The sequence below is a fragment of the Helianthus annuus genome, chromosome 5 (genome assembly GCF_002127325.2).
Source record: "Helianthus annuus cultivar XRQ/B chromosome 5, HanXRQr2.0-SUNRISE, whole genome shotgun sequence".
Taxonomy (NCBI): domain Eukaryota; kingdom Viridiplantae; phylum Streptophyta; class Magnoliopsida; order Asterales; family Asteraceae; genus Helianthus; species Helianthus annuus.
In genome coordinates this window covers 14,310,218-14,382,306 of record NC_035437.2, presented here as the reverse complement: position 1 = coordinate 14,382,306, position 72,089 = coordinate 14,310,218, and the positions used below count along the sequence as shown (strand labels likewise).

The 72,089-nt window shown below is 38.4% G+C and overlaps 3 protein-coding genes and 1 long non-coding RNA gene across 4 annotated transcripts; 2 read left to right on the top strand and 2 right to left on the bottom strand.

The window, feature by feature from the left end:
- The first annotated feature begins 42,562 nt into the window (after nt 1-42,562).
- Nucleotides 42,563-43,481, top strand: LOC110938591. Its single transcript, XR_002591514.2, has 3 exons — nt 42,563-42,634; nt 43,197-43,255; nt 43,335-43,481. It is a non-coding gene; the product is annotated as an uncharacterized LOC110938591 (long non-coding RNA).
- A 1,591-nt stretch (nt 43,482-45,072) lies between these two features.
- LOC110940043 (expansin-A4) lies at nt 45,073-47,105 on the top strand. The gene is made up of 3 exons (XM_022181601.2): nt 45,073-45,280; nt 45,585-45,903; nt 46,573-47,105. Exons 1-3 carry the CDS (start codon nt 45,136-45,138, stop codon nt 46,880-46,882), a joined length of 774 nt encoding a protein of 257 aa, XP_022037293.1. The 5' UTR covers nt 45,073-45,135; the 3' UTR covers nt 46,883-47,105.
- A 1,804-nt stretch (nt 47,106-48,909) lies between these two features.
- On the bottom strand, nt 48,910-53,513 carry LOC110940036 (factor of DNA methylation 4). The gene is made up of 7 exons (XM_022181595.2): nt 53,297-53,513; nt 51,130-52,085; nt 50,902-51,062; nt 50,769-50,837; nt 50,392-50,676; nt 50,079-50,291; nt 48,910-49,347 (listed from the first exon to the last, which is right to left on the bottom strand). The coding sequence occupies exons 2-7, from the start codon at nt 52,076-52,078 to the stop codon at nt 49,114-49,116; spliced, it is 1,911 nt and encodes a 636-aa protein (XP_022037287.1). The 5' UTR covers nt 52,079-52,085; nt 53,297-53,513; the 3' UTR covers nt 48,910-49,113.
- Nucleotides 53,514-55,796: 2,283 nt separating this feature from the next.
- On the bottom strand, nt 55,797-63,135 carry LOC110940041 (protein INVOLVED IN DE NOVO 2). Its single transcript, XM_035990668.1, has 5 exons — nt 61,436-63,135; nt 57,385-57,839; nt 56,409-56,572; nt 56,249-56,311; nt 55,797-56,174 (listed from the first exon to the last, which is right to left on the bottom strand). The coding sequence occupies exons 2-5, from the start codon at nt 57,500-57,502 to the stop codon at nt 56,016-56,018; spliced, it is 504 nt and encodes a 167-aa protein (XP_035846561.1). The 5' UTR covers nt 57,503-57,839; nt 61,436-63,135; the 3' UTR covers nt 55,797-56,015.
- Nucleotides 63,136-72,089: the final 8,954 nt, after the last annotated feature.

Below are 72,089 nucleotides of genomic sequence, written 5' to 3'. Positions count from 1 at the left end.
TAGCTTCTGGCGGGTGATGATACGTACACATGGGACACAGAGGATGAGTTCCGTTGTAGTCGCGCTTCGAGTGAACTGGAATCGCTTGAAGAGGTTCTGGTTGTGATAGTTCAGTTGTTGAAGAGTTTGGGCTCATGGTCTTTCGTTTGCGGCTGGGCTGAGCTTCCTGTAGCGGTACGTTGTCGTCAGAGGATTCGTCCGAGAACTCACCTGAAGAATCGTCGGTAGAATCATCGGAGGAATCGTCAGAAGAATCGATGGCAATTGCTTGCTGAGCTTGTTTGACAGGATTCTTGGAGAAAGATCCGTGCAAGACTCGTTTGTCGTCGATTTCTGCGGCCAAGCGGTAGGTTTCTTCGATGGTGGCAGGTCTTGCAGCTTCGACAAAATCACCCACACATTCAAGCAAGCCGCGCATGTACTTCATAATGGCTTTTTCTGAAGTGTTGACTTGACTTGGGCAGATTATGCTAAACTGTTTGAACCTTGCGGTGTAGCTAGTATTGTCACCATTCGATTTGGTTGATTTTCCAAAATTCGTCTTCGAGTTTCTGGACTTCGTGGGGAGGGCAGTACTCTTTCTTCATGAGCTCTTTCAGCTCATCCCAAGAGAGAGCGTAAGCGACAAAGATCCCACATTTGTTACGTTCGGCCATCCACCAGTCGAGTGCTTGCGATCGAAAAACTCCGGTAGTGCAAGTAGTACGGAAATCATCGGGACACCCACTCTGACGAAGGGTAACTTCGATAGAATCGAACCACTGGAGTAGCTGGGAGACACCTCCTTCACCCGTGAATTCCATCAGATCACAGGCTTTGAAGTGTTTGTAGAGGAAAGCGGATTGCGGCGCTTCCGTCTTAAAGTCTTCCGAGGTTCGAGAGTTGCTGAGAGAGTGCACTTGAGCGACAATTTGAGGAATGACCTTGGCCACAAGCGAGGCAACCCTCTTCTCGGCGCTTCGTTTGGCTCTTCTCCTAGCTGTTTGTCTCGAGGTAGAGTCGTTGGAAGACATCTAGACAGAGAGAGATTTGGAGTGAGATTCGATCATAATGATTTTGAGTTTTGCGATGTGATTGAGCGCGTTCAAAACTTGTTGCGAGTAATATAATAGTCTTCACATAGGAGCCACACAGGAGACAGGAGATTCCTAAATTCCCACATAATTGATTTGTTGGATAGATATAATTAGTTGTAGTTTAAGCTTACACACATACATGTCGGGATAGAATGCGCGAGGACACGTTAAAGGGAGAAAGCGAAAGCGAGAAATTAGACATTAGTTTTGTTGCGAACATTCGGTTTATGTTTTAGATTGCGATGGCTGTGCGTGCTGTGCGTTTATAAAGCAGGGAGCGAAAATCGACATGTCGAGAAATCAATAAAGCGTAAAGTTTTAAATTGTAGCCACATAGCGTAAATAAGTTCGGTAAAGCGTAAAATCAGCGAGTCGTAGGCGAGAAAAGTAGATAGAGTGCCTCGGGTGTTTAGCGTCGACTGCCCAAGGTAACCCAACTATACCCAACAAGTTCGTGCACGCGCGTTGCCCTAGAAGGCTTATGCTTCCACTGGGATGCAGCTCATGGCATTCGTCTTCCTGGTCATCGCGTGGCTCGAGTTATCGTTATAGCCGAGTCCTTGGTGAGAGCTTTTGAAAACCATTTTATAGCGAGCGGAACGGTTTATTAAGATACGGGTTTCACCCCTGACTTAATAACTTCGCTCCTAACTGTGGTTGTGCACTTCGAATAAATTCAGGAGTTCCACTGGATTTTGAAATAGAGACTTTCGTTGAGTTATGGATGTCACTCCTAACTCAACAGAAGTTTCTCGTGCTAGACAAATGCGCTGAGTGAGCGATCTTGTCGAGGGTTCTTGGTTTTCACGCCTGATATCGACTGCACCACTCGGTTGTGTTACGCGAATATTTTCGAAAACGTGTGTATTGTGTTCGCCTTAGGAAAGGCTAAGTTACATTCCGGCCTTAGGAAAGGCTCGTCGCGTGAAATTGTAGTATGCGGTATTCACACGAAGTTGTAGTTTTAGCGGATTCGAACAAGAGTATCAGGTAGGCCCGTTCAATTCCCTACTGGGCTCACACGAGTTGACCCGTTGGTACTTAGACTATAGACTAGGTAGTTTCCTAAGACATCGACCCGGACTAGGTTGAGTCTTGCCTAATTTCCTATAGTTATGGCTCTGATACCAATCTGTCACACCCCAACCGATGGCAGAATCATCGGGGCGCGGCACTAGGCGAATCAGATTGCTCAAGAGAATCCATAACAACTGAATTGCGACAATATTTAAAGCGTTCATTATCCCATACTAATAAACAATTACAATCACATGAGCTGTCACGAATTTCATGTTCTCTCAAACAATACAAATCCAACAACCTAGATTTTAGGTGTGTTTCTAGACTTACTAGCTTGATTTGATGTAGACTGCGACTAAACCTGCAACAGACGTTAAAACAACGTCAATACAAAAGTATTGGCGAGTATACTAGTTTTGATAGAGTAGCGTAAGTAGTTAAAAGTGCTGCGAATTACCAAGTACATAAACGAGATACCTCCACATATATGCATATAAGACAGATACTACCAGCTAAGTCACTCGAGCTGCGATTGCGATTTCTATTCATCATAACTAGACCACGTCGGGTGCTATAGTACTATACTAGTTAAGGCGGGACCTCGCGAGTAAATGTCCTAACACATATGTAACTAGCATCACGTGTAAATACGCATAATAGTTATTCGCAAGTGATAAACAGTTTGATTGAATAATTTGTTTTGATAAATTCGATTTAATAGGAACGTATGTTACACCCAAAATGCGATAAAAAAGGTTCGAGTATACTCACAGTCGGTGTTCAGCAAGTACACACAACTTGGTTGGATTGAAGGGAGCGCGTCTGAGATTAGCCTGATTACAGATTGATAGCATAAGCGGTGGAGAGTGCGTTAATCGGGGCAGTGTACCAAGTGTCGGATGGTAATCCGATCGGATGGCAATCCGATCGGATGGCCACTCGATTGGATTGTCACCTCGTTTGGTATGGATGTGTTTGTGTATGATGCTTTGCCTTTTGAAGTTTTCATTGTAGCATTTTGAAGTTTTCGTTGTAGCAGTTTGAAAACAGAGAAGTACCTATACCTTTCAGGTTGGTCGATCGAACGACAGCTTGATCGGGTGACGATCCGATTAGTAAGATACTTAGTGTGAACAAGTTCACAGCAGTTTGTCACTCGATCGGATTGCAATCCGATCGGGTGGAATCCCTTTGGAACTAACTTTGCATTAAACATGTTGTAAATTGTTTAATTGTTGAAGTTTAAACATTACATGGTAGGATGGTTGTTCGATCGGACGGAAATACGATCGGACGTCAATCCGTTCGACGTTCAAAACTTTTGAAGAGTTGAAATATAGTTTAGGTGTGGAACCAAGTGCAAGCCGGTCAGACGGTTGTCCGATCGGGTGGCAATCCGATCGGATGGCAATCCGATCGGACGACAATCAGTCCCGGCGACCTGATCGTCTTGTCATTTGTTCGTTTTGAAAGTTTTGCGGTTTTCTCGAGACGGTGTGACAACGTGCCAAACAACAGAACCCTATCAACACCCAGGTGACTCGATCGGGCAGGAATCACCCTAGTTCGATCAGTCCACTGTTTGAGGCGGTTGCTCATGTTTAACCCGAAATCGGTAGTCTCTTTGATAGAACTCATATCTTGAACCAACGCTTCTCTAAGAACGAGTAGAAGATTAGAACAAGATCCGATTCTATCGGTTTTGAGTGCATTGAGTGTAAAAGAGTTGAAAGAAGGTTAGAAAACCATCCTTTATTCCTTTTATCCATGAATATGTGTAGATCTATGCGAAAATGTTGTTTATTCTTGTGGAAATCCTTCAGATTTGAGTGGTTCTTGGTGGAAAGAGGCCAACACTTGAAGTTCATAACAACTCCATGATGACATCATCCTAGAACACCTCAAATCCATTGATTTCACGGTTAAAAGTTAAGATCCAAAAGAGAAAATGATGAAGAAGTGCGTGTAGATCATAGAAGTACAAGATTTGAGGTAGAAACTTACAAGAATTGCGAGACATCGAGAGGAAATAGGTCCCAAGCGTGCTGGTCGAGTGAGAGCTGTCACATCACTGTTCAAGTGATGTGACAAGTGCTATTTATAGGTGGAGAGGAGAAGAGGTGAGGGAGTGCCATGGATCAGATGGTTGTCCAATCGGGTGGCAATCCGATCGGACGTCACTCGATCGGTGGTCTCCGGCGAATTGCATTTCGATGATTCGTTTCGATCGTTAAGCGTTGCGATAGTTTGGTCACACATTTTCATACCCACATTCATATATTTAGTATAATTAGTCACATAGGGTCGTATAATTATCCACATTTCAAAGTTGCGATACAATAACCGGGTTTCTTTTCGAATATGCGTTACTCTGTGACGCATCACGGCTATCGAGGAGGGTAGAATAGGTCCTCACTCAACGTCATCGTGAGCGTTAGTGTGTGTGATGTGATGTGTTATAGCAACAAAGTGTAACACCTTGAAAATTTATGTCCAATAAAGTATAAACACGTGTCATAAGCTCTGAACGTGAGAAAGAATACTTTGGAGGGACTAAAGTTGACAAACAGGGAAACTATGTGAATATAAGGGTCCAAAGTGTCAACAATGGATAAATATATTCTAAAATAGCCCTACATAATGTTTATACCTTCCAACGAATAAATCATGGATCATACGAAGCGAAACATAAAGGAAAGTGAGGAATTACAAACTACAGGGGCTAAAAGTGTCAACATGTGTAAAGTATACCTCTGAGTGACCTTTTGGCAGACCCGAAGCTTTGTAACGGTAAAATATACTCACTAGAATATGTGGTTAGAATTTCATAAAGTTTCGTTATCGTATGAGAAAGTTATGATCAAATTCGTGTTCGAGGGGTTAAAAGCGTCAACATTGAATTCTATGGCCTTATGAGTGGTTACAAGGTTGGTCAAGGACTTAACCAAGTTAGTAAAAGTCCCAAGGCCCTTAAAAATAAGGTTAAGAGGTCAAAAATGCAATTTAAGGACTTAAAACCACGTTACAAAGGACCAGGGACTGAAATTGCAAAGTTTGAAAACTTGTTGACTGATCAGACAGGTCAGGCGGCCCGCATTAGAATCCCTGGTAACCCCAGGCGGGCCGCATCAGACTCCCAGCATCAGATTTCATGGACAGCTGCCATTTCAGGCCTGGTAACCGACTTTGAGAGCTTGTTTTATATACCAGGGGCTGCCCCAATGGTATTTCATGCATAGGGGGCACCTGTAATGATCTTGTATCATGTGTAGACTTGTTTGGCACCATCCTATGAGATCAAAATTAGTATATAAGGGACTTGAAGTTGTGAACAATTCATGCATTCATTTACAACTTTGCACAAGTTCACTTCTGGAGCTCTCTGGACAGCAAGCACTCTTCCTTAGGCTCTCTAATCTTAATTAGGACTCTTGTAAGTGTCCTTAACCCTTCCTAATTCGTTTTAGCTTAATTAATTAGCTAAAAGTCAAACCGTCGTAATTAAGGTTTGACTTCGTGATTAATTAAAATGTGCTCTGTCAAATCACGAATTAAAAACACCTTTAAGTAGGTAATTATGTGGGTAACAAACCCTTAAAAGGGTATTTCCAGATTCCCACTCTAACTATGTTAATTATCGAGTCAAATCTTGTTATAAAAAGTCAACAGAAAGGTTATTTGCGAATTAATACATAATTAGCAATGTAGGATACATGCAACCTGTTTAATCATTAAAATAACTTGGTAATTAATATAAGAACATGTTCCAACATGTTCAACTCGACAATTTTCAGTTTAGGCTCGGTTTGGAACCGAAAGTCGCAAAGTTTGAATTCTGCTTTGACTTTCAGTTCTGACCCGTTTAAGCGAAGATTAGGATTGCCTTAGAGCTTCTTTTGAACCTATTTACATGTTAGTATAACTCTCTGAGATTATACTACTTGGTTCATTAGATATCCTATTCACATGCATGTTTCCGTTAATCGCTTATATGTTGACCAATATGCCCATTTGACCTTAATACGTGATTTTTGAAAATATAAAAGGGTAGGCACCTTAGCTACTGATTTATAAACTTGGACCCAAAATTTGAAGTCAGTTTGAGGTCTAGATTAAGAGTTATGCTCAATAGCGTAATTAAGAGCTTCTTTACTAATTAAATGGCGTAAATTATGTATAGCCTATCAAAACCCAAATTTTTATACCAAACTTTTTACCCACTGTTATAAAATAATATTTTGGGATTTTTGGAGATTTTTATTTATTTTTAGGCTGAGCATAACTTAGTGTTCTAAGATTAATTCGGTTTATGCCGGTTTTGCCCTTTTTAGCCATAAATTGAGTTTTACAAATCCTTTTGACCTCAAACCAATTTCTACTGATTTTTTATGATAAATAAATTATTTTGAGCCTTCTGGAATATTAAAAATATCGGCTTTTTACAAAAAACCCGGAAATGGCTCCAAATCGCCTTTTTAGGCATTTTTAACGCATAAGTGTGCTCTAGAACCTTATTAAGCTTAAAGGATTAAACCTACTGATGTATTTAGCAAATTTTTATATTTTTAACAGTAGGCAAATGTTTTGAACTCAGAATTCCAGAATTGACCTTTTAGGCACATGTGAAATTACCAAAATGCCCCTACGGTGCATAGTAAGGTTAAAGATAATAAATTTCACATAAATTTGATACCCTACTGATTAACTTAGTAAATTAAGTATATTTACTAATTTAATCAGACCTGTAACTCAGGTTATCATTTTAACCCTTTTTACACCTTATAAAATGACCAAAACGCCCTTATGAGGCATAGTTTTGGTTTAAAATCATTTGGGGCATAATGGAAGGTATCATTCTGATATCACAACATATTTTAAGCATATTGACTTCAGAAACTTGTATTTAACTCTTATGGTTACTCGTTACGCATTATACGCGTTCGGATCGGCTTATGTGACTAGTTTGGCCATTTTAGCCGAAACAGGTCAAACCATATCTTTTTGGTCTCAAAATCCAGAATGTGATTATGTTACCCATATAAAACAAGTGTGCAAGCTTGTTGGGACAAAACCACATTCTAAAACGGTCTTCGCCTTATTGTGCGTTTAAAACCGTAATCTTTATATAAAACTAACCGGTCTAAGCTTAAGACCCGTTAGGATTCTAATAGGTTATTAAAAACTTAATTTCCAGATCTAGGAGCCCAGTAAAAGCTACGTGCACTCATTATATTTGGTTTATACTTTGCTCAGGTAAATACGTTTAACTTATTTTCCCTATACGGGCTTGGGGTACGGTATATAAAATACCGCTTGGTCGGGGAATTGACCTTAACCGGTCTTGGTTATGTGCAGTCAAATTAACTCGTTTAAAAATGCTGTTTTGTTTGTTTAACGCCTTTGGGGGCTTAATGACCATGTCCCGGATATCCTTGGCATCATTCAAAGAATGGCCACGACCTTAGCACTCGGGTGTAGGCGTACACCCGTAGTGCTGTACAACATGTATAATCGTCGGTACGAGAGAAGTCTCGCGGCGGAATTATATTAAGTGGTGTGTCTATTAATCTTTAACCCGGCACGACCCGGGCTACTGAACGCAGAACGAACATGTAATTCTTTTACAAGATTATTAAGCAAAAATAATTATCCCAAGTTATACAAAGTTTTATGCCACGAGCATTTAAATCAATTTTAAGCATTTTCAAAATGAGTCAGTTAAATTGTATTTACCAGTGTAAGTTAACGTATTTTCCAAAAAGACTAAGTGCAGGTACTACGCGTAATAGGCTGGTCACTCCTTAAGCATCCATAGAAGTCTCGCAAGCTTAGGATGCATGAAGTAGGTTGAAATGAAGTTTCCTTTTTATTTGATTCTGCCTGTGGATTCTATTTCGACATTTTGTGATACTCGAATATTACAATAATTTAAGTTGAAATAAATCTATCTTTGCTTCCGTTGTGCATTATAATTTGTGTTGTTTGACTATGATGATATCAACTACGTCACTTTAATCCCCTACCGGGCCCACCGGTGACACGTGAAAATTAGGGGTGTGATAGGTTGGTATCAGAGCCAACACTGAGTGAATTAAACACTAGCCTTTTGTGTTTAGTCTCAGTGCACGAATTGCACATTCTTCGAGTTCCGAGTCTAGACAAAAAACATAGGACAAACTCTGTTTTGTTTTATTTTTGGGTCTTATTATTATTATTATTATATTATTGTTGTTATCTAAAACATGTATGCAGGTCAACATGCCACCAAGATTTCTTCGCGGTCGAGGCAAAGGACCAGTCACGGGTCACGATCACGAAGCCGGGCCTTCGCACCGGCGTACCCCATCCATTACCATGAGCACTAGTCCACAAGAGCCGTGGAGGCTCTATGTTGAACCCGGGAGACGGTCAGTCTCCCTCAGCTCTTCACCTTTTTACCAGCACTCCTTTGGGCCCCAATCGGAAAATGAGCCCAACGAGCAACCACCCTCTTTCATACCCTTGCAGAGATCCAACTCTCACCACTCCTTTGGTGACCCAACCCCAGTTTTCCAAAGCCGATTCAACCCGGCCAACATTTTTCCAGAACCTGGGGGTTTTAACCCACTCGGACCGGAAGACCACTTCTCTGGGGAAAATGACATGGACGAGGATACTGATCCCATGGAGCCTGCTACAGGAACGCCGAACCACCCCATCGAAATCTCGGAAGGGTCATCTTTCTACGGATCACCGTACCGCGGTCCAGACAGTTACCAAGAGAGGTTCAAGCAGTGGGACTGGTACTTCACGCCCTCTGAGCACTCGTCCCCATATCAGCAACAGTAGCAGCAAGATCCTTCTGAGGATCAACGATTTGTGGCAGTCACTCCGCCACCACCACCACCACCAGTGGAACAGCAGCCGCCTCCGGAGCCACCAAGGCGGAGGAGGTCAAACGCACGGATGTCCGTGAGAAGGGGTGTTCGCATCAGCACACCCCAACCATCAAGTGGCAGCCATTATCCGCCACTTCAGGAGGAAGAGGAAGAACCACAAATGGGGGTCCATCAAACCCCATACCAGAGGTTAACTCAGTACCTGTGGCACCTCCGCCGGGTTTTGACAACCCAATCCCTGCTTATGCCGGTTCCGCGGCATAAAACCCGTTTGAAATGCCGGGCCACAACAGCTTTAACTATGCCAACGTGGACCCATATCAGGAGGCTTGGGATTACAACACTCGACACCCTGAAGGGCCCTATGGTGGTCCTTGGACTACCGGGTACCCTCCATATGTGTACCAGCAGCCACCACCTCCTCAACCATTGTACCAACCGCCGCAGCAGCAGCTTATCCCGCCAGAGCGCCAGCAGGAGGTCCTTGAGAGACTGGACCGTTGTGAACGGGAAATCCAAACTGAGCGCAGACACAACAGAGGTTTCTTCAAAGGACTATCAGATTTGATCAAAGGAAAGTCCAAAAGGAGGGATCATTGAAGATCTTATTATTTTAGTTGTAATCAGTCCCTGCGTGGACTTGTTGTTTCTGTATTCAGCTCCTGCGCAAGCTTGTCTTTTTGTATTCTGCCCCTGCGTGGGTATGTCTTTCAGTTGACCCCTGCGTGGGTTTGTTGTTTGTTTGTTTGTTGTATTTCGCCCCTGCGTGGGCATGTTGATTGTAGAAGTCCCGTTTAGGGCAAGTATTGTACTGTTGAATCTTTATTAGTGAAATGTTGCATTTAAATTTTCATGATTGTTGTTATAAATAAGTATATGAATAAACTTAAAATAAAAAGGTAAAAATGAAAATAACATTTCCTAAATTAAAGAAGATCTACCATTAATATAAAATGGCAAAATCTAAAAAGGGACAAGACCTAGCCACATGTCATTTTAAGACAAGGCCAAGATGGTATCTCCATAATTAGATTCAGGTCCATAATTAACGTCTCAACTTAGGATTGATCTGCGTTATAAAGAGAATCTAAGGGGTAAAAGCCTAGCCACGTGTCGTCGCAGACATGGCCAAGATGGTAGAACCTGTCTAGAAGATTCCAAATTCTGTTAACATCTGTAAGTATGTTAACATACTGGGCAAATTGTGACACAGTAAAGGTCACATAGGCCATAATTGAAAATTGGGTTAATTTAAAATTCCCTGTAAGTAAATATCCATTCCTCGGGAATGAAGTGCCTACGGGTAATAATTAATGTCCTAGGGACTAAGAGACAGTTAGAGTCTACAACTCACTGTCTAAAGGGGTAATGAACTGTGCTTCAAACCCTGATACCCCGATTATGTGAAAATCCTGGTTATAAATTAAAGCTTGTTTCCGTAACTAGGCCTGTAGGTGCCAACATTAAAGTTATAATATAGGATTATAATCAAAGTCCTGCATAAATAATTAATTAACAAATTAACCAGTAATGACTATTTAAAGCCATGGTTAATAAAGTATAAAATACTGTATTAGCTTCTAAATAAAACCTTGCCTATTATTGTCTATATGTAGCAATTGAAGCTACATGGCGGGGTCGGACGAAGTGAACAGTCGTCCGGTAGAGAATCACGATAATGTAAAAATACAGTTAACTGGCGCAGAGCTGAAAGCGCTTGTGGATGATGCGGTTACTAAGGCATTAGAAAGACAGTACAGTGAGTACAGTGGGACCCGTAGTAGGACCTTGTCTACACCGCATATCAGATCCAAGACTCATTCGGAGTCTCACAGCAAGCCACCATCTGTCCAACCCAAGTCTAAAAAGGAAGAATCTAAGAAGGATGATGATAGACATCCTTCGAATGAAAATGGTGATCATTCCAAGAAGATCGTGCTTTATGATGCCCCACGAGCCAAGGGTTGCACGTATAAATACTTTGTGTCTTGTAAACCCCGGGATTTTACTGGGGAGAAGGGGGCAGTGGACTGTATGACTTGGCTTGATGAGATGGAGACAGTAGTGGATATAAGTGGCTGTGCTGAAAGAGATATTGTGAAGTTTGTGTCACAATCTTTCAAGGGTGATGCCCTATCATGGTGGAAGTCGCTGATTCAAGCCACCGGGAAGATACCTCTATACAACATGTCTTGGGAACAATTTGTTGCCCTGATCAAGGAGAATTACTGTCCCCAGCACGAGGTCGAAAGAATAGAGTCCGATTTCCTGTCTCTAGTGATGAAGAACCTGGACTGCCAGGCGTACCTCACAACCTTCAATACCTTGTCAAGGCTAGTTCCCTATCTTGTAACACCTAAACCGAAGAGGATAGCCCGTTTCATTGGGGGTCTGGCCCCAGAAATTAAAGCAAGCGTCAAGGCCTCTCGGCCCACTACGTTTCGATCAGTAGCTGACATATCTCTGTCCCTTACACTAGACGCAGTTAGACAGAGGTTGATGTGTGTAAAATGCAACATATAAAACACATCAATTAAGGCATAAAACTAACCCTTTTTAAGTACTAATGTTGGAAAAAGAGTGTTTTTGTCTTCCTTTTGTATTTTCAGGATGAAATGAGCTCAAAATCACAAAAGAAGCAAAAAGACCACTAATTCTACCATAAATACAAGAAAAGGAACAAAAGTGGACTGCCCGGACCCTCAACGGCACCTTCCAAAACAAAGAGAAGAAAACAGAGTCTGAACACGCCCCGTGTCCAGCGAACACGGGGGCGTGCCCAGGAAGCAGCAGAAAAGACAAACCAGTAGAAGCTTCCATTGCTCACCACGGGGCCGTGCCCAGCGGGCACGGGGGCGTGTTGAAAGTACAGCAGGCGCATTAATTGTAATTCGCAATTACAATTAATGAAGAGAGAGAGTGTCAGACGGGCACGGGGCCGTGTCCAGCGTTCTGTCCAGCCTATAAATAGAGGAGCTTGGTTTCATTCTCCCTCATCCCTTGGCACACCACCTCTCTCACACCTCATCCACCACCCACCACCACCATATCACCATCATCCACCACCATCATCCATTGTCCATCGTAGAGTGTGTGAGTCGTCTCGGGATCCAAGATTGATCGTAAGAGTTCTTGACAATCAAGGCCATGTTTGCCTAAGTCTCTTACATCACTTGGTGAAGACAAGTGTTTAGTATAATACTTTTTATTTTTAATCTTTTGCACTTTTTATTTGGTTTTGTATTAATGACTTTAATAACTAGTTACTTATGTTGAAGGTGATCTTTCCTTATCGTTTGTCCGTGGTGTCTTGGCATTATTTTACTGTCTATATAAAATAAAAGATTTTCACCATTCATATCTCCACGGTCTATATGGAGGTATGTTGGCTACCTGGTCGGGGGTTAAGGGAACGGTTTGGTAAAGGTCTTGCCCTTGTTCAGCGTTTAGAGGTCCTGCTTGGGACCTGGGTCAAATTTAGTAGGATCTCCTTCAATACCCATAGGTATTGGATGGCGGGGATCCAAACTCTTTGACCCCCTCATAAGTTAACTACTATTAATACTATAACCCGGCTATTTAGGACTGTATCCCTGCTGACTCAGACTACTTAGCCGAGGGTAACGTCACCGCCAAAAGCGGGGCCTACCATAATTTGCATTAATAACTTAATTCATTATCTTTCAATAATCCGACCCTTTAGGATTGTATCCTTGCTGACTCAAACTACTGGGTTGAGGGTAACGTCGCCTTCAAAAGAGGGGCCTACTACAATAACTAAGATAATCTCTTAAACAAGTGCAAAAGTGCGAAAATAATCAAAGGTTATACTAATACACGTGTCGGATCCAAGTGATTCATCTTGTCTATCTGTTTTTATTTTATTTTTCAGCATTTAGTTAGTTTTTATTTTTCTTAGTTTAAATCATTTTTTCTAACCTTTTGATTTGATTAGACGTTGAGGATAAACCGGTATTAAAAGCTCTTGTGTCCTTGGACGACCTCGGTATCTTACCAACACTATACTACGTCCACGATGGGTGCACTTGCCCATATGTGTGTTTAGTGTTAGTAAATATCGTGTTTTATAAATTTAAAACTTGGCTAAAAGTGTAAAAAGGGCTTAAATATATATCTAAAAATATAACACACTTCACGCACATCAAGTTTTTGGCGCCGCTGCCGGGGACACAAGGATTTTAAGAAAGTTAGGAATCAACGGCCTAATCATCTTTTTATTTTTCTTTAATTTTTAGGATTTTTTTTTTAGATTTTTCAGCTTCTGCAGAGCTCAGCACGGGGCCGTGCCTGGTCGGACACGGGCCGTGCTCAGCAACGTTACTGGCAGTTTTTGTTTTTCAAGTTACAGAAGGCTGACCACGGGGCCGTGTTGGTGCAACACGGGGCCGTGTCCAACTTCCAGTAACTGGGATCTGAAAAACAATCACTGTAACTCCGACCACGGGGCCGTGTTCGCTGGACACGGGACCGTGGTGAACCTTCTGACCAACATTCTTTTCTGTTTTTATTGCAGGACTTGGAACCCGACGCCAACCTCGCATAGTGTATGAGCTCCAGTTCCAATAAAGACATAAAGGAGCCATTAGAAGAACCCGAACGCTTTCTCAGAAAACGGTTAAAAGCCAAAAACCAAGAGAAGGTTTCGGGTGATCCAACCCCAATGGCGGACCAACGTACCCTCATGGATTACTTACGGCCCACCGTAGGTAATCTAGGCGCCGCTATCAATGCACCGAATGTCGAGGCCAATAACTTCGAACTTCGACCGCACTTGATACAAATGCTCCAAAACTCCGCGACCTTTCACGGGCTCGCGGACGAGGATCCCCATCTACATATAACTAATTTCTTAGAAATATGTGATACCTTTCGGATCAATGGAGCATCAAACGACGCCATCCGCCTTCGTATGTTTCCATTCTCACTAAAAGACCGAGCGAAAGCTTGGCTCAACACCCTCCCAGCTGGATCGGTAAACACCTGGGATGAACTAGCCCAAAAATTTCTATATAAGTATTTCCCTCCTTCTAAAACTCCTAAATTAATGGCTGAAATTAACACATACTCACAAGAGGACGGGGAATCCTTATATGAAACTTGGGAAAGGTTCAAGGAGCTATTACGCAAGTGTCCCCATCACGGCCTCGCAATATGGCAACAAGTATCCACTTTCTACAATGGGTTGTTGCCACATACTAGGCAGACACTTGATTCTAGCTCCGGGGGACTTTTAGGTAATCGTCGCCCACACGAAATATATAATCAGATTGAGGAAATTGCTCAAACCAATTTTCAGTGGCACACTCCCCGGGGAAATAAATCTATCGCCCCGGGCGCCCATAAGGTAGACGAAAACACCTCTTTACAAGCCCAAATCGAGGCCCTTTCTTCAAAAATAAAAAAATTAGAAATGACCAAAACAGTCTCGGTCATGGCTTGTGAAGGGTGTGGTGGGTCACATGAAAATTGGAGTTGCATGAAAGAAACGGACGATCAACAAGAAATGGTAAACTACATTGATAATAGACCTAGGCCGTCGGGTCCTCCAACAGGGACCTACAACCAAGGATGGCGAAACCACCCAAACCTTGGTTGGAGGGAGCCCGGCAATAGTAGTAACCAACAACCGCAACGAACAAACTTTCAGCAATCAAGAAATGAGTCGCAAAATTTCACTCAACAAAGTGGAAGAGAGAGGCTCGAAGATACCATATCTCGCCTTGTCTCCGACACTGATAAGAAAAATTCGGAAAGATTCCTACAATTAGAATCAAATTTTAGGAATCAACAAGCTAGCATTCAAAACATAGAAAAACAAATAAATCAACTAGCTCAAAATTTTTCCGAAAGACCACAAGGCGCATTACCTAGCAATACCGAAACCAACCCAAAGGCGCAAGTTCACCTCATCACACTACGAAATCGCACCGTAGGTCCTGCAGAAGTACCTCCAGCAACGGAAGAATCAACGCCAACACATCTGCAGGAGAAGGACACTCCCCCATCAACAGAGCCTACCAAGGCCTCTCGAGTTCCGTACCCCGGTAGGTTAATTCGTCAAAAAACCAATGAGCAATTCGTAAAATTCGAAAGTTTGCTAAAACAATTGCATGTCAATATTCCTTTTATCGAAGTCCTAACCCAAATGCCCAAATACTCTAAATTTATGAGGGACTTCCTTACACATAAAAAGAAAATTGAAAATTTGCAATTAGTTAATTTAGGCGAAGAATGCTCTGCCCTCGTACTCAATAAACTACCACAAAAGAAGATCGATCCCGGAAGTTTCACAATTCCATGCTCAATAGGGGAATCACCCGTTCGCAATGCCTTGGCCGACTTAGGAGCTAGCATTAACCTCATGCCCTCTTCAATGTTCAAAAGGCTTGGCTTGGGAACCATGAGCCCCACAAAAATAAGCATACAACTCGCTGATCGATCGGTCAAATTCCCGCAAGGTGTCATCGAAAATGTCTTAGTAAGGGTAAGCAGATTTGTTTATCCTGTTGACTTTGTCATACTCGACATGGAAGAAGACACCGAGGTCCCCCTTATTCTAGGGAGACCCTTCCTTGCCACCGCACAAGCAGTGGTGGACATGAATGACGGGACACTAACTTTGAGATATGGGGACGATGAGGTAAAATTTGGAGTTGGGAAGAGAATAGAGGATGACGACCCGGTCCACTACATGAAGGTTATTGATTCAAGCTTGGATGCCGCTCTCCGACGGTGTAACTTGGGAGGCAAGGCACCCCAATCAAAAGACGTGTGACCGGGAATCGGGTCTAGCCAAGGACCCTTATAAACGTGGCGCACCACGGAGGCATTCCGCGGACCTATCCTTAGTTTAGTTTAATCTTTTAGTTTTTGCAGAATAAATCACACTCATGGTGGTAATGGATGAAAAAGGGAACGAGAAAAAAATGGAACCATGCAGAAGAACAGAACAAACCGACAAAAATCTCCATAACAGAAGGCTCCACACGGGCCGTGCCCAACCAACACGGCCCCGTGCTGAGCCCCCTGCAGGAAATCACCCAGTTCAGGTAACTGGACACGGGCCGTGTTCAGCGGACACGCCCCCGTGTCCAGGCTTCTGTTTCACTTCTATAATTTTTGTTACTGGCACTTGACCACGGGGCCGTGCCCGGTCAACACGGGGCCGTGTCCAGAGTGCCAGTAACACAAATCTTTGTTTTTAAACACACTTTTTCACATTCTAATCAACCAAAAACTTTATTTTTGGACACATTGAGGACAATGTGTAATTTAGGGGGATACTAAAACCTTGAAATTTTGCAAAATCCTAAAACAAGCCTTACACAAAACTCTATTGGAACCGCTAAACACCCCAAATTTTTTCAAAAACTTTTTCATTTTTTTTTCTTTACTTGTCTTAGTTTAAGTTGGGAATAACAAGTTCTAAAAAGGTTATATTTTTAGAAATTTACAACCGATAGCGTCGTGATAAAAAGAACTAACATAAGAAAATTATGAAACGGTATAACAAGTCTAGTTAAAAATTCGATTATATATGCTTGGTCACATTAAAAACCCACTCCCACAAAAGTGAGTTTTGAGCCTTTATTGAGCATAAAAATACACATATTTAGATTAAATGCTCATTTTTCGTTTCTTGTGTGAATAGCCGCTCGGTCTTTACAAATCTAGAACTTGCCACAATGATACATTCCCGGTCCTTACCAACTTAAACCCAAGTAAGTAAATGATGGAGGCATTAGGACTAACTATTTTTCTTTCAAAACCATTATTTTTCATTTTTTTTTACCTACCCAAAATCCCCCTAGAAAAACCCCTTTAAGCCTAAACCTTTCATTTTCATTACCCCCAAAACTAATTTTTTTTTACCCACCAAAAACCTTTTTCATTTTTTTCACCTTAATTTTAGTAACAAGCTCGGTTTTTCATAAACATACCCTTTACGTGACGAAAAAAAAAATATATGAATAATGAAGTCAAAAACAAACAAAAGCTACAAAAGCTTGTTTGGAGAAATACTTCAAAAATAAATGTCACTAAAAATAAGGTATTTTATGAAAACCGACACTTGTTACGATTTTCGCCCTTTTTACTAACCACTAACCAACCACCCACCTTTAAACCCAAGCCTTCACCCCAAAAGTCCTCTTGATATTTACAAAGGTAAAAAGTTAAAAAGGAGGAGGATTGATCGCTTGGCAAGCCTATGGAAAACGTAAGTCCGTGCCGCTCTCGAGCGATTCACTTAAATATACACCTTCGGCCGAGTGATTGAGTGATCTCCCGTGAGGTATGTGAACGTGTATATAAATGGAATTTTAATAAGGCATGTTATGCCAAAATAAGTAGTTTATCTTATGAAAAGTTCAAAATAAATCATAACGAATAGGATTGTAAATAAAATAAAAATAAAACCTATAAAAACCTTGGATTCCCGACACTCTACGACAAGCTAAAAACTTCTCTTCTACCTATTCCATTTGGGAGTGTAAGCCACATTAAAAGAGTTTTGCTTGAGGACAAGCAAAAGTTCAAGTGTGGGGGTATTTGATGTGTGTAAAATGCAACATATAAAACACATCAATTAAGGCATAAAACTAACCCTTTTTAAGTACTAATGTTGGAAAAAGAGTGTTTTTGTCTTCCTTTTGTATTTTCAGGATGAAATGAGCTCAAAATCACAAAAGAAGCAAAAAGACCACTAATTCTACCATAAATACAAGAAAAGGAACAAAAGTGGACTGCCCGGACCCTCAACGGCACCTTCCAAAACAAAGAGAAGAAAACAGAGTCTGAACACGCCCCGTGTCCAGCGAACACGGGGGCGTGCCCAGGAAGCAGCAGAAAAGACAAACCAGTAGAAGCTTCCATTGCTCACCACGGGGCCGTGCCCAGCGGGCACGGGGGCGTGTTGAAAGTACAGCAGGCGCATTAATTGTAATTCGCAATTACAATTAATGAAGAGAGAGAGTGTCAGACGGGCACGGGGCCGTGTCCAGCGGACACGGGGCCGTGTCCAGCGTTCTGTCCAGCCTATAAATAGAGGAGCTTGGTTTCATTCTCCCTCATCCCTTGGCACACCACCTCTCTCACACCTCATCCACCACCCACCACCACCATATCACCATCATCCACCACCATCATCCATTGTCCATCGTAGAGTGTGTGAGTCGTCTCGGGATCCAAGATTGATCGTAAGAGTTCTTGACAATCAAGGCCATGTTTGCCTAAGTCTCTTACATCACTTGGTGAAGACAAGTGTTTAGTATAATACTTTTTATTTTTAATCTTTTGCACTTTTTATTTGGTTTTGTATTAATGACTTTAATAACTAGTTACTTATGTTGAAGGTGATCTTTCCTTATCGTTTGTCCGTGGTGTCTTGGCATTATTTTACTGTCTATATAAAATAAAAGATTTTCACCATTCATATCTCCACGGTCTATATGGAGGTATGTTGGCTACCTGGTCGGGGGTTAAGGGAACGGTTTGGTAAAGGTCTTGCCCTTGTTCAGCGTTTAGAGGTCCTGCTTGGGACCTGGGTCAAATTTAGTAGGATCTCCTTCAATACCCATAGGTATTGGGTGGCGGGGATCCAAACTCTTTGACCCCCTCATAAGTTAACTACTATTAATACTATAACCCGGCTATTTAGGACTGTATCCCTGCTGACTCAGACTACTTAGCCGAGGGTAACGTCACCGCCAAAAGCGGGGCCTACCATAATTTGCATTAATAACTTAATTCATTATCTTTCAATAATCCGACCCTTTAGGATTGTATCCTTGCTGACTCAAACTACTGGGTTGAGGGTAACGTCGCCTTCAAAAGAGGGGCCTACTACAATAACTAAGATAATCTCTTAAACAAGTGCAAAAGTGCGAAAATAATCAAAGGTTATACTAATACACGTGTCGGATCCAAGTGATTCATCTTGTCTATCTGTTTTTATTTTATTTTTCAGCATTTAGTTAGTTTTTATTTTTCTTAGTTTAAATCATTTTTTCTAACCTTTTGATTTGATTAGACGTTGAGGATAAACCGGTATTAAAAGCTCTTGTGTCCTTGGACGACCTCGGTATCTTACCAACACTATACTACGTCCACGATGGGTGCACTTGCCCATATGTGTGTTTAGTGTTAGTAAATATCGTGTTTTATAAATTTAAAACTTGGCTAAAAGTGTAAAAAGGGCATAAATATATATCTAAAAATATAACACACTTCACGCACATCAGAGGTCCCTGAGAGCTGCAGATGCTGAGAAACGAAAACGCGAAGATGATGGTTCGCGACGCTCAGATAAGAAGCGTAAGGGCAATGACGACCACAAGAAAGGGTCGGGATCCAAAAAGGGAGATCAACAGTCGGGTGAAAAGCCCAGGTGCAAAGTTTGTAAGAAGCACCATTTCAGGAAATGCAGACAGGAGTCTAGATCCCAATCTCAACAGAACTATATGGGATTTGCAAGTCCCCAGATCATAAGGCATTAGATTGCAAGAAACTTAAGGATGCCACCTGCTACAATTGTAATGAGAAGGGACATATTAGACCCAACTGCCCGAAACTTGTCAAGAAAGCAGAAGAGGGAAAGAAGACTAATGCAAGGGTCTTCCGCATGGATGCGAAGGAAGCTATCCAGGATGATAATGTCATAACAGGTACTTTTCTCATTAATGATGTCTACGCAAGGGTATTGTTTGACTCTGGGGCGGATAGATCTTTTGTAGATAATAAGTTTTGTGAACTGTTGAAATTACATGTTAAAGTTTTAAGTATGAAGTATGAAGTGGAATTAGCCGACGGAACAATAGAAACAGTTTCGACAGTATTAGATGGATGTGTCCTATCCATTAGGAACCACTCTTTTCCTTTGTCCTTGTTACCCTTTAAGCTAGCAGGCTTTGATGTAGTAATAGGAATGGATTGGTTATCGCGTAACCAAGCCCAGATAGTGTGCAATAAGAAGCAGGTAGTAATCAAGACCCCATCCGGTGAGCCACTCACTATTCAGGGAGATACTCAACATGGATTGCCAGAGCAAGTGGCCATGCTTAAGGCATCCGGATGCATGAGTAAGGGTTGTGTCATTTATATGGCACAAGTAACCATTGACGAGAAGAAGCCCAGGATCGAAGACATACCAGTCATTTCTGAATATCCCGAAGTTTTTCCGGAAGAACTACCTGGTTTGCCACCAGATAGGCAGGTGGAATTCAAGATTGACATCATCCCCGGAGCTGCACCAGTAGCCAGAGCACCTTATAGATTAGCACCAACGGAGATGAAGGAATTAAGGACACAGCTAGATGATTTACTAGCTAAAGGCTTTATTAGACCTAGTTCATCTCCGTGGGGAGCACCAATTCTGTTCGTCAAAAAGAAGGATGGATCAATGCGTCTATGCATTGATTACCGTGAACTAAACAAGGTTACTATCAAGAACAGATATCCTTTGCCTAGAATCGATGATCTATTCGACCAGCTACAGGGAGCAAGTTACTTTTCCAAGATAGATCTCAGATCAGGCTATCATCAACTGAAGGTCAAGGAGGAGGATGTACATAAGACCGCGTTTAGGACTCGTTATGGTCATTATGAGTTCCTAGTGATGCCTTTTGGGCTCACTAACGCACCTGCCGCATTCATGGATCTCATGAATCGCGTATGCAAGCCTTATCTGGATAAATTTGTCATCGTCTTCATCGACGACATCCTCATCTATTCAAAGAACCAAGCTGACCATGAGAAGCCTCTTCGGTGCATTCTTAAGCTGCTCCATCAAGAGAAGCTCTATGCCAAATTTTCAAAGTGTGAATTTTGGCTTCGTGAGGTCCAGTTCCTTGGACATGTTGTGAGTGAACGTGGAATTCAAGTGGATCCCGCAAAGATAGAAGCTATTATGAACTGGCAAGAGCCAAAGACACCTTCAGAGATTCGTAGCTTCCTAGGTTTGGCTGGATACTATAGGCGTTTTATTAAAAACTTCTCAAGGATCGCTGCACCCTTAACGTCGTTAACACGTAAGAACATTAAGTTTAATTGGGGGCCTAAGCAGCAAGAATCTTTTGATATCTTAAAGCAGAAGTTGAGTAACGCACCAGTGCTGACTCTACCTGAAGGCATTGAAGAATTTGTGGTGTATTGTGACGCATCACACACCGGAATGGGTTGTGTGTTAATGCAAAAGGGCAAGGTCATAGCCTATGCTTCGCGTCAATTAAAGGTGCACGAAAAGAATTACACCACCCATGATTTAGAGTTGGGTGCCGTTGTATTTGCACTTAAGCTTTGGAGGCATTATCTGTATGGGACGAAGTGTGTGATCTATTCTGACCACAAGAGCCTTCAACACCTGTTCAATCAGAAGGATTTGAACATGAGGCAGCGACGATGGATGGAAACCTTGAACGATTATGATTGTGAAATAAGATACCATCCAGGCAAGGCCAATGTAGTCGCAGATGCTTTGAGCAGGAAGGAAAGAGTGAAGCCGATAAGGATCAATGCCAAGAGCATTGAAATTAAGAACAGTTTGAATGAAAGGTTGTTAGCTGCACAGAAGGAAGCTGTGTTGGAAGCTAACTATCCTGAGGAGAAATTAGGAGTAACTGAAGAACAGTTGTCCTACGACAAGGACGGAATGTTGAGGTTAAATGGACGAATATGGGTTCCTGTTTATGGAGGACTTCAGGATGTTATCCTCAAGGAAGCCCACAGTTCCAAGTATTCCGTCCATCCTGGAGCTGATAAGATGTACCAGGATTTAAAGGCAAATTATTGGTGGATAGGCTTGAAAAAGTCTATAGCTGCTTATGTAGCTAAATGCTTGACGTGTGCTAAAGTCAAAGCTGAACATCAGAAGCCGTCAGGTTTGCTGCAACAGCCTGAAATTCCCACTTGGAAATGGGAAATGGTGACGATGGATTTCATCACCAAATTGCCTAAGACGCCGAAGGGAAATGATACTATATGGGTCATAGTTGATAGACTGACTAAGTCAGCACACTTCCTGCCCATTAAAGAAACCTTCAGCTCTGACATGTTAGCTCAACTGTATGTGGATAAGATTGTGGCCTTGCATGGCGTACCAGTATCTATTATCTCAGATCGGGATACTAGATACACATCTCATTTCTGGAAGAGTTTCCAACAGTCTCTGGGCATTCAATTGAATTTCAGTACGGCTTACCATCCTCAGACGGATGGGCAGAGTGGGCGTACTATTCAAACATTGGAAGACATGCTGCGTGCATGTGTAATTGATCTAGGAGGAAGTTGGGACAGGCATTTACCGTTGGTCGAGTTCTCCTACAATAATAGCTACCATACTAGCATTAAGGCTGCGCCTTTTGAGGCACTATATGGTAGAAAGTGCAAAACGCCCATTTGCTGGGCAGAAGTGGGAGATACGCAATTATCAGGTCCTGACTTAGTCTTCGAGACAACGGACAAGATTGTCCAAATTCGCGACCGCCTGAAAGCTGCTCGAGACAGGCAAAGGAGCTATGCGGATGAAAGGCGAAAACCTCTCAAGTTTGAGGTTGGCAATAAAGTCTTGCTCAAAGTATCACCTTGGAAAGGGGTGATGCGATTTGGTAAGAAAGGTAAGTTAAGCCCAAGGTATGTAGGACCATTCGAGATCATCGAATGTGTAGGATCAGTGGCTTATAAGTTAAACTTACCTGAAGAGCTCGATGGTATTCATAATGTATTCCACGTCTGCAATCTGAAGAAATTTCTGGCCGATGAGTCGCTAGTCATACCACACACAGATGTGCATATAGACGAGAGCTTAAAATTTGTGGAAAAACCTGTGTCTATTGAGGATCGACATGTAAAGAAGCTTCGGAGAAAGCTTGTGCCTATTGTCAAGGTGAAATGGGACGCCCGCAGAGGTCCTGAATACACGTGGGAGCTAGAATCCTCAATGAAAGAGAAATACCCTCATCTATTTCCTTAAATCTCGAGGACGAGATTTCTTTTAAGGGGGTGAGGATGTAACACCTTGAAAATTTATGTCCAATAAAGTATAAACACGTGTCATAAGCTCTGAACGTGAGAAAGAATACTTTAGAGGGACTAAAGTTGACAAACAGGGAAACTATGTGAATATAAGGGTCCAAAGTGTCAACAATGGATAAATATATTCTAAAATAGCCCTACATAATGTTTATACCTTCCAACGAATAAATCAAGGATCATACGAAGCGAAACATAAAGGAAAGTGAGGAATTACAAACTACAGGGGCTTAAAGTGTCAACATGTGCAAAGTATACCTCTGAGTGACCTTTTGGCAGACCCAAAGCTTTGTAACGGTAAAATATACTCACTAGAATATGTGGTTAAAATTTCATAAAGTTTCGTTATCGTATGAGAAAGTCATGATCAAATTCGTGTTCGAGGGGTTAAAAGCGTCAACATTGAATTCTATGGCCTTATGAGTGGTTACAAGGTTGGTCAAGGACTTAACCAAGTTAGTAAAAGTCCCAAGGCCCTTAAAAATAAGGTTAAGAGGTCAAAAATGCAATTTAAGGACTTAAAACCACGTTACAAAGGACCAGGGACTGAAATTGCAAAGTTTGAAAACTTGTTGACTGATCAGACAGGTTAGGCGGACCGCATTAGAATCCCTGGTAACCCCAGGCGGGCCGCATCAGACTCCCAGCATTAGATTTCGTGGACAGCTGCCATTTCAGGCCTGATAACCGATTTTGAGAGCTTGTTTTATATACCAGGGGCTGCCCCAATGGTATTTCATGCATAGGGGGCACCTGTAATGATCTTGTATCATGTGTAGACTTGTTTGGCACCATCCTATGAGATCAAAATTAGTATATAAGGGACTTGAAGTTGTGAACAATTCATGCATTCATTTACAACTTTGCACAAGTTCACTTCTGGAGCTCTCTGGACAGCAAGCACTCTTCCTTAGGCTCTCTAATCTCAATTAGGACTCTTGTAAGTGTCCTTAACCCTTCCTAATTCGTTTTAGCTTAATTAATTAGCTAAAAGTCAAACCGTCATAATTAAGGTTTGACTTCGTGATTAATTAAAATGTGCTCTGTCAAATCACGAATTAAAAACACCTTTAAGTAGGTAATTATGTGGGTAACAAACCCTTAAAAGGGTATTTCCAGATTCCCACTCTAACTATATTAATTGTCGAGTCAAAGCTTGTTATAAAAAGTCAACAGAAAGGTTATTTGCGAATTAATACATAATTAGCAATGTAGGATACATGCAACCTGTTTAATCATTAAAATAACTTGGTAATTAATAAAAGAACATGTTCCAACATGTTCAACTCGACAATTTTCAGTTTAGGCTCGGTTTGGAACCGAAAGTCGCAAAGTTTGACTTCTGCTTTGACTTTCAGTTCTGACCCGTTTAAGCCAAGATTAGGATTGCCTTAGAGCTTCTTTTGAACCTATTTACATGTTAGTATAACTCTCTGAGATTATACTACTTGGTTCATTAGATATCCTATTCACATGCATGTTTCCGTTAATCGCTTATATGTTGACCAATATGCCCATTTGACCTTAAAACGTGATTTTTGAAAATATAAAAGGGTAGGCACCTTAGCTACTGATTTATAAACTTGCACCCAAAATTTGAAGTCAGTTTGAGGTCTAGATTAAGAGTTATGCTCAATAGCGTAATTAAGAGCTTCTTTACTAATTAAATGGCGTAAATTATGTATAGCCTATCAAAACCCAAATTTTTATACCAAACTTTTTACCCACTGTTATAAAATAATATTTTGGGATTTTTGGAGAATTTTATTTATTTTTAGGCTGAGCATAACTTAGTGTTCTAAGATTAATTCGGTTTATGCCGGTTTTGCCCTTTTTAGCCATAAATTGAGTTTTACAAATCCTTTTGACCTCAAACCAATTGCTACTGATTTGTTATGATAAATAAATTATTTTGAGCCTTCTGGAATATTAAAAATATAGACTTTTTACAAAAAACCCGGAAATGGCTCCAAATCGCCTTTTTAGGCATTTTTAACGCATAAGTGTGCTCTAGAACCTTATTAAGCTTAAAGGATTAAACCTACTGATGTATTTAGCAAATTTTTATATTTTTAATAGTAGGCAAATGCTTTGAACTCAGAATTCCAGAATTGACCTTTTAGGCACATGTGAAATTACCAAAATGCCCCTACGGTGCATAGTAAGGTTAAAGATAATAAATTTCACATAAATTTGATACCCTACTGATTAACTTAGTAAATTAAGTATATTTACTAATTTAATCAGACCTGTAACTCAGGTTATCATTTTAACCCTTTTTACACCTTATAAAATGACCAAAACGCCCTTATGAGGCATAGTTTTGGTTTAAAATCATTTGGGGCATAATGGAAGGTATCATTCTGATATCACAACATATTTTAAGCATATTGACTTCAGAAACTTGTATTTAACTCTTATGGTTACTCGTTACGCATTATACGCGTTCGGATCGGCTTTTGTGACTAGTTTGGCCATTTTAGCCGAAACGGGTCAAACCATATCTTTTTGGTCTCATAATCCAGAATGTGATTATGTTACCCATATAAAACAAGTGTGCAAGCTTGTTGGGACAAAACCACATTCTAAAATGGTCTTCGCCTTATTGTGCGTTTAAAACCGTAATCTTTATATAAAACTAACCGGTCTAAGCTTAAGACCCGTTAGGATTCTAATAGGTTATTAAAACCTTAATTTCCAGATCTAGGAGCCCAGTAAAAGCTACGTGCACTCGTTATATTTGGTTTATACTTTGCTCAGGTAAATACGTTTAACTTATTTTCCCTATACGGGCTTGGGGTACGATATATAAAATACCGCTTGGTCGGGGAATTGACCTTAACCGGTCTTGGTTATGTGCAGTCAAATTAACCCGTTTAAAAATGCTGTTTTGTTTGTTTAACGCCTTTGGGGGCTTAATGACCATGTCCCGGATATCCTTGGCATCATTCAAAGAATGGCCACGACCTTAGCACTCGGGTGTAGGCGTACACCCGTAGTGCTGTACAACATGTATAATCGTCGGTACGAAAGAAGTCTCGCGGCGGAATTATATTAAGTGGTGTGTCTATTAATCTTTAACCCGGCACGACCCGGGCTACTGAATGCAGAACGAACATGTAATTCTTTTACATGATTATTAAGCAAAAATAATTATCCCAAGTTATACAAAGTTTTATGCCACGAGCATTTAAATCATTTTATGCATTTTCAAAATGAGTCAATTAAATTGTATTTACCAGTGTAAACTGACGTATTTTCCAAAAAGACTAAGTGCAGGTACTACGCGTAATAGGCTGGTCTCTCCTTAAGCATCCATAGAAGTCTCGCAAGCTTAGGATGCATGAAGTCTGTTGAAATGAAGTTTCCTTTTTATTTGATTCTGCCTGTGGATTCTATTTCGACATTTTGTGATACTCGAATATTACAATAATTTAAGTTGAAATAAATCTATCTTTGCTTCCGCTGTGCATTATAATTTGTGTTGTTTGACTATGATGATATCAACTACGTCACGTTACTCCCCTACCGGGCCCACCGGTGACACGTGGAAATTAGGGGTGTGACACAAAGTATGCGTAATATGCGCAAATACTGCGAAATAGCGATGTATGCGATATAGCTACATTATGATCCGAATCTCTGGTGCTAGGCGTAACGAGTATAACAAGTAGTAACAACGCACGAACGTGCGGGTTGTTACACTTCTACTTTAACTCAAACCCAATTACATAAAAGACTAAAGTGCAATTTGCGTTCATGTGGTTTGTTGGCGTATTCAACCTGAGTCCCCCAACTTTTTCTTTGCAACATTTGTACTTGTGTTTTCAAAATCTAATAGCATGTGTCCCAACCTCTAACACCGTCAGCATATTCAGTCCACTACTTAACAGTAGAGAGGCATTTTGGTCCATTCAGCCCTTCTAAAATCCTAACCCCTCAATATATTAAGTTTATAACGCAATGAGTCCTATAGCTTTACATATTCTTCCACTCCACTCTTCCACCCACCACCAACCACCACTCTCCTCCGAACGCCACTGTTCTACCACCACCACTCTCCCACCAGAACACCGCACCACTCTATCGGAACACATGCACCGCTCCACCACTCTCCCACCAGAACACCGCACCACTCTTATGTCTGCCCCACGCAAACCACGCGCAGACGTTTGAGTCTGCAGTGTGTTTGTTTTCTCGAAGGGATTTCATTAAAAAAGGTCTTCTAGACCTCTTCTTGGGGCAGATGTGGACTTGGGTCTTCTAGCCTCTTCCCCCTTCTTTCTTTTTACCTAGATACACAAACACAAAACACAATACACATCAACAACCACCACAGCCCTAACCTTACCACCTCCATCTCTCGTCACAACTCTCACCACTCTAGAAACAACCTCCACACACTTACTATTCACTAACGCCTGAATCTGCACTCACACTCCCCTGCAATAACCCTAACTTCCTCAACTTCTTCTCCGATTTCTACACTTTTCGCTGCTGCTCACTCGTACCTTCACCATTCGAATTGATCAACGACAGAACGACGTCGTTTGATGTTACAAAACCTAATTCCGATTCAACTCATGAGCTATCAATGCTTAGGGTTTCTGTAATCGCATTGTCGATGATCTGATTACGATTATCAGAAGGTGAAAATAATAAAAAAAATTATGAATTTATATTTAGATAGTTGGTAAACGGGCAACAAGCTGCGCCGCTACCCCTTTTTGAATAGCAAAACTGAGCCTTTTAAAAACTACGTCCATAGATCCCGGGGTCATAACATTACTATGCATGACCCTTTGAACTCGGCTAAGTAGGTCTACAGCCTCTGGCGCTAGAAAACCAAAAGTATCAAAAGCAAATGGGATAAACACGTGCTGGTAGTCAAGGCATGCTTTCTCATGTTTGGCCACTTTACCTGAAGCAGCCTTTAAAGCAGCCTGACCCACCGTGAAAGCACTACCCCCTAAGCCCACAAGCGGGGAAACCCCTGTTAGATCCACACATGCATGTTTTCCTTCTACCCATCCAAAGACCAGAATGTCAGCTGGTCGAAGGGTAGATCTCCCTTCCAACGGGTCTGTTAAGAAATTAAGGGGTGCCTCTTTCTTAGCAGAAATACCAGCGCACCTGAATATGTCAAAAAGGACATCCCTAACCAAATCATGTCGGTATTTGAACCCCGGGAGCTCTCTACAATTAACTGCATGCTCCCCAAAAGAATCTAAACACGCCTTATGACAAACAGGGCATACCTCATCAACTAGGAATAGAGGAATAATGAGGTGATACTTAAGGATAGTACGATACTCCGCCGGCGACATATGCTGGCCTAACCCATCTATAGGTATAGCAAGAAGAAAATCTTGTGCATGTGGTGCTCGGAGTCACTCAAAAACGGCTTTTTGTCTAACAATGCATACGTAACCGTAGAGCTTGTGATCCAAAATGTTGTGATCGTGAATTTGTTCCATTAACGGAAAATGATAATTGGGGGTTTTTCAGAATTGAAGCAGTAATGGAAAATGATAACACCAAAATAATTGGGGGGGGGGGTTTCTCCCCTGCTACTTCACCGAAACAGGTATGTTTCTTTATCTTCAAGAATTGTTTTTTTTATGTTATGATATGTTGAAGAATTCTGCTTATAATATACATATTGTTAAAGAATACACATATTGTTAATTTTTGGTTTTTTGATGGTAGTTTTTCATAATTGTGGTGTTATCTTTTAGATTTTTTATGTTAGTTTTTCAGGATTATGGTGTTAATCTTTAGAATTGTAGTGTTACTTTGCTGAATTTTGGTGTCATTTCAGTAGCTTGCACAAGTTAAAAAACAAACAGTCTTCAACTAACTGACTGCAGAGGTTTAGTCCACCTCTTCTGCTACAGACGTCTGCAGATGTGGTCCGCAGATTGCAGACGTTTTACCTCTGAAAAAACAAACAGCACCTAAATAATTTATAGAAGTTGGAAATGGATGATTCAAAACAGATTGAGCAAATGAGTTAGAACAATCAAAACCGAACTGAATCGAAGCTACCTGAAATCGAGAACCCAAATTGCATATATCAACAAGTGAAACAGAAATAATTTTGGGTTTGTTAAATGGCTAGAATAATATTGAAAGCTCAGGGACGCATATTGCAATAAAAGAATGACAATTTCGTCTTTTCAACAACTTTTTAAATAAAATCCAACGTTCAACAGATGCAAGGACTCAGACTGTTAGATTTCAAAAACACAAGTACACAGGTTGCAAAAAAAGTTGGGGGACCTAGGTTGATCCCGTCATCAAACCATAGAGACACAAGCTGCACTTTACTCTACATTAAATAATTAATTCAAACTATAATTATCTCTAAACTAATTCCTAATAATTCACCTAGAATTACTTTTTTTTAATGGCTAACGTTACTCCCCCAAACTTCTATATTTACAAATAAATCACCCTTGCTTGGGATTGAACTCAAGACCACCCACTAAGGTCCAGTGTAGTGGGGCGCGGAGAGAGGTGTTTTTTGAGCTATAGCACCCCATAGCGCCTGGCACACCACAACGGGCGATGCTATGGGGCAAAAAAATGGATGCAGCGTTATACATATAGCGGCGTTTTGGAGTTGCAAACATTTCCCCCCACTCACACACACACACACATATATATATACATATGTATGTAATTGAAGGGTTATTAATTAATTAAATAATGAGGAGGTAGGGGCTTTATGACTACGGACTCTAGTGATATAACGCCCCATAAAGCCCCTGTGTGACGTGGCACGACACGTATCGCATAACACCCACAAAGAGGTTTTATGACTACGAATGACCTAAGAGGCAAGAGGATCTACCAAGTGAGCTATCCCCACTTGGCAATTCACCTAGAATTACTATTCACCAATCTTCAACTTTAGCTTATTTTACTTTTAACCCTTCCACTTTAGCTTCTTTTAATTATAAACCTTCCACTTTAGCTTCCTTTTACATGTGAACTAAACCTAGGATTAAAACCAACAAACAAAAATATCGGTATCTTGATTGGTTCCGTTATTTGGATCGACCTTTTATGGCTCAATCATTCCGATGAATTTGCTCATCATCTATACTATCTATAATAAGAGAAGATTGGCTGATGTAAATTTGCCTATGTGTCAGCTTCTAAGGTATGCCAAATGTCAACGATGATGTCATAATTCCCTTTTATACATAATTGTTGGTGCACTACATCTGTCGACTTCGTCTTGGATCGAGTCTTAGTTTTAGATTGTTAGATTAGGGCGCGTTTTACGAGAAAACTAGAGAGTATATGTATTTTAGAGGGTAGGTCCGCTTATACGGACATAGGAGGTCCGCTTATGTGTCAGGTCCGGACATGCCGTATGTGGGGACCTACTTGCACTATAAATACCCATAAGCGGATCTCATTTGTAACTTTGCCATTTCCATACCGAAGTGCTGCCGGTGTGAAGATCGAAGTGTAATCATTGTCAAATCAATAAATCAGTAGATTAAAGTGAAGAACAAGCTATTTCTATCTACGTTTCTTGTTATTCCGCACCTGAAACATAGAAGAACACCTCTGAACGACTCGTTCGGGTCGAAACACGATCCTACAAGTGGTATCAGAGCTTGGGAGGAGGTTTTCTACAGAGAATAGCTAGAATTCATCATCATTTCTTACTTCTACACCTTCTTTCTTCATCAGAACGAGATTTAACGGTCGGAATCCTCTCAAAATTTCACAGGTTGTAGGTAATTGCTCATAGATAAACCCTTGAAAGTTTGAGTTTGAAATTCGGATGAAAAATGGTGAAATCATCTTCGGAATTAGGTCCGCTTTGGTCAGTTGATAGATCCGCTTCAAAGTGCATTAGGTTCGCTTGAAATTGCATTCAAGTCCGCTTGAGTGTCATTTAATGTGATAGATTCGCTTCAAAATTGTATCAGGTTCGCTTCAAAATTGAATTAGGTCCGCTCCATTGTCAATTAATTTGATAGGTCCGCTCCAAAGGCTTTTTATCAGTAGGTTCGCTCATTGTGCAAGAATCTGGTTCGCTTTTCTGACAAAGTTCAGGTTCGCTTTTGTGTCAACCAAGGAAAATCAAGTTCGCTTCAAATTGTCGGATTAAATCTTTGTCGGCCACAATAAAGTAAAGGTCCAATGAAAAATGTGTATTCATAAAGTTATCGGTTAAACAGTAAATTTGCTAAAATCAATCAACTGAAAAACTATAATTGGATTTAATACAAATGCGGCCCAATGAATGATTATTAAATAGATACTTTTGCCGGCCCATGTTAACAAATAAGTGACCTACATGAATATAATCAACAAAGAATAAATCAGAGAATATAATCTGAAGATGAATGATTCATGTGACTTTGTGTTTAAAGGTCCAATCAGTTAACAAATAAGTGAAGTGTTAGATAAAAGCTGATTAAAACCGGTCCAATTGTATGTGTTTGTTGACCACCGACCTTGTGACTCAAATTGTGAATTGAATGTTAAGATAATGTGTTGTTTGTCAGACTTTATGTGTGTCCCAATCAGAATGTATGGTTAACTAATAAAGTTGTTGGCACTTTTTGAATGTCACATATTAACAAGTTGAGGCCCAATCAAAATTTTTAAAGAATATAAAACTTGTCAGTTACCTTTCATATCATGCGGCCCAATCATTGAATCTTCATCATATCATGCGGCCCAATCACTGCATTTTTTAACATAAAGTAATCGGTCCAATCATGATTAGTTTGACCTTATCACTTGCGGCCCAATCATTTTTGTTTATCAATTGATTGTTTGTCTGTCACGTGTACAGTTTGATTGTTGTTTGTCGATAGTGAAAGCTAAATCACAAGGTTTGAATTTGATTCTAGTTCACAAGAGGTGGTTCAGTCTCAGGTCGTGTGATTTGGTCAGGTTATTTGAATTTGATCCGGGTCATAGCATTTCGTACGGTTTGACAAATTAAATCTCAATTCGCATCAAGTTCTGTCAGCACAGTTTGTCAAATTTCAGTCCGCACAGAATATTCATCAGTTCAAGTGATTCAGTTCAAACAGAGTATCAGTTTGATTCAATTGCTTTGATAAGTGTTTTAAACTGATTGTGTTTTGTTTGTTTGTTTACGTCAGGTGATACAAGTGTGAAACATGGACGAGGAATTCTACAACGCATTCGCTACTCCGAGTACCCCAATCACTGTTGCTCAAACCACAATGCTCAAAAATGAAACGGGAACAATGCAAAAACCACCCAAACTGTTGAACATTGAAGAATATAAAGGATGGGAGGGTCGGTTCGAGAACTGGGTACAAGCGAACTATCTGGATGCATGGGAATGTGTCAAGACAAAATATGTTCGACCGATGAATGATGATGAAGAGCCTGTTCCGATAAAAGATCTAAGTGCGGATGCTAGAAAGAAATACAAAGATGAGAAAATGATGTTAAGTCTTCTTCAACAAGCAGTGAAAGAGGATATTATGGTGCTTTTGCAACACAATGGAACTTCATATTCGATTTGGAAAGCTTTAAGGTCAAAGTTTCGTGGTAGTGAAGAAATGGTCAAAAGCAAGAAATCGCTTCTAAAGAAAGAGTTTGATCTGTTTCGCGGGTTAAAGAATGAAAGCACAAGAGAGATTATTGAAAGATACTGCAATTTGCTTGCTAACATGAAGAGATTGAGTATTGAGAAAAACAATGAAGAGTTGATCGAAAAACTTGCTGATGCTTTACCATATGAAACTTGGGGCACATATCTTATGATGCTCAGAAACAAGAAAGGTTTTAGCAATTTGACACTCAGCAAGTTCATTGAAAAGATCGAAGCTCAAGAAATGGAACAACGAAAAATTATTCGAATGAAGGATTTTGATGGTGAACAGGATATCGGATTATACTATAAAGCAGGGGTGAATGAGAAGTCATCAAGTCTATCTCCGAAAGTTGAAACTGCCTACAGTGTCAAGAATTCATCTGAAAGTTCATCTAAAGGATCAAGCAGCAAAACAAGTTTTACATCATTTTCGTCTTTTGATCCAAACATTTCAGCAACGAAAAATGGGAAGAAACTTCAGTGCAATATTGTATTAAATCTTGAAAATGATCAAGATTATTCTGAGGAAGTTGCTAAAAACCAAATGTCTTTATTAGGAATGGTTTTGGAATCTTATAGTTGTTTTGTTGCAGGTCGTATCGGGAATCCAATGCTAACAAAGGAAGATTACGACCAGATAGATGCTGAAGAGATGGAGCTAATGGACATAAAGTGGTGTTTGGCTAGCGTGTTACGGAGAGCTGAGAAATTTAAGCAGATCACGGGGAGAGATGATCTTCGTGATGCTAATGTTTCTACTTTAGGTTTTGACAAATCTAAAGTCACTTGTTTTCGGTGCAGGGAAAAAGGACACTTCAAGAGGGAGTGCACTAATCGTCAAGCAAGTGGAGCTCAGAATCCTTTCAACAACAACAATGATTACTACAGAAAAGCCATCTATCATCAGGTTGCTCAATCACCATTACAACAACATCAACATCAAGCGCAAACTGCACATGGAAGACCAATAATTGAAGATTCTGGAAAGAAAGCATGTGTGGGTAATCAAGATGAAAAGAAGCCTTTCAACTGGGATAAATATATTCTAGATAATGGAAAAGCTTGTTTGATTGATCAAGAAGATATAAAGCTACCAGAGGGAATTAGCTGGGAAAATTGTACTTGGGATGATTATATTCCTGATCAAACTAGAGCTTACACTGCTTTCACGGCAAAGGTTGAAGATGATAGTGATGATGATACTGAGTATTGGGCAAGAAAATTCAAAGCTGATATGAAGTTGCTTGCTGAAAGTGATAGTGAAGATGAAAAAGCCAAGAAGAAAAAGAAAAAGATCAAGACACCAGTGAGCAGTGATGATGAAGACGTTCCAGTGATAAGAAGACAAAAGGTGAAAGAAGTTCCTAAATTCAAGGTTGAGGAAGAAGTTGATGCGAAAAAGATTCCAGTGAAGTGTGAGAACTGTGAAGCTATAAAGAAGCAGAACAGCACACTGATTTACAACTTAAACAGTTTGAAGGAATCTTACGATGTGCTGAACCAAGCAATGAACCAATACAACCAAACGAGTGAAGAACAAGCAACAACAATGAAGACACTTCAGGGAGCATTCATGATCAAACAGAAAGTTGTGAATAATTACATCGAGAAGTGTGCTGCTTTGGAACAAAAGCTTGAGCTGCAAAGAATTGAAACTGAAAGAGTTAACCGTTTGTTAAAAAGTTACTCATGTACTTCTTATGTTATTGACAGGATTTATCCGACGGTTGAAAGTATGAAGGCATGGGAAAATGATGAGGTAACTGAAGAAAAGGAAGCTGAAAAAATTGCTGATGAAAAGACTTTGGAAAAGAAGAAGAATGACACGAAGAAAACAACTGAGAAGAAAGATTCTGGTAAGAAACAAGGTGTCAGTTATAACAAGTGTCCACCTCCGCTGGAAAATGGATATTTGCAAAGATACCCAAACGTTGAAAGAGTAAAAAAGGCAACAAATTTACAGTGGGAGTCGGAGTCGTCAGTCAATCTACCAGATAGTATTGATGTTGTGTTTACATCGTCTGACACTGATCAACAGTCTCAATTGATGAAGAAAGTCGTGGATCATGTGTTAGAAAATGATGAGATAAAGGAGTCAAAGTCGGAGTCCGCGTCAGAGTCAAAGTCTGAGTCAAGCACTCCGGGTCAAACTGAAAAATAGGGAAAAATAGTCTATGACAAAGAATTCCTGTTATCAAAATCTAATTTGGATGATGGGTTGTTTAAAGTTGCCTACACCTTGAATGATTCTGACAAATTATATTCTGATGAGGAATTTCCAATAAGAGGTGTCAAAACTGAATTGATAAACAAGGTTTTCAAACTCACAGAAATTAATATTTCTGAAATAAAAGACTTGTATTTTAATGAAAAACCTAATCCTTACACCTCAAGAGTTCAACAAAGATTAAATAAGAAAAAGGGTTACAGTTCTGGCTCTGGTTTCCAAAAGAAATCAAACCATAACGGTAATTTCAAAAAGAAAGGTCTTGGTTTTACTCCTACAGAAAAACCGAAAAATGAAAAATACGTTCGTGATTTTAAATCTAAAATGTCTTTTGTTTCAGGCACATCAACTGATGAAGAAGAAAAGACAAGTTTCTGGAGGGAATCAAATAGTGAGTTCCTTGCAAAGAAGCAAGATGAATTGAAGAAGATGGCTGAGGAAAATACAGATACGAGAACCTGTTTCCGGTGCAACACTGTTGGACATATTGCCCGAGATTGTTCGAAGGCAATACAATCAAAACAGGGAGTATCTCGTAAACTCAAAGAAAGAGTAGTTGAGTTCGAACCACCAATTGATAGAACAAAATTGTTTCAAGATTCTACATTTGAAATTGGTGAAAGTTCGAACAAGTTTTACAAGAAGAGAGCTAAATCTAACAACCAGAAATGGGTTGTTAAGAAGGTTGGTGAAAGCTCTAGCGATGATTCTGATAGGTCAAAATCAGAGGAGCTATCTTCTGGCGATGAAACTGATTCCATAAAATCAGTTGAGCCACATGATGTTTCAAAATGTGAAGCTGTTTTAAAAGATGAAAAACCAGTTCCGATTGTGAATGATGAGGAGTTTCCATCACTTCGAGCTGAGAATTATAAAAAGAAAATTGGTAAAACAGAAATTTCTAACCAATTTTATAATGATAAACAGGAATTTGATGTTGAGAAGGTCTTTAACCCCAAGGTAAAACATATCTTTGGAAAGATGATTGATCAAAAAGTCAAAGGGGTTAAAGAATTTTATGAGAAGAAAACAAAGAAAGAAAAGGTTGAACCATCCCTGGTTTGTGACTGGGATGGTACATATTATGAACAGTAAGTGTCAGGACTTGCCGGAGCTCCCAGGTTGGTAATCGTGGAGCATGAATCGGCATCTTTCTTGAGTTTTATTCGGTAATGTCAATCATTCAAAAGGTAAAAGGTTTGTTTGTGTTTGCTTACTAGTGGTATTTGTTGGTTATAATTACTAGTGGTTAGAAGATTTGGTTATGCATCTTTGCATATGGTAAATCAAGGACATTAATTTGTACTTGTATTTTCCTACATCTGGTTGGAAGACAAGATGATGAACCACATCCCCGAACATTTGTTTGATAAATCTACAAGTGGTAAAATCAATCAAACTTATTTTCCGGAAAAACCATTTTGATTAAAACAAACTTAAGTGTTTTGAAATCTAAACGGGAAAATAGTTTGTTGATAGGGGGAGTTCTGATTGTTTATGCGCTAGTGAATGGCGAATTGATGTAATTCGATATCGGTTGTCAAAGTTTGTACAGTTTGTTTTATGTTCAAGTGTGTCTAGAACTTAGATAGTTTTCAAATTTCTTTAATGTGTTTGCTTTTAGGGGGAGTAGAAAATTTTCAGAAAATCCAAAAACATTAGAAAATTTGAAAAAGACAAAAACATGAAAATTTAAAAATGAGGTTTGTTGCGAAAAAGAGGAAATGATAGTACATCAGTGGACTATCACAACATGCTAAAGAATTGGAAAGTTTAAAAGTGATAAACAATCTTACTGCGGATGTGTCAGTAGGTTTTCGCACATTTAGTAAATTGAAACGAGATATAAACCTAAATTCAAACTTACTTGATTTGTGGGTAACTATTCTTGGATATATGGGTAACCCCCGAAATCTTGTTTGAAAGGTCCCTCTTTCTGAGATACTAGGTCTTTATACTCAGTGATATCTGGGGTATTATCCCGGGACTTCTGCTGAATGGAAGTTCTGACCTAGTCCCCGGATAATGCTTTCTGCAAAATGCTTGAAACATAGCATCACCCTCAGCAAGCTGATGAAACAATAAAATTGATAGTCGCTGCTGTTGTAATCAAAAGATCCTCTAAAGGGGACCCACCTAAAGTCGAAGCCGTCATCTCTCTGCGTATACGGAAGTATCGACCTGAGCTCTCACGGCCCTCGCACATAACCCCTTTACAGATATCATCTGTGGTATACTCACCTGTAAGACTGAACATTGAGATCTGGATACAGGAGTATATTCGAGTGGAGTGATACACAATTAAGTTTAAGTTTCTAAAACATTAATATCGTATCTCGAATCGATTGAAATTTGTGTGAAAATTTAAAGTGGACCAATATGCTGACAATCTAAGTAAATTGTTTAGAACTGAGAATGTTTAAAGCTTAACGGTGTTAGTGATTTGTCTCAAAACTGATATGATCCTCTTGCACAAACTCACAAAAATATTATCTGTAAATAGTTCATTTCTGCATGTATTTTCTTTCAGAAAATCCAAAATGATTTTTGGTGTGTTTTAACATAAATTTTTGAAAAGTCAAAAAGATTTTCGATGACTGATATTGAAAAGCTGATTTTCAAAATTTTAAGTGCTAAACATGATGAACAGTTGGTTTGGGAGATTGTGTTTGTTTTGATAAGAAAAATGTTACAATTCCAAGTGGTTCATCAGTATCTGATTGGTTGATTAGTTTGTGACTAGTGATGTCTATATGCTTAAATGTTTATCATAAAACTTATGTTTGTGGTAGAGTTGTTGTGCAGGAAGAGTCAGAATGTGAGGGGGAGTGCATGTTGAAGATGAGGAACTTAAAGATATCAACATCTAAGAGAAGAAGTTTGTTGGTGATTTAAGAGTAAGAGATGAAGAAAGAGAGAGAGAAGCCCAAAGACTGATCAAGACCGAAGGTGCGAAGATACGACATTGTCAAAGACTCGATGAACGACTCCGTCAACATCTGAGGGGGAGTTTGTTGGTGCACTACATTTGTCGACTTCGTCTTGGATCGAGTCTTAGTTTTAGATTGTTAGATTAGGGCGCGTTTTACGAGAAAACTGGAGAGTATATGTATTTTAGAGGGTAGGTCCGCTTATACGGACATAGGAGGTCCGCTTATGTGTCAGGTCCGCTTATACGGACCTGCCGTATGTGGGGACCTACTTGCACTATAAATACCCATAAGCGAATCTCATTTGTAACTTTGCCAATTCCATACCGAAGTGCTGCCGGTGTGAAGATCGAAGTGTAATCATTGTCAAATCAATAAATCAGTAGATTAAAGTGAAGAACAAGCTATTTCTATCTACGTTTCTTGTTATTCCGCACCTGAAACATAGAAGAACACCTCTGAACGACTCGTTCGGGTCGAAACACGATCCTACAATAATTAAAGGGGGTAATTTGAATTTTAAAAAGACTTTAAAATTCAAAGTTGGCCCACATTCACCTTTTCAAACCTTAATATTAAAAGACTTTAAATTTCAAAGCTGGCCCACATTCACCTTTTCAAACCACTGCCATCAAACTACTGCCCCTCCCACATTCAACTTTTCAAACCACTGCCCCTCCCAACATCTACTATAAATTCAAACCTCCCCAATCAAACCACTGCCAATTCAAAATTTTGGCTCCAGTTTCGAAATTTAAACATGGCTCCAGATTCAGAATTTAAACAACAGACGTAGAAAAAGGGTAATCTCTCTCTAAAATTCACTTTAGTCTCTCCCCCCATTTCACAAACCCTAACCCTCAATCGATCTGCAGAGAGAACCAGAGAAAAAAAAGGCCCGCTCAATGGCTTATCCTCAAATCGACGTTGATACTTTCTCAAATCTACAGTTCGTGTTGCCTCCTTCTCAACATGTTGCCTCCTTCTCAAATCATGACAGATTGAACGTTAGAAATCGTCTTCTCATATTTGCTCTTCCTTTCTCAGTTTGCTTTTTAACACATATTTGAACTTCTAGGGTTCATATGTGGGCATAGAAAACAGAGGAATATCAGCAAAGCGTATCTCACAGTTACCAACTTCAAAGTACCGGTCTGGATTGTTCTCAAAGAACAAGAAGGAAGAAAAGTAAGAATGCTTATTTAAATTTCTTTTCATTTTCTTTTAAGTTTTATATTTTTTTAATGGGGCCTTAAAGCACATACCTTTTAGTAGTTTAACTCATATTGCATAACCGTACATTTGAATTCTTGGATTGATCATTGTCCCCAGTATGATTCTGATTGATTTTGTGAATTGTGGTGAATTGATTTAGTAGTTTAACTCATATTGCATAACCGTACATTTGAATTATCTTGATGATTTTGAATACTTAATCAAAACCGTAGCTTTATGTTATTTTTGGTTTTATAGTTTTTACTGTTTATAATTTTGCGTTCTATGTATTCGATGAAATGCAAGGTGCGTGTGCATCTGATTTGGGCCTTCATTGTTCGAAACACTTAGTCGATTAACAAAATTGGGCTTTTTTGTTTAGATTATGATCATCTTCAAAATGCCTTCTAAGTGTTTGATGAAACGCCAGTTCATTTTTTTTTGTTTTTGTTTTCTAAACACTTCTTAGGTTGACAAAATATTTAATGATTAGAAAACTCAAATTACTAATGATTATAAAACTCAAATTAATGATTAGAAAACTCTAATTATTTCAGGTAATGCATCTGGTGTTATATTAATGATTAGAAAACTCAAATTATTTCAGTTATATTAATAATATAATATTAATTTAATTGGTGATTAGAAAACTCAAATTATTTCATTTGATATAATTTTGTCGTTCATTAGACTGTTATCTTGACCTTGTGATTGATGATGACTAAGAGGTTGTCTTCCTACAAGTTATGAACGAGTCTGGTTGAGCCGCATATAGTTCATTTGTCCAATTTAATAAGCCGATGTGGACTGTTGGTACTATGTTATAACAATTAGCATGCTTAATCGATTTGATGTTGATCTTTTCATAGTTAGTTACTTCTAATAATTATTATTACATTTTGCAGAGCATAAAAGAACAAGATGTAGCAGTTGAACGAAGAGGCTAGACACTTCAATCAGGCTCATGTGTAAGCCCTCAGTTTAATATCATATTTACCATATCTAGCATGATCCGCTTAATTTGAACATACTAAATTGAAGGAAAGAGTGTCTAATGTCTTTTATGTACACTGCAGTGGCTCACCTCTTATGACATTCTCATGAGTTTAAGAGATTTGGGTTAGGGGGAGCTGAAGCGTTTAAGGTAGATAGAAATGATGAAGAAAACAAAAAATGTCTTCTAACCATGGATATTGATGATATTCTTGAAAACCGGTGGAGAATAGCTGATGTACCAAGCCACACGTTTAGAGAAGTTCGTTACAGGCATGTCTTATTCCTTTACGCCATTTTGTACATTATTTTAAACTTCAGCTTAAAAGTATATGGTTAAATGGGCAAAAGTCTCTTATAATATTCTACTTTGCTTTATTAAAAAGTTAAACTTTAAGTTTTTAGTAGTTTTTTTTTTGAAATCGTACTTAATATATTAATTGTTTATGAAATAAAAAATAACAAAATCCTACGACCCACCCATTTTATCACCGTATAACTTCTGTTACAAACAAATAATTGTCTGAAACTGCAAAGGGAAAAGCATTATACTTTACAAAAAAATAGCCCAAAAATGTCCAATAAGAAGGTTTTCTTGTATTTTAATTTTAAGAATTGGTCGAAAATCACTAATTCATCCAAATGTTTCTTTTGGGAATTTCTAAAGCGCGATGGACTGTATTCAACAAAAAGCTATTAGTATGATGGTTTAAAATGTAAATCGCTCATTTTAATTATGCTGATACTAATAGAAGTGAAGAAGATACAAGGAAAATGATAGGATCTATTAGTTCGTAATTGTAATCATATCTAAACTAATATATAATTAGCAATTTGCAGCTTACGGTCAATTCTTGAAAGCCAGCGGAGAACAGCTGATGTACCAAGCCACACGTTTAGAGAAGTTCGTTACAGGCATGTCTTTCTCCTTTACGCCATTTTGTACAGTATTTTTGCGTTTTAAGTAACTTCAGCTGGAAATCTTGCTGTGGTGCTCCAGGGGTATCTTCGTCATTTCAGGTTGGGTAATGAGTTATCTGTGTGTGCAGCGAGACGTTTGGGGTTTCTCAGCCTTTGTTACATCCATAGTGGTTGCTGCAAGATTCTGTGTTATGTGTTAATATATTGAAATTTTTGGTATTTGACTTATGAATTGTTAAAAAGTAACTATGCTTCTTATTATAGGCTATGTAACAAAAGAATGAATTGTTTTGGCATTTGATTTGAGAAACGAAAATGGTATTGAAAATCTTTGATTGAATGTTAAAGGAATAAAGAGGGAATCAAGTAGAATCTTCATCAAACAAAGGTACGTTTATTCCTACTACTTCTGTTTTAATTATATTATATCATTTAAAGAGATGATGAGGTATTGTGTTACTACCCCTAAGTGAATTGAGTTTATTACTTTTGCGGTTTTGCTAACATCTAGAATGAAATAATAATTGGATTGGTAGATGTCACTTACTGAACGTTGTAGAGTGTGAAATTTTAGTTGTGAATTAAGAGTTTTGAACTAGTTCCAATTATTGATTAGTTTTCAACACAAATTTTGATTTTAGTGTTTAAGCATGGATGGCTATGACAAACTCAAATGGACCTTCAACAATGAGAAGTATGATGGGTTATTTAGTCATTCTTTTAATTTACCCCCTTTTTTACAAGGTTATTAAATGGATTATTCGTTGTTAACGAGCAGCAGATAACGAGCAGCAGTTAACGAACAACAGAAGATAACGAGCAGCAGTTAACGAACAGCAGCAGATAACGAGCAGCAGTTAACCAACAGTAGACAATATGTACGACCTTCAGTTAACGAGCAGCAGTTAACGAGCAGCTAACAGCAGCTAACAGCAGTTAACGAGCAGCTAACAGCAGTTAACAGCACTTAACAACACTTAACAGCAGTTAACAGCAATTAACAGCACTTAACAACAGTTAACAGCAGTTAACAGCAGCTAACAGCAGTTAACAACAGTTAACAGCAGCTAACAACAGTTAACGAGCAGTTAACAGCACTTAACAGCAGTTAACAGCACTTAACAGTAGTTAACAGCACTTAACAACAGTTAACGAGCAGCAGTTAACAGCAGTTAACGAACATCGTTAACTGTATCTCGACCACTTGTGCAGCGTTAATATATGAAATGAAACCTATAATGACAGTGTTAACTGTATAATGAAACCAAAAAAATATACCAATGACAACGTTAAATTAAAACCTATAAGGGCATTTAATAACCTTGTAAAAAGGGGGTAAATTAAAAGAATGACTAAATTACCGCTCTTCAATTTAATATTCTTATAGTATAAAACCATTTTTGGATGTATCTAGCAACTTTTTAAAAACCTCAGTGGTCTCTATGAGAAAAAAACTTTTTGGGATGGATTTAGCAAATATGAACAAAAGTCAGGGACGATTTTAGCAATTTACTCTTCTTTTTCGGACATCTATGTTTCTCATTTTTTATTTGGTTACTTAACAGGTTTTGTGGTTTCGCTTTTTGTTTGTTGTAGGAAGTTTGCTTCTTATAGGAGGTTAACCGGATTCTAGCGTCGAATCGTCTAGAGCCGTTCTCAAGGCTGGCAAGTGGAATGTTCACCTACTTCTCAAAGGATTGCTTACAACCCTTCCAAGAAAGGTATAATTTCCATAATACAACTTATCGTCATTGTTTACACATCTAATATTGTGGTATTGTATCATGTAGGGTTTTATTTTGGTTGTAAGTTTGATTTACCATCACTTTCAACACTCACACTATTTACATAGACAGGTTATATATAATAAATGAAAATTATTTGGGCCACTGTTGAGTCAAAACAGTGTTGTTAAAACAGTGGTTTGAAACACTTTTGGGTTAAAGCAGAGTTTTAAACCACTGTTGGGTTAAAACAGTGGTTGAAACCACTGTTGGGTTAAAACAGTGTTTTAAGCCACTGTTGGGTTAAAACAGTGTTTCAAGCCACTGTTGGGTTAAAACAGTGTTTCAAGCAACTGTTGGGTTAAAAAACAGTGTTTGAAAACACTGTTGAGTCAAAACACTGTTGTTAAAGCAGTGGTTTGAAACCATTCTTGGGTTAAAACAGAGTTTTAAACTACTGTTGGGTTAAAACAGTGTTTGAAACCATTGTTGGGTTAAAACAGTGTTTCTAGCCACTGCTGAGTTAATTTTTTTTTTTGGTTTTTTACTAATTTGCCAGAATACAGTCATCTAGCTAACAGAATGGGGTCCGAGCATTTAGGAAAACTGCTTTCCAAGGTAGAGTATATCTTTTCAGCACTATTTATACTTCTTTCAAAACATATATAATTGCTCACTACATGATTCATCATTTCAGCACTTGGAACCTGTCATTAAGTCTCGAATTCCGGGCCTCCAGACTGTCATTAGCAGAACAATCCTTGATTCATCATTTCAGCACTTGGAATCTGTCATATGTCCACATGGTGGTTGGAACTTTAAGACACTCGATTCCCAAATCCGTTGTGTAGTGTCAAGTTCGCGAGGCCAAACGTAACTTGCTCGATCGTTTCTTCACCGAGTTGGGGGCAAAAGAGGTAAATTTATGTTTTGTATATGTTAAATAAAAGCAAAATGTCAACACTTTGTGTTTGTTATTATATAGTGTTTTGAATTTATTTTATTTGCAGGGAAGACAGTTGGGTAAATTGTTGGATATAACACAAAGGCGTCAAAACATAGGAAAGCGGCTAGAACTATATCGAGCTGCACAATCTGAGATAGATATGGTTGTCTGGACCAAGTAGATTAAATCACAACGTACATATCATTTTTGGATCATTTTTTGTTTACGAAACATGGATTAGGCTATAGGCTATAACTGTGTAAATTTGAAGTGACTATGCACTTTATTATTCTATTGTTGTGTAAATTTGATAATTGACTTTTCTATTATTCAATAATAATTGTAAAAGGAGTCCGCCACAATCGCTTTTTAGGGTGGGTTGTATTTGAGACATCATTTTTTTACACATCGGCAACTCTTATAAAAAACGAACTACTAAACTTATATAAAGATAGTAACGCTATAAATAAAATAACTAATGTTGTTATTTTACGGCTAAATTCTTGATATCTACGTCTCCACAATGATTAAAATCCTTGGTTCACCATTTGTACTCATTCATCAGTGTCTTTAATATTACTTTATAAAGATATAGAACTAAACACCAAAATTTAAATGATATATTATAATCTGTTTTTTAGTATTTGATTTCGATCATTACTAAACCTACCCGTGTGGTTACACGGGTCCTACACCTAGCATACTATTAAATGAACAAAATTTCACGTTATAAGTTATCAAGTATCGTAATGTTTTTACTTGTATAGTATATGGTTTTTTAGGTTATATTTATTATAAAATGTTATAATTCTTTTTATATTGTCTCCAAAGAACATGGTGTGACGGTAAAGTCAAAGGTGTCTCACCTTCATCTAAGAGGTGGAAAATTCAGAATTTGGATGCTTCAAATTTTGTAAGGTGCAAGTATAGAAGTATTTAAGAGTTAAAAATTAATCGAGATAACTTGTTATTGGTAACACGAGTAAGTAAATAATTACTTACAATTTAAATGAGACAGATTAAATTTATTTTACTGGATTTTCAATTTATTATATTAATGATAAGAAAAGCACCTGAAATCTGAAAATATATAATTACTTAAAATTTGTACGAAATTGGGAACATAATTATGTTGAATCTCTAGCATCTCATGAGTTTTTTTTAACGACAAATTTAGATCACTAACGGACCACTGAAGTATTAGCGTGATACATATCAAATGTCATGATGTAAGAGCCGTGGGATCCGGTTATCTACACCCCGGTCCAAATAATTCCAAACCGGTCAAAACCAGCAATATAACAAGCAACTTTTTCAGCGGCCCCACACAATCTCTTCCTAATTAATAAACATCCACTTTTATTTAATTTCTTTAACAGCAAGAAAAAAAACAAATTTATACGCGCAAAACAGTGATTCAAAAAAATGAATTTACATAAATACCCTCCTCACCCATAAGTTCCCTCCATAAATACCCAACACCCCTCCTCTTCATCCTCCAAACCCACCATTACACTCTCTCTTCAGTCTTCTCTCTCTACAATTCATTGAAATGGGAATCACCGGCGGCATTATCTTCCTGGTACTCTGTTTGTTGTCGTTGACCGAGGCCCGAATCCCCGGAAACTACGCCGGTGGGCCTTGGCAAAGTGCTCATGCCACGTTTTACGGTGGAAGTGACGCCTCCGGTACAATGGGTATGTTCATATCTTTTTACGCCCCTGGTTGTCCTAAGCAATGTTTTCAGAACTAGACATCTTACTGGTCCACTGGTCAAACCGGATTTAAGAACCGGATAACATTATATATATATTATAAATTACAAGTATTCTCAGAATTTATGCAACTCAAAAGAAAAATAATTTAGTAATTAAAAAATGATTTAGTAATTAACGCTACTAGTAGTCTAGTACTAGACTACTAGTAGCGTTAATAATAATTTTGGTACACTAATTCCCATTGCATGTTATTGAGATTGTTTTTAACTTTCAATTATCACAGGAGGTGCTTGTGGATATGGGAACCTATACAGCCAAGGATACGGCGTTAACACGGCGGCGCTAAGCACGGCGCTCTTTAACAACGGGTTTAGTTGCGGTGCGTGCTTCGAAATCAAGTGTGTTAACACCCCACAGTGGTGCCTCCCCGGAAGCCCCTCCATTTTCATCACCGCCACCAACTTCTGCCCGCCGAATTACGCCTTACCTAATGACAATGGCGGCTGGTGTAACCCTCCTCGTACTCACTTCGACCTAGCCATGCCCATGTTCCTTAAAATCGCCCAGTATCGTGCTGGCATCGTCCCCGTCTCTTACCGCCGGTATGTTTTGCGCCTTTTTTCGTTCTTAGTTTTTTAACCTACAACACACGATTAACTTTTATTAAGTTCTACTCGTGAGACTTGAACCTGAACCACTTTAATAATTAATTAAAGTAAACACATGTTGACATTACACCAAAAGTACCTTTTTTCGTTAATGTGTACTATTTTTTACTTGTATACAAAAATTATTAAGAATTGCAACTTTAATTTGACTTTGATTTAAAAAAAAAAAGCTGACCATTTGTTAATTGTACCATATATATATTCGCCCATGTGTAAACTTATCTTATTTCTGATATGACTTTTGGAGTTTAAAAATATAAAAAATAAGAAATTATTTCTGATATGACTTTTGGAGTTTAAGGGAAATTACCGATTGTTGCTCGTGTATCTTATGTTTTAATGTAACTTAGTATGTATGAATAAAAATGTTATATCTATAATAAAAAATAGTAGTTATTTTAATTTAAAAAAAAAAGAAAAAAGAAAATTGAGTATGTTTTAGAGGGAAAGTACCGATTGTAATCACCGGTGGTACGACAACCGGCACGTGATAAGAATAAAGCTTGTAGGTCCCACAACACTTTTACTATACTATACCATGTCAACACCTTATGTATGTATATTGACGAAACTAACCTTTGTGTTTATGATTTATTTCTGTAGAGTCCCTTGTAGAAAAGCAGGAGGGATTAGGTTCACAATTAACGGTTTCCGTTACTTCAACTTGGTTTTGATCACCAACGTTGCGGGTGCGGGTGATATTCAAAAGGCGTGGGTCAAAGGCACAAAGACCAATTGGATGAGCATGAGTCGAAACTGGGGTCAAAACTGGCAATCTAACGCTGTTCTCACCGGCCAATCACTCTCCTTTAGAGTTACATCCAGTGACCGACGTACCTCCACCTCATGGAACATTGTACCCGCTAACTGGCAATTTGGTCAAACCTTCACCGGGAAAAACTTTCGGGTATGAAGAACGCCGGAATGGACACAATTCCCACCCCTCTAATCTATTCGAATTTGTTTCCATGAGTGACTGGATTTAAACTGTCGCATTTGGTGTTTACTTAAAAAAATCATCGTTTCTTGTAAAAATACAAACCTTTGCAAACAGTGTCGGTCTTAGTCAACCAAATTGCAAAGTATGATGATATTAATTATATGTTGTTCTAATTAAGTTGGTGTTTCAATTCTAACTATAGCTGATTTTATATATTATTACTAAAGTTATCAGGTGGCTGCAATCTTTTTTTATTTTTAACCATGGTTATTTGAAAATTCTGTTTAAATGTAACATCATACATAATGCATAATATTAGTCTACTATTTTTCAAAAGTATAGCAAACTCTAAATTTTTAGCATCATCATAAAACGATTATTAGTTTTATGCGGACTTGATAAGATTAGCATGTCCCCTGCGCAAGGATACAACAGCAACCATACCCAGTAAGTCCCACAAATAGCAGAGCTACTTATAGGGTCTGAGGAGGGTGGGATGTAGACAGGTCTTGCCTCTATCCTAGGGATAGAGAGGCTGCTTCCAGAGAGACCCTCGGCTCGAAAAACGAACAGCAAACCAACACAACAAGTCAAAGAATATAGAAAGAATACAGAAATAAGAAGTCGCCCATTAGCAAGAAAGTGATCAGAATGGCACAATATAACAGTTCAAACAAAAGATATAACAATACAACCATCTTGCACCGTCATGAGGATGATACACATAAACCGATAAAATAGTTCAAACAAAAGATATAACAATACAACCATCTTGCACCGTCATGAGGTTGCATTTTACCATATCTATTAACAAGGAACATTAAAAGTAAATGAGGTTGCATTTTACCATATCTATTAACAAGGAACATTAAAAGTAATATCAACTTCATAAGGGGGTAGGGGCGCCCATCACTCACCACACACTCATCTCCGTTATCAAAATCATTCACAAAACAACAAAACAACAACGCGTGTTCATGGCCACGCGTTTTATTCTTCACGCGTGATAAAAGGCAGTGGCAGCGGTGTTTCATTAGCTTCCACGCGTGACCAATCGATGATCACGTGGCGCCCCGTCCCCCCTAATATTAACCAAATTTGTTACCATGGGTATCATAATATGCTAGACATTAATCTTCAGTATTTACATACTGCAGTCTATATATTAGTTTAGTATAATACCATAAACCAATATGCTCTTCAGAATTCTCTTGGGACAAATGCTTTTCACAAACCACCAAAAGACTTTTAAGTCTAGAACTAGCACTATGAACATATCAAAGTGTACTTTAGGGCCCCCATGTGGGATATCATTGACTTTATCCCAAAGTTTCCCATTCCCCTCATATCCACATGATTTATTTTTATTAATTAAGGTTGGAATATGGTTCTTGACTTCTTTCATGCCAAGTTGTATAAATGAATTTTTTTAAATATACAAGATATTATTAATAACACTTGTACAGGGTGTAGTGATCATATGCTCTACTTCAAGTTGCCATATGTCAAAACATCTAGGAATATTTTATCAAACCTATCACACAACTTTTTTTCGCTTTAATTCTACTGCAAAATGTTATAATGTACTTCGTTCAACCTCGCATAGTCTCATTCACGAACGTGTAATCAAATTTACTAACATAAATGATCAAATTTAAGAGACGGGAGGAAGATGTTAATAAGATGCAATAGAGATTAAGGTTTAGGGGTTGTTTGGCAACATCTGAATGGTTAAGTGTTGAACCAGTAAGAGGTCTGAACCATTAAGTGTTGAACCAGTAAGAGGTCTGAACCATTAAGAGCCTGTATAATGCTTAACTGTTCAGAAGCAAATGTCTGACCAATTCAGATTAAAGGTCTTAACCATTCAGACGGACTCTGTATAAATCTTAACCATTCAGAGGCAAATGTCTGAACCATTCAGACATATGCTCGTGAAACAAACATTCTAAACCATTAAGTGCTGAACCAGTAAGAGGTCTGAACCATTAAGAGCCTCATTAAGAGTAAACAAACAGCCCCTTAGATAAATCCCATATAATCACATAAACTTAACCACCTTCTGTGTGGATGGAGAATATAGCACAAAATACTAATCAAGTCGTGTTTTCGGTTACCACTCCCAAACGAAGTGTTAATACTATAAGTTTTAAGTTTAAAAGTTAATACTCCTCACCAAAATTATCAGGTGGCTGCAATCTTTTTTAACATCGTTTGCGTGTTTTACGAGGCTTCCATTTATAAAGAAGATATTCAACGCCTTCTTTCAACGTCGCAGGCCTTTTCTCCCCCTTGTTCCAAAGTACTGCCACTGGATATCTGCCACTCGGGTTGTACTCGTTTAATTCATTTAGAGCGGTGACAACAGCATCAAATACATCTTTCTCACATTCATTTTTCAAGCTTGCAATCTTCTCATCTTCTTCATCCAGAATCTCCTGCACAATCATGTTTCATTCACACATCAACTTTATTTAACTAACACAAATGTGAAATGGCTAATCAATGTTTTATGTTACACAAGTTTATATAACTGAAAGACAGGGCCGGCTCTGAGAATTCATGTACCCTGTTCGAACTCGAAAAAACGTGCCCTTAGGCCTTCACGAAATTGAGTATTGGGCTCACTAAAGATTTAAACCCAATGTCAATTGGCTAATAAATAATAGAGTTAATTACTGTTTTCGTCCCTGTGGTTTGTCAAAGATTACTATTTCAGTCCATTAGTTTAAAAATTGCGATTTCGGTCCCTGTGGTTTCACTTTCGTAACCATTTCAGTCCACCTCGTAACCATTTCAGTCCCTGTACTAACAGAATAAATGGATTGAAATGGTTACGAAAGTGAAACCACAGGGACTGAATTGGTTACGAAAGTGAAACCACAGGGACTGAAATCACAATTTTTAAACTAATGAACTGAAATAGTGATTTTTGACAAACCACGGGGACGAAAACAGTAATTAACTCTATTTATAACCCATAAAAATAGTTTTGTAAGTGGTCCTATGTTGGTGTTTGTATGGGTATACCCTATTAATTTATTTTTTTACTTATGCATATCAGATTTTTTAGAATAACGTGCCCTTCGAAATATCGGGCCCTGGCCGGTGGTCCTCCCCGCCTACCCTCAGGGCCGGCCATGCTGAAAGAAAGAAACGTATGTAATACCGTGGGTTTCTCTCCAATAGTGACGACTTTAAAGGGATGCCAGCTAGAATCCGCGAGATGATCTTCCCACAAAGATACCATTTTTGTTGCATTCTCAATTGCTTTCTTTTTATTCGAACAATGTCTCTGCGCAGCAACGATAAACGGTCTTACTTCAAGGTCCCCCATTCTCTTCACAAAAATCTGTGCAGTATTCGCGTTATCCTTAAAACCCTGTTGTTCAAAGTTCAAACAAACCAGGATAAGAAGGTAATTTCAATTACGTTTTATCGCTTTGGATCAATGACTTCATTCCGGAAGAGAACAAACTCACAAAAATGAGCTCTTTACGAGCGTCGACTAATTCATCGTTGGTCTTTCGTTCTTTAACTATTAACGCTTGATTAAGCTCTTCCAAACCCTCGAGTTCCTCTTCTTTTTCTTTGAGATCGTTTTGAAGTGATTTCATTTTGTTCTTTGCTTCAAGATCTTCTTCAGTCATGTGTTTCATCACTTCTATGGCTCCCTTCATTTGCTTGATCTCTAGCTCCAGCCGTTGCTTTTCGTCAAGCTTCTTTTCAAGCTTGATGATTTTCTGGTGAAGCTTTTCTTTTTCTCTCTGTCATATTTTTACACAACGTAACGTTCATACGAAATTAATCAAAACACACATGATTTGATATCAGAAAAGTTTGTCAAATGTCGATATACCTTTTGATCCACAGCTAACTTCAACATCCGTTCATCTGCCTTAATCTGCTCCTGAATTGCCATTTCGTTCTGCCAAAAAAACATCATTAGATTCACAGAAAAAAAAAACATACGTAAAACAAAATACGAGTACCATTCTCTTCTCATAGTCAAGCTTCCTTTGCTCATTTTCATTTTTAGCTTCACGTGCTCTAAGCTCCTTTTCACGATCTTCTAGCAGCCGTTTGCTCTGTTCATGCTCGGTCGTAATCATTTTAAGCTGCTCATCCGCCTTCTTTTGCATCATTTCCAACTCTAGTCAAGAACGAAAATACATAAATTAAGTTTGTTAAGCTTCAAGAAATAATCTTGAAAATAATACCTTTATTAAAATCCTCGGTTATCTTCTCTTTCTGTCTCATAACATTCTTCAACTGAATATCCGTTTTGCTTATTTCCCTTTTAATTTTTTCACTTTGTTTGTCCTTTTCATCTATTATAGTAGTCAAGCCCATAATGTATTTCGATCGTATTACCGCTTCTTCTTTTTGAACATCAGCCACAGTCTTCAACGCACCGTTTTTCTTAAGATAATTCCCGACAAGACCGTACAAGTTATAGTCTTTATCCGTTGCAATCCACGCATACAACTTATCGTCTTTGCACGTTTCCCTACCATACCAATCTTCCCGCCCATGTTTGTTTACCTCAAAATCCGTTATAAACCTCATAACATGATTTAAACCGGCCCACGTTGGCCCAAATTCAACCACTGCAAGCCCCGAGTGACCCTGCGAGCTCCACAGAGGATACACTTTGACCGGGTTGTAACCCTTTTCGGTCCAGTCATCTTTTAGCTTTTTACCACTGTCACCCGCGTACTTACCGTTCTTATATTCAACAGGAATGTTAGCAACCACAGCCATCCAAGGCCAAACAAGTAGCTCTTCATTAGCGTTTTGCTTTGGAGTTGTGTCTGCACTTGTTGAATCTAAACACCTTCGTTTAGCGTAAAAGTCTTGCGTTGGTTGTTGTTGTGACTCTAAACACTTGCGTCTAGCATAAAAGTCGTTCTCTAAATACTCGATTAATGCCATGTGTTTGGCCCTATCCTTAAAACTGGCACTTTTTGATTCTCTCACTATCCGATTCGCGTGTCTGAGGAGGTCCTCGTAACAGTAGTCTCTGCTATGAGGACAGAAGGGACATTTTAACATATTTTCTGAAAACTGAATTTTGTAACAACCGCCTCTTAGGTCCTTGTGATACTTGTGTTTGTACTTCTCGAGTTCGGGATCAACGTTAACTGTATCTCTACTTGGTTGAGTCATCCTGCACCTATTTGTAAATTGCAATATATCAAACACAGCAATTGAGTCACTTCTAAAAGGAAACATCTACAAAAATATCACCAGGAAAATAATACACACAAGATCACAAAATCAACAAGAGATAAATACCAACAATGACAAACATTACTGGTCCCGGAAGACAAGTGATTCAGGCCCAAGTGTGGAAGATCAAGCCGTGGCATTACTGGAGGCTCATGATCGAGCTTCCAAGGGTGATTTACGAAAACAAACATAACTTTGGCTACGGGTCTCCGTTTTGGGCGTTCGACCGGTCAAATAGAAGCTTGAAACGAGGAGCACGTCATGGCAGGGACCCGGAAGGGCCTTGCCCAAGTTTCGGTCCATAAAACGCATTCTAGTGGGAGTTACGGGTAGTTTTGTGTTTTTTTTTCACGTTTTATGCACTTTGTTTTTGGGCTTGTGTTTAGCCCATGGCCTTTTATTGGCCCACTTTGAATTTATGTTCTTCAGATGGTCATTCATCAATTTTGCAATAAACCATCTTATCATTTCAAATTCTCTGCCTTTTGGGTCGAATTTGGGGTTTGGGGAAGACAATCTCAGGTGTTCACAGAATCAACGTGATCAACTCTTCATTATCATTTCACACGCTACATCAATAAGCATCAACAAGGATGACAACTAAAACTCCTATAACATTGGGCAGGGTCGGCTCAACCTATTTTGGGGCCCAAAACGGTTTATAGAAAAACATCTTTTTTGCCTAAGATCCTAACACGTGCAAATATAATGACACACATGTATTATATATGATTTCTAAAAGACACACAATCACACACATTAGAGTTTTAGTAACTTTTAGTGATCATGATAAACATGTTGGGGGTTTAGTATACAATCAAGAAAATTGGGAGCGTGGGGCCCTAAGCTAGGGTTTATTTTTTTATACAGTCCATCCATCCAGCCACCCACCCACCCACGCTTTAGAGTAAAATAAGCAACAAAATTGAGCTTAACTTACCCTCAAACAAACAAACTGGAGGGAAAGATAAGTATGAGAGACTTGCAACATGATCGTAAATTAATATTAATTTACACACATTTTATGAACTACAAATGTTACAATAATAATAAACTGATGAGTGACGTTATGATGCGCTTTGATCTACTGTGAAAAACCTACTGGGAAAACGTTAAGAAATGAAGAGAATAGAAAGATTAGAGTTGTATGTATACCTTGAAGTAAAGCAGCAGAGAAAGAAACTAAAAGCCTAGGGTTTTTGGTACACCAAACAACGTCGGAAAGTATGGATGAAACAGAGAGCAAAGTTTCCGCAGAAAATCGAGAAGCGGATTAAGCGAATCGTGATGCGTCTGTCTTGAAGAATGTGAAGTGAAAAACCAGTTTAGTTTAGTCTAGAAAGAAAGGTGTCTTTTGCGTTCTTCCATGAACAAGCTCCTCCTCATTGGCTGCCTATTTACTAGGGGGTGTTGATAGTCTGGTTTGGATGATTTTTGGGTCAAACATTGAACTAAACCGTCTACAACCATTAGTGATCAAAACCTTGGTTGGTACTTGGCGTTGGCTAAAAAGTGAAAAAAAAAAATAAAAAAATCAGTTAAAACTCAAGACGAAGTTGGTGTGCCAACTTTTGGTTGATGATTTTTTTATTATTTTATAAATGCCACATGTTGTATTGTTAGTGGTTCTTTTATAATTATGTTTTCTATTTTTGTTTTATAACAATTAATTCTAACTAAAACATGATTTTCTTTAATAACTTTTTAATATTTAATTATTAAAAAAAATCTGACAACACAGTGTTATTTAACTTTTTTTTTGTGAATATATCGATATAAATTTTATCAAAAACCGAGTTTCTTCAAAAAAAATATATTTTTTTAATTAATTTTTTTTATAAAAAATGCATATATCTTTGTTTTCCATAAGTACAGATCTTACTGGTTCGTTAGATTTTTTTCGATAACTTTATTAACTATGTTTGATGACTGTATGTGTTTTTTTAATAAAAGATTCATTATATTGTTGTTATTTATTTTGCTTTTAAAACAAATCGGTTTCAAATGAAAATATTAATTGTAATTATTTTTAACATATTTATGGATAAATAATAAGCATAAAAATATATATTTAATAAAAAAATTAAAGGTTGGGTTGTGAATGTAAGTAAAAGGTTGAGGTAGGTTGGGTTGTGTAGGTGGAAGAGAGAGAAATTAGTTTTTTATTATAAGGTTGGGTTGGAGAAGGTTGTGGATGGAGATAGCTTTAATTATGGTTTTTGATTATTGAAAATCGAAATCGAACCGTTGAATTCTTAAACCGAGCCAAATTGAACCGTTAGTAACGGTTTGGTTCCGGTTCAGTTTCATGGTTTAGATCATTTGGGCTTATATACTAAAAATGAAAAAATGAAAGAAAAAAACAAGCTTGTGAACGTCAAATTTGTTTATTAGGGTTAAAAAAAGGGAAATTTGAAAGTTCGAATATAGCCCAACGTGTATTCTGTTGAAAATTTTGAAATTGAAATTTCACATAAGGGCCTATTTTAAGTTTACATTATTAATTGCTTATTTATAGGTTAAATTTAGATTTATATTTTATGTATATATATAATATATGAAATATTAAAAATATTAAAAAATAATAAAATAAAATCTTACGGTCCGATTCGGTTTATTACGGTTGACTTTTTGCTATAAACCGTAAACCAAACCGTTTGTTACGGTTTGAAAATATTGACACCGGCCGACCGAAAGATAACTAAAAAAACCGACCGTGAAACCATACCGATGACCGGTTTGGGCGGTTTCACGGTTTGAAAGCGAACCGTGAACATCCCTACTATTTACCATACCATTGCTGACGTGGATTTTAAATTTTATATTTCCATACCAGCTTACAAATTACAAACTGTAAATTGTAGATAAATTATATTAAAAGTTACTATTTTCTCTCTCTCGTTACTTTTTCAATTAAATAGTAACTTTTTTTATACTTTTATCTCACCCCACTCACAACTACTTTAAAAATAATAAAAATTATAGAGGGTGAACAATGTTTTCTCTGAATTTACTAATAAACAGTAACATTTTTTTCTCTTACGATTCACAACCACTCTGTATAATATAGAGAACCCACTCATAAGTAAATATAGAGGCTCCAATGCGAATGCTCTTATATCTTAATACAAATCTTCTTTAACTATCATCATCTACCACTTTATAACACCACATTCTTTAACTATCATCATCTACCACTTTATAAGACGACATGTTAATACTTGAAACAAAGTGAAACAGTTAGTGTTTGTGGTAAACGGGTTAGTGACGCGTATCAGTGATCATTATAAACATGTTGCGTAATTCGTGTTGTTGAAATGCTAAATTTAACTTTATTAAACGTGCCGTGTCCTTAAACCCGATAATTAAACATATCCCTGTCTTACAAAACAATTTAACATTACTAATCAATAATCTCATCTAAGTGGTTATGACTAAGGTATGTGATTTATACATTATCTTTTTTTGTATTAAAAGTGATTCAATAGCTTTTAGAATTACTTGCTCGAAAAAAATGCCAAGTGCCAAAAGGATTATAATTTTTAAACAGGAAAAAAAATATGGTAAAATGTTAATTTGAATTATAACTTCTATAAAATCGAGTTATTAAAATGCATTGACAAATGCTTTTCACAAAGCATCAAGAGATAAGAGGTCTAGAACTAGCATTGCGCATATAATTTATAATTCCAGAAGGTGTTTAGAGAAAAACCAGTGTTATGCCTAAAACAACACCCCCCAAATGAAGTGTTTGTTAATACTACAACTTCAAGTCTAAACTACCCTCAAAAGTTATACAACAGTCTAATTTAACCATCGTGTTCCAAAGTTCTAGCACCGGACATCTGCCACTCGGGTTGTACTCGATTAAGTTTCACTTCTTTTTCTTAAATAACGTTCTGAATTGATTCCTTCTTTCGCTTTGCCTCAAGATCATCAATTCCAACACTCCTTTCATTTGCTCCAAGCGTTGCTTTTCGTCACGCTTCTTTTGAAGCCTGACGATTTTCTGGTGAAGTGTTTCTATTTCTCTCTGCCATGTTTATAATTAATCAAATCGAATTATACAAAATTTATTAAAAAACACATGCTTTAATGTGAACAAACCTTTTGATCGTTAGCTAAATTCAACACTTTCTCAGCCGCCTTATTAGGATCCAAAGTTTCCACCTGTGCTAAAAAGAATCTCAACACATAATTCAGCGGATTCGCAAAAATAAAAAATAAATAAATAAATAAAAGACATAAGTGAAACAAATCTGGGTACCATTCTTTTTTTCTCATCGTTGAGCTTTCTTTTCTCAGAGTCATTTAGAACTTCACGTGCTTTCAGTCCCCTTTCACGATCATCCAGCAGCCACTTGGCCTGTTCATGTTCAGTTGCAATTGCTTTAAGATGATCATCAGTCTTCTTTTGTATCATTTTCTTATCTAATCAAGAACAAAATATATCAAATTAAGATACAAGCGCTTACATATGTAGGCAAAAGATCAAATACAAATAATTTTAACATACTAAACATACAAATTGAAGGAAAACTTAAAAAGACAAGGTGACATTTTTGTAATTACCACCAACTATCAAAGTTACTATACAAATGTGAACTCAACCAAAAATACCTAAAAAACACAAAATTTTTTTTAACATTTTTTATTAAAAAATTCGCTACATTTCGGGCTGCTACTAAAAGTAGCGATTTTTTAATAAAAAATGTTAAAAAATAAAATAAAATAAGAGAAAGTATAATGTACATCATGGCTTAACCTACATTAACATACATGACAAAAAATATAACGTGCGTTATTATCATAGAACGTGCGTGATTATAGTCCCATGCGTGATTATGTGGTCCCATGCGTGATTATGTGGTCCCATGTGTGATTATGTGGTCCCATGCGTGATTATACCCCTGATCCAACGGTTAACATTGTCTCCTACGTGATGTATGATAAGGCTTTTTGTATGTTAACCTTACTCATAAAATAATTTGTGTGTTTTTTTAAGATTTTTTTAGGTTTTTTAGGGGTTTGGTTTTTAGCTTGGGGGGGGGGGGGGGGGGGGGGTTAGGTTTTTTAGGTATATTTGTAGAGTAACTTTGATAGTTATTGATAATTACAAAAATACCACCTTGTCTTTTTGAGTTTTCCTTCAATTTGTATGTTTAGTATGTTAAGATTATTTGTACAAGAACTTTATCCTACATATGTAACTACACCTCATAAAACAATTTTGAAAATAATACCTTTATTGAAGTTTTCAGTCATAATTTCTTTTTCTTTCATAACATTTTCAATCTGAATATCTACTTTACTTATTTCACTATTCATTTCTTCAGCTCTTTTGTCCATTTCATCTATCATAGTTTTCAACCCACGAATCACCGATTCATCTTCTCTTTGAACATCAGCGATGGTCTTCAAATCACCATTTTTTCTAAGAAATTCCCCAACAAGATCATAAGCGTTGTAATCTTCATCGGTTGCAATCCACGCATACAGCTATCACCTTTGCACTTTTCCCCGTCAAACCAATCTTTCCTGCCATGTTTGTCTACCTCAAACGACTTCATAAACATCATGACATAAAATCCATCCCACTTTTTCCCAAATTCAACGACAGCAAGCCCTGAGGGATGACCGTCTTGGTTCAAAAGAGCATGAACTTCGACTGAGGTGTATCCTTGTTCACTCCAGTCATCTTTGGTTCAAAAAATAAGTCATAAAAACAAATAAAGGCACATAGGAACTCAATCAACAAAGAAAATAGTTTACTAAAATGTTCTTTGCGGGCTACCAAACATGCAATCGGAGAAAACATATAAAAAGGAGAAAATATATAAACACACATGCAAGTGATCAGTGGCGAAGCTTGACCCGAATGACCGGGGGGTCGAAAACGTATATACCAAAAAATTTCTATAGAACCGGGGGGTCGAAAACGTATATACCCAAAAATTTCTATACGAAAACTACATATATAACACTACTAAGCGAAAAGTTCGGGGGGTCGGGCGCCCCTCCCCGCCCCTTTTATCCTTCGCCAATGCAAGTGATAACACTCGAAGACCACAACACACTCACACACACACCTACCCACACACACACAGAAAAAAAAAAACGTGCAAGGCAACAATCTAAGGGTGTACGGGGTGTAAGCGGTGGGTCGTTTCGGTGATGGGTTTCCCCGATCGGGAACACCGCCGCCATCAATGCGGGGTCCCGATTCAGGGTGTGTTTTGGGTGTGGAGTTACCGCGTGAAGATGGCACATTGTTCGAGATTAGACCGTTGAAAAACGGTCATTTTGATTAAAAAAAATAAAAATCAATTTTTTTAAAAAACATATATTTAAACAACCTAAATCAATTTTTTTACCACACTCACCACTCTCAAACTCACACCAAAACTCTCAAACTCCAATCTTTCAAATACAAAATGGATTCCAAGCTTCCGTTTCTTTCTACCCTACCCGACTTTCCCGACGATGGAGATGCATCGTCAAGCGATAGTAGCTTAATTTTCTTCCAAAATCTCATCCAACAAGCGGAGCTACTAGACACGGCATCGTCTAGTAAAAAAAATTATGTCCGTCGAGATCGTGAGGGGGGCCACGAGACACTCATGGCCGATTATTTTTGATGAAAATCCAAAATTTAATGAAGATACTTTTCGTCACAGGTTTCGTATGTCCAAGTCTTTGTTCCTAAAAATTGTTAGTGACGTGGAAGCGTATGACGAGTGGTTTCAAGAAGGCTTAGACGGGAGAATGAAGAAAAGTTTTACACCGTTGCAAAAGGTTACTTCGGCAATTAAACAACTTGCAACCGGTAACCCACCAGACGAGGGGGACGAGTATTTAAATATGTCTGAAAGGACCTCTCGTGAGTGCCTTGAATATTTCTGCGAGACGGTATGTAAAAGGTATGGCGCTGAATTCCTACGTAGACCAACGAGCCACGACGTCGCGCTATTGTATCAGGCTCATGAGGAGAGGCATCACCTACCTGGTATGTTGGGTAGTCTGGATTGTACACATTTCGTCTGGAGAATGTGCCCCACAGAATTGCGTGGACAATACATGAGAGGCGATCATCAATACCCGACGGTTATGTTAGAAGCGGTAGCGTCTCAAGATTTGTGGATTTGGCATGCTTTTTGTGGGCCTGCGGGTTCACAAAACGACATCAACGTGCTGCAACAATCTCCGTTATTTCTTGCTCAACGAAACGGAACGGCGCCAAATTGTCCATTTCAAGTGAACAACCACTTATACAAACGCGGGTATTATCTTACTGATGGGATCTACCCTACCTGTTCCGTGTTTGTGAAGTCTTTTCCATATCCACACGACCCGAATGAAAAAAAGTTCAAGAGGCAACACGAGGCCGCAAGAAAAGATGTGGAACGGGCGTTTGGTGTGTTAAAGTCGAAGTGGGGAATACTAAATCGTCCAATGCGTTCGAAAACGGTGAGAAAGATAAGGTCCATCGTGTATACGTGCCTTATTTTACACAACATGATTATAAAAGACGACGGAAGGGCGATAGCACCGGTACATATTCAAGATCCTCCAGTCGAACCCGTCTTCGATGATACAGCCTATACGGAGCTCATTGACGAAGACACGCATTGGAGGCTAAAACACGATCTCGTTGAGCATCTCGGAAGTTTAGATTTGCCTCACCTTGAAGTTGATTCGGACGACGAGTAGTTTGTTTTTATATTTTTCTAGTTTGAATGTATTTTTTTTTCTAGTTCGAATGTTTTTTTTTAATTTAATTAAATGTCTATTATTTAATTTTTATTTTTATTAATCTTTTTTTAATTTGTAAACATGCATCATTATAGAAAAAAAAAACCAACTCCCCTAATAGGGGAGTGCCGCCATCGAAAAGGGGTATTAGGGGAGTGTTAGAGGGGAGTTGACGTGGCACTTTCTGGTTGGCTATGTGTAAGAGGGGGGACTCACCTAAGAGGTGAGCACCCCTTACACCCTAATTCCAACCATACCATCCTCCTAAGAGTCTTTAACCTTAATCTGACGTTTCCAGGAATTCATATCCTCAACCATGTCCTTAGTGTAAGTCTAGTGGGTTGGGTTTAGGTTCGGGTTCAAATCAGTTTTTTACCGGTTCGGTTTGGTTTCAAACCAGTTTCAAAAGAGAGGATTGTTGGTATCACGAACTACGGGTTCCCAGTTATATATATAGTACTGAACAGTTACGATGAAGGGATACTTCGTTTCATGAAGGGGTGCGTCTATTCCCCAATAACCGTTCACACGGTTATGTTATCTCATCGTACTGGTTCGTGATATATGGACCAAATACTTCCTGACCCAACATAATGAAACCTATCGGACCTAATGTTCGACACAGACTATTGTTTTAGTGGCCTGCAGCCCAAACAGAATAACAAAACATAAAACCCAAATTGTTCGACCCATTATGAACTAATAAAGCAGTAAATGTATTCTTCGAACTTCGGATGACTTGGTTACTTTCTTCAAGGATTACAAACCCGTCCCAAACCTATGGGTTGGAACCCGTTTTGGTTCGGGTTACAAACCGGTGTTTTTTGTGCACTACCAGGAAATAAGCCATAAAATGATGAATTTAACAAAAACTAATAATCTATTTGGAGAAACAGATAAGTGTAAAAAAATAGATGTATATGTGTACTAGAGGAAGGATAAAATGAAAACTCACATGAGTTGAAAAAACTCAAGAAACCCTTGTAAAAACCCTATGTAACATTTTTGTAAAAAAAGAACAAAAAAGCGCCGAGCAGTTTTTTTAAAAAAAAATTGTAAAAAATTCCATGTTACATAGCATATATGTCAAAAAAAATGTAACATACAGATTTTGAACAATAAAAAAAATCGGCGCTTTTTACATTTTTTATAAAAATGTTCAAATATATGTATGGTATATTTCCTTTTTTTAGAAAAAAAAATTAAAAATGTTACGTAGGGTTTCCATGAGTTTTTTCAACTCAAGCGAGTTTTCTTCATATGCTTCACCACGTGTACGGAGACTATACTGAACAAAATAAATATGCAAAGTTATCTCTTATTTCACCTCCAAATTGTTTCTGTAACGAAATTTATGAAGTGCAGAAGTTATAGCAGATCTGAACACATTTTGATCAACATTACAAATCTATATGAAAGACTAGTTGTACCTTGTTAAAAACTCGATAGCATGAACAACAGGGGCATGTATGTATAATGTATGTATGTATATATCAGAGAAAAAAACAACACAAACACAAAACAACGAACGGACTTGTTTACCTTAAGAAGAGTATACCAGGCAGGCAGGCAGGAGTTTGACGTACTAAAACCCTAGGTTCGAATTGAATCGTTAGGGTTTTTGCTCTAGCGAGACTGCCGGAAGTGATCGATTAAAGTTGTCGGAGAAAATCGGATATTTTTTGGATTTGATAAGCAAAGATTTGTTGTGTACTGAAGAAGCATCAATGGTCTGAAAACCGTCAGAAAATAGCTAGGTGGCCGTTGCCTCTTGAGTCCTTTCCATGCATTAGCTAGCTAAATAATTATTTCCGGTTTTGAAAACCGAACCAGTAACACCATACGGTGGGAGCGTTCAAAGATGACGTTGTTGCTTCTCAACGTCGTTCGTTATTGATTAGGCAGGGGAATCTCCACCGACATGGAAGAGTTTTTGGCGTCGATGCAACATATGGTAAATGGACGTGGATGTTAGCTGTTTAACCCTGACGGTTAACTTTTAAAATTTTAAAAAGCTTAACTTTTTTTTTTTTAAATTCTAGTTTTACACTATAAATACAACCCACTTCTTCATTATTTTTTTTTTACAAACTCCACCACCTCACCCAAATTTATAGATACTCTCAACCATTTCCACTTCACCAAAAAAAACCGAGGATGGTAGTCATTGCGTGGACCGAAGAAGATGATATAGCACTTTGCGAGTCGTGGGTCGAAGCTTAGAGCCACCACACGCAGGGTAGGCGCTCGAGCGGTCCTTTTTGGAGGACAATCCAACAACACTTTCAAGCCTATACGGGTGAGAACAAACGAACCGTCGACTCCCTCTCCTTTCGTTTTAGGACGATCCATCTTGATTGCGAAAGATTCGAGACGATCCACACCACCGTGGAGCACGAGGGTGGTGACCTCAGGTAGGACGACATCATTCAAGTTGCTCTCATCAACTTTAGGCTCGAGCACCACCGTGAATTCAAGCTCCGCTGGGTGTGAAATCATTAGATTTCCCCTATATTAATTTACACATTTACTTCACCTCACATAATTACTGTTCAATTTTGAACATTTTGATTGGTTATAAGCTGACTGGGACTCATTCTACCAACTCCTTCTCTAGCCTAATACGGTAAGACCACTACAACACTACTCCAATGTCAGCGTTCTTTTTGGCGATCTGCAGCACCACTCTTTACCACACAGGCAAAACAAACTTCCACCGTTGACCACTCCGATTAGAGCTCCATATCTACGGGTCTATGACCAAAACAAGCATGGGGAGGAGAGAGTAGAGAGGGCGGAGGGAGAAGCGGTGATGTGGTGTGATGACGATGCTAGAACCCTTGCTTAACTTACATGTGCTTTGGTGGATCGAGGAGGTGGCTGTAGCGGCAAGGAAAGTAGTGGCGGTGACCGTGATGACATAGATGTGGTCGGCTCAGACGCGATGCTTTGGTGGAGATGTCGTGGCTCAAGAAACCAGAGATATGTGGTGACAAAGTTGAAGGCTACGGTTTGGTGGTGGTGCTACGGTGGTGCGTTAGTGGTGGTGCGGCGGTGGTGGCGGTGTTGCGTTAGTGATGGTGGTGCGGACCGTGCGGTGGTGGTGTGTGCTGCAGCGGTGGTTGGTGACGGCAACAAATTTGTGATGGTTATGCTGTGTTGATAATCGTAGAGAAAGAGAGATATGTAGGTTGTGATATGCTTTCTCCATTACATCTTGAAGGGAGTTTTGTTGTGTTACCGCACATGGTTTTCAAAACCATGTTCATGAGCGCTAATTAAAAAACAACTGAAATATAAAAAGGGTAAAATGTTTTATGATCTGTATTTTCACCTTAAAGAGTCCACACAAATATTTTATTCAACAAACACTTCTGTATTATGTCTTTTTTTATATTTTTGTCAAATTTTACAAGTGTAAAATTGATTTAATTACTTTAAGCAGTTAATTAACATATAACAAACATATTACCATGTTAAAATGATAATCTTATTTAATATATCCTTTCGAGTAATTAGGTTTTCTCGGCTATGGTGAGTGCCCGTACCACAACGAGCTAATGTTATCCTTATGACTTAGTTATTCTGTTCTACGATAACGTTTTACGTAACAGCCCACAATGTCCATGCGTTGTTCAACGTTTTAACATCTGTTTTTTGTTTGGTAAAATGGTCTCGCTGCAACGCGCGGGTCTCAAAAACTCGTTTTTTTATTTAAATTGTGTTTTTAAGTTGCGCATTTTTATTTTATGTAATGTTTTTTATTTTAGTGTTAGGTATTTGTTACATTACAAGTAATATTTTTATAAGTTTTTAATACATTTTAATATTTTATATAATTTTAATTATAAAATAATACAAAAGGTGTGTCATACGTGACGGAAAAACGCCACGTTTTCACGCCACGAGCCACAACGTCCGTTTTAACACCATGCCTCGTTCTGACGCGTGGTCCAAGTGTTAGATAATGCTTTATGTTCAAGCTCCTCCACATCGTGTGGTCTAAAGACTATAGGGTGTGGTTCCCCTTCCCCTAAGTTCACATAATCGTCACAACACCCTCCCCTTTCATGTCATCATCATCCCCAAACATGGGGTGTGGTTCCCCCTTCTCCCCTCTTCCATTTTTTTATTTTTTTTAATATCAAAATTCTTAAAAGTATAAAAAGTTTTCATTAATCAAATACATAACCTAGAAAAAAAATACATAATTAAAAAAAAAAACATAACTTAACTATAGCCTACTTCCACTTCCTCCTAGTCATTTCTTCATGCTTTGATCTTTCATCCTTGAGAGCACCGCACGATCTCTTTCGGGTACGCTTTCGATGTCGGTTCTCGTGCAAGCGCTTCCAACTCGTCTAGGGTCCAAGGAATGCTTTCCGCCTTCCCGCTTCCCTTTTCTTGATCTCTTAGAACGTGTTTTTTCTCTTCTTAGTCTTCGTGGTTTGTGGTTGCGTTTCGGGTATAACATCGTCATCCGTGACTAAAGAAACGAAATCGTGCTCGGGTGCGGTTTGATTCAACTGTTGGAATGACGGCATCTCTAAGCCTTGTGATTGCATTTGCCTAGCATGGTAGTGTTGTTGGTATTGCATTTGCCAAGGGTTTTGAGATTGACTAAAACCGCCAAACGGAAACGGCTCCATCAGTGTCGTGTTGTATACGAGTGGGGATTGGGTCGAGGGAGTAGCGGGGGTGTTGGGAAAGCATGTGGGCGGGTTTGGCTGGCTCGGATCCATGATTTTATTTAATGTTGAAAATGGATTTGGATTTGATGTTGAAAAGAATATTAAAAATAGGGTGTGATTTTTAAAGATGAAAATAGAGTATAAATAGGATTTATAGGCCTTTACGAGACCTATATTACAACTATACAACACGATAATAAAACACGATTAACTTAACAATGTTTTTTTAAAATTACTTTAAGGAAAAAAACGTTGCTAAATTGATAAATATTGTATAAAAATGTTTGTAAGAAAAACCTTATACACACCCTATTTAGACCTATACTAGGGGTAAAATAGAGCATTTTACCCCTGGTTTGGGCTACGTATGACCACTAAACCATAGGTAAAATAGTTGTTTTTCCTATACACTTTATAGGCCTATACAAGGCGTATATGACATCATCCGAGATACTCTTTTAGGATTTCATATTCTACAAATTTTTATTTAAAGCTGAAAAAAAAAAAGATGTGTTTCTCAAGAGTGATTTGAAACAAGCAAATAAAAAGCAAATTAGCCAAATTCAAGCTAGTAGAAGTACCAACAACAATAACTAGAATTTTAGACAACTCATGCTCTTTAAAGTTAAAACAAGATATCCAGTCTCGATACAAAGTTCCAGTGGCGGACCCAGGAATTTTTCCATGGGGGTGCGAAACATTTTTAAAAAATTTAGGTCCCTAGGTATATAAGTAAAAAAATCGGTTTGTATCGGGTCGGTTCGGGTCGGGTCATGTAAAACAAAAGAAATTGCGCCATAACGTCCATACTCATGGTTCCTATCACAAACAAATTGATGCATAAGTTCATCGCTCCATAAAATAATGTTTCAATTTTAATTTTCAACCCTAGAAATTGTCACACCCTGCTAGTAGCGGAAGCGTATTGTGTGTGACGTAAGAAAGGTAATCATTGCATCCAAATGTATTAACAACATGAACCAACAACGATGCCATAGATATATAGTTTTCATCACAAGATTACAAGTTTTCAACATAGTTTCCGAGTTTCAACAACGTTTGACATAGCATAGTTCTAAGTTATTTACACATAACAAAAGTTAGTTTTTGACATAAAACATAATGAGGTTTTGTCCCCTATATACCCATACGAAGTTGGGATATAAAAGACAAACCCTCCAAAAGTGGCCATCGTTGTCATTTGTTTTCTCGAATCCCATAGTGAATCACCGGCTCAAGACCTGTTTCCTGAAATACATGTAGTTTTAAAAAGTCAACAAAAAGTTGAGCGAGTTCATGCAGTATTTGTTATCATATGAAAACTCGTAAATGTTATCTTGAAATCATGGTATGTTCTGATTCATTCATGGAGTCTGTTAAGGATCTATCAGTGGGTAGCGAGCCCCTGACATAATGTACCATAAGTAAATAACCAAACCGAGAACACTTTGTTATCATTTGGGATCACAAAAGCACTCCACGGTTAACAACTAGGAGTGGGGCGTGCCTCAAGCCCAATAGATCTACACCTTTTGCACCTTGGTCACTATGTGATTAATGGTTACTAATGTTATCATCCTACTTATGCACATTGATCATGTTATCTTCTACTCCATAACTAACATACCAATAGTTTCGCATGTATTTCCCCTCGATGTTTTTGAAAACAAAACATTGAAAATCAGTGAAAGGAGGGACATGAACTCACAAGTTTGCGTTCCGTGTACTATGATATCGAAGTGAGCGTCCGTACGTGTCGATAACCTACATGTGTACTAATCTCGTTAGACACTAGGTCTTTCGGACCTCGTACAAGTTGTTCATCTTGAATTCTTATTGTGTTTTCATTTGTCATCTTTGGAACAACTTTGTATTTTTAAAGCGTGGGTAGTCTATTCGCTCAATTGTTATATATATTGAATTCATAAGTGTTTTCATGTATTCTATGTGTATTGACTTATGTGTGACCCGGCTTCGCCCTTCACACATCCTCGTGCAGTGCACGCATGCCATTGAGCCTTGCTCATGTTATTGGGCCGAGCCCATGTCATTAGGCCGAGCCCATGTCATCTTTATTATTGGGCTCTAGCCCATGATTTATTGTTATTGGGCCCTTGCCCATGAATTCTTGCTATTGGGCTCTAGCCCATGATTTATTGTTATTAGGCCCTTGCCCATGAATTCTTGCTATTGGGCTCTAGCCCATGATTTATTGTTATTGGGCCATGCCCATAATCAGTTTTGTGAGTCCATTAATAATCTTGCATTTTTATCCAAATTTTACTAAGTATAGGACTTTTAAATGTGTTCATGTCCTAAAATAAATACTTAGTAATTTTATAGATTTTCAACTTTCCGGATTTTGTTATCGGTAGTATATATTTGTATTCGTTAAGCGTTCTAAAAATATCTTATTTTTAGACGTGTCATCGTAGTGGCTTTATAGGTATATTTCCGCGTCGAAGAGTCGCCCAAATGTCGTAGTAGTTTCCCGCGGTGACTATACGCTCGTTTTATCGCCGTTGAGTGTTATGTATTACTGTTTCGACCATTTCGTTTATTCGTCCATTTAATAGCATTTCATTGGAACATGTAGGAAACATGTATATGTATTTTTGGTGTCTTTTTATACTTGTCGCATACAAGTATTTCTCGTAATTATGAGTGTATAGTTTTGATCACCCTAAAAGTATCTATGTACATACACATAGCAAGAAATACATATAATTGATAAGTTTCCAAAATATATAATTTTTTTCTTTGTCAAAAATTATATTTACACACTCTTATTATTTTCACCCTTTTATTTTGCGAAAATATATGTTTAAGTTTATAAAGACTCTTGAATATTTGAGGCTTAACTATTCTCATCAAAGCTTCCGAAATGACGTTTAAAACCATTAATCGCGTTTAACATTGTTAATCACCCTTTAATCCCCTCTTTAATCGCGATTAGATTTTTAGAAAAATTCGCCATAGTTTCCCCTAAAACTATGACGTTTCCCACGTTATAAAAACGCGTTTAAACAACAATCACAATCAATTTCCAAATCGTCACCAAGTTTTTAAGCTTTACCAAAAATCATTTTACAAACAAAAATCACATACTTTCACCTTCAAAATCTCATGAACATATTATTTGTATATATTTTCCAAGACTTTAAAAATAACAATTTTTCAATTTCATCTTTTATGTAAACTTGATTCTATTAGTTTTTTTTTTCCACTCTTAAAAATTACCATATTTTTGTAAAAATTCTCTAGACCTTTTTATACTACACTTTCTAAAATAAAATAAAATACCATAAACTTGCTTTATGTTAAGAATCAAGTTCATTAGTGTTTTTAAAAGTCTTGTCACATGATTATTCTTGGTTTAATCTTTCAAGAATCACTAAAACAAGTTTACATACAAATGTTCATAATCTTTGAAGTTGATGATCTTGTGTGATTTAAACATTCATATGTTTAAATCAAATTTTTAAGTTTAACATGACTAGATTAACACTAATCTACAACACTACATAAAGTTAATCACAAGATCATCATAAATGTAAACTTTAAACCACTAATCTCTACAAAATTAACATAATCAACAAGATCACATGAACATATTAACACTAAACAGCATAAATCAACACATAACATACTCATATTTAGTGTTTATTAGCTTTATGTTTAGGGTTTTTGATTATGTTTAACTTTAACTTCAAGATAATCAACTTGTACTTCTATGATTAACTAGTAATAAGAATCATAAATGTGGTGTTTAGTAGACTTACAAAGTGCACAAGCTAACTAAGAAGATTAGAGGAAAAATAAGCTCCAAGATAGCTCCTAGTGATGCTCCATGTTAAACCCTTGCTTAAGTGATCTTGTAGTGACTAGATTAAGTATAAAATGGATTGTTTATGGAAGTTTGAAAGATGGTTTATGGGGGAACCATGGCTGCCGAGAATATGAAGGAACAAGGGAAGGTTTCTTTGTTTTGAAAAGTGGTGGAATGTTGATAAGATTGAAGTCTTGTATAATGGTAGAAAGGATGGTGCATTCTCATGTTTTCAACAACAACCACATCACTTACCATACCCTAAATCTTACACTTTCAACCATAATCAAGGGGTGGGCCCCCTTGATCTACGTAAACAAACAACATGGGGGGAAAGGTGTTATCTTTTTTTTATAAAAACTTCTTAAAAGTGAAGATATTTTAGTCTTTAATTTAATTATAGTGATTAGGGGGGGTTAAGTACCCATTAGAGGGTAATTAAGGTTCTAGAATTAAAATTATTATTAACTAGTTCCCCAAACTAGTAAAAATTATATCTTGATGCTTAGAACGCTTTTCGTTTCGTCGTCGGCTCGATTACGGTACCTTTATGTCGTACCGACAAGGATTTTCCGCAAGTTGTTTTCTTGCATCCGAAAGTTGTATGAAGTGATTTCGAGTCCCAAATTTAGCTTAACTAGTTTACTAGCTTCTTCGTTTGGTTGTTTTGTGACGAAAATACCACTTACTAGTCTTTCGGTTCGATAACGAACTAGTTAAGTGTATAGCGATATAATACCGGAAGCTTGGTATTTTGGACACTACAATGATATTCCCAAAGTCTTTTAGCGTATACATCATCAATTGTCATCATTCCGAAGTTCCAGAAATGCTTAATTATTAATACGGACGAGTTAAAAATGTTAGATTTTAGCGAAACGGACGTTTTTGCAATTAGGGCGTCAAACCGGAAAGTTTTGTATCTTTGCAAGATATGTTTTCGTATTAGTGTTTTCTTATTATAATGGACTCAGTTATGTTATCCGTGTGTCGTTTTTCAGTGTTTCGTTCTGTTTTCACGGTTTTACTGGCATGAATAGTGTAACCGTGAATAGTGCACGCAGCACTTTCTAGCAACACTTTTAGGACATTGGTTGCTTGGTTTCGTAATATGACGAAAACCAACATATGTTTTAGCTTTGTTTTCTTGTCCTAACACTGCTATCCAGTATTCGACACAGTTACGTAATTAAATTACGCTAAATGCATGAGATTTAGAAATATAAATAGTGATTAGATTGTACGGAATTACCAGTTATTTGCCAGTTGTCACATTCTCCCCCTGTTAAAAAGAATTTCGTCCCGAAATTCAAGTTGAGCCATCCTTTGCAGGAGTCTTCTTAAACAGGTGGGGATATTTTGCCTCAATCTGATCTTCACGTTCCCATGTGTACTCGGGTCCGTGACGTGAATTCCATCGGACCTTGATTAGTTCGATATTACTTCTCCTTGTCTTGTGGACCTTCCGGTCCATAACCTCAACGGGTTCTTCCGTAAACTGAAGCGTGCTGTCTACATGGATTTCATCCGCTGGAATGATAACTGTATCAACGGTCGGACTTTTCCTGAGGTTCGACACATGAAATGTGTCATGTACGTTACTGAGTTCTTCTGGCAGTTTCAACTTGTACGCAACGGTACCGATCTTCTCCAGAATCTCAAATGGCCCAATGTATCTCGGGTTTAGTTTCCCGCGTTTCCCAAATCTAGCTACGCCTTTCCAAGGTGAAACTTTCAGTAAGACTTTGTCTCCGACCTCGAAGGATAATGGTTTACGTCCTCTGTCCGCGTAGCTCTTTTGTCTGTCACGAGCCGCTTTGATACGGTCTCGTATCTTTGCTATCTTGTCGGTAGTCTCTTGGACTAGTTCAGGGCCAATGAGTTGTTTGTCTCCGACTTCCGCCCAACACAGCGGTGATCGGCACTTCCGTCCGTATAGTTCTTCGAATGGGGCGGCTTTAATGCTTGTGTGATAACTGTTATTATATGAGAACTCTACCAGCGGTAAATGCTTATCCCAATTTCCGCCCAAGTCCATCACACAGGCGCGAAGCATGTCTTCCATCGTTTGGATGGTTCGCTCACTTTGCCCATCGGTTTGCGGATGAAAAGCAGTGCTCAGATCTAGACGAGATCCAAGTGATTCTTGAAATGATTGCCATATTCTTGATACAAAGCGACCATCACGATCCGATATTATCGAAGTAGGCACTCCATGACGTGCCACAATCTCATTGAGGTAGATTTCGGCTAACTTCGCGGTACTGTCTTTTTCACGAATAGGTAGGAAGTGAGCCGACTTGGTTAATCGATCAACGATAACCCATATCATGTCATGACCTCGAGAGGTCCGTGGGAGTCCTGTAACGAAATCCATTGATATCTGCTCCCATTTCCAAACAGGAATCACGGGTTGTTGTAATAACCCAGATGGCTTTTGATATTCGGCCTTGACCTTTGCACAAGTTAGGCAATTCCCAACGTAGATCCCAATATCTTTCTTGAGTTTAGGCCACCAATAATATTCTCTCAGGTCTTGAAACATTTTATCAGATCCTGGGTGTATTGAATATCTGGACTTGTGTGCTTCATCCAGCACTAAGTCTCGTAAGCCACCAAAATAGGGAATCCAGATCCTTCCTGCGAAATATAAGGTGCCATCCTTATTTGTTTCCATGTGTTTCCTTGCTCCTCGCAAGTATTCTGCTCGTATATTTCCTGGTTTTAGGGCTTCCCGTTGTGCGTCGCGCACTCGAGTTGTAAAGTTCGTCTGGATTGTCAACTCTAAAGCCCGTACTCGTAATGTTCTAACTCGTTCCTTCCGGCTCAAAGCATCCGCAACAACGTTTGCTTTCCCCGGATGGTATCTGATTTCGCAGTCATAGTCGTTCAACAATTCCATCCATCGCCGCTGGCGCATGTTTAATTCTTTTTGATTGAATATGTGTTGAAGACTTCTATGATCAGTGAATATGGTACACTTAGTACCATAGAGATAGTGACGCCAAATCTTTAAAGCGAATACCACAGCGCCCAACTCTAGATCGTGAGTGGTATAGTTCTTTTCATGAACCTTTAACTGTCGCGACGCGTACGCGATGACTTTTTCACGTTGCATTAACACGCAACCCAAGCCTTGACGCGATGCATCATAGTACACCACGAAGTCATCGGTGCCGTCAGGGAGTGATAAGATTGGCGCTTGGCATAGTTTATCTTTGAGCGTTTGGAATGCCATTTCCTGTTTTTCGCCCCAATCGAACTTTCTATCCTTTTGAGTGAGCGAGGTTAGCGGTTGAGCAATTTTAGAAAAATTCTCTATGAATCTTCGATAATACCCCGCTAAACCCAGAAATTGTCTTACTTCCGTTGGGGTCCTTGGAATGTTCCAGCTCTTTATGGCTTCTATCTTAGTTGGATCAACATGTATTCCGTTCTCGTTCACCACATGACCGAGAAATTGTACTTCACGAATCCAAAATTCGCATTTTGAGAACTTGGCGTACAATTGTTCCTTCTTAAGTAACTCCAGAATAGTTCTCAAGTGTTGCTCGTGTTCCGCCTCTGTTCGTGAGTATATTAAAATGTCATCAATGAATACGATCACGAACTTGTCCAGGTATGGTTTACATACCCGATTCATCAAGTCCATGAATACGGCGGGAGCGTTCGTTAA

Coding starts and splice junctions, on each gene's coding strand:
- LOC110940043 (XM_022181601.2), top strand. CDS start 45,136: ATGGGAATCACCGGCGGCATTATCTTCCTGGTACTCTGTTTGTTGTCG. Junction 45,281..45,584: donor TGACGCCTCCGGTACAATGG/GTATGTTCATAT, acceptor CAATTATCACAG/GAGGTGCTTGTGGATATGGG. Junction 45,904..46,572: donor GTCCCCGTCTCTTACCGCCG/GTATGTTTTGCG, acceptor TTATTTCTGTAG/AGTCCCTTGTAGAAAAGCAG.
- LOC110940036 (XM_022181595.2), bottom strand. CDS start 52,078: ATGACTCAACCAAGTAGAGATACAGTTAACGTTGATCCCGAACTCGAG. Junction 50,838..50,901: donor TTGACTATGAGAAGAGAATG/GTACTCGTATTT, acceptor TTTTTTTGGCAG/AACGAAATGGCAATTCAGGA. Junction 50,292..50,391: donor CTCGTAAAGAGCTCATTTTT/GTGAGTTTGTTC, acceptor TTTGAACAACAG/GGTTTTAAGGATAACGCGAA.
- LOC110940041 (XM_035990668.1), bottom strand. CDS start 57,502: ATGATAGATGAAATGGACAAAAGAGCTGAAGAAATGAATAGTGAAATA. Junction 56,573..57,384: donor GACTGAAAACTTCAATAAAG/GTATTATTTTCA, acceptor GTTCTTGATTAG/ATAAGAAAATGATACAAAAG. Junction 56,175..56,248: donor ATTTAGCTAACGATCAAAAG/GTTTGTTCACAT, acceptor TAAACATGGCAG/AGAGAAATAGAAACACTTCA.